Below are 72089 nucleotides of genomic sequence, written 5' to 3' on the forward strand. Positions count from 1 at the left end.
ACGGGTGCTGTGACCCGTGGTGTAACACAGTGACGGGTGCTGTGACCCGTGGTGTATCACAGTGTCGGGTGCTGTGAACCGTGGTGTATCACAGTGACGGGTGCTGTGACCGGTGGTGTATCACAGTGACGGGTGCTGTGATCCGGTGTATCACAGTGACGGGTGCTGTGACCCATGGTGTATCACAGTGATGGGTGCTGGAAACCGTGGTATATCACAGTGACGGGTGCTGTGACCCGTGGTGTATCACAGTGACGGGTGCTGTGATCCGGTGTATCACAGTGACGGGTGCTGTGACCCATGGTGTATCACAGTGATGGGTGCTGGAAACCGTGGTATATCACAGTGACGGGTGCTGTGACCCGTGGTGTATCACAGTGACGGGTGCTGTGATCCGGTGTATCACAGTGTCGGGTGCTGTGACCCGTGGTGTATCACAGTGAAGGGTGCTGTGATCTGGTGTGTCACAGTGACGGGTGCTGTGACCCGTGGTGTATCACCGTGACGGGTGCTGTGACCCGTGGTGTATCAACGTGACGGGTGCTGTGACCCGTGGTGTAAAAAAGTGACGGGTGTTGTGAACCGTGGTGTATCACAGTGATGGGTGCTGTGACCTGTGGTGTATCACAGTGACGGGTGCTGTGACCCGTGGTGTATCACAGTGACGGGTGCTGTGACCCGTGGTGTATCACAGTGATGCGTGCTGTGATCTGGGATATCACAGTAATGGGTGCTGTGACCTCTAGTGTATCACAGTGACGGGTGCTGTGATCCGTGGGGTATCACAGTGATGGGTGTATCACAGTGTCGGGTGCTGTGATCCGTGGTGTATCACAGTGATGGGTGCTGTGACCCGTGGTGTATCACAGTGACGGGTGCTGTGATCCAGTGTATCACAGTGACGGGTGCTGTGATCCAGAGTATCACAGTGACGGGTGCTGTGACCCGTGTTGTATCACAGTGACGGGTGCTGTGACCCGTGGTGTATCACAGTGACGGGTGCTGTGATCCGGTGTATCACAGTGACGGGTGCTGTGACCCGTGTTGTATCACAGTGACGGGTGCTGTGATCCAGTGTATCAGTGATGGGTGCTGTGATCCGGTGTATCACAGTGACGGGTGCTGTGACCCGTGTTGTATCACAGTGACGGGTGCTGTGATCCGGTGTATCACAGTGATGGGTGCTGTGATCCGGTGTATCACAGTGACGGGTGCTGTGACCCGTGTTGTATCACAGTGACGGGTGCTGTGATCCGGCGTATCACAGTGACGGGTGCTGTGATCCGTGGGGTATCACAGTGATGGGTGTATCACAGTGACGGGTGCTGTGATCCAGTGTATCAGTGATGGGTGCTGTGATCCGGTGTATCACAGTGACGGGTGCTGTGACCCGTGTTGTATCACAGTGACGGGTGCTGTGATCCGGTGTATCACAGTGATGGGTGCTGTGATCCGGTGTATCACAGTGACGGGTGCTGTGACCCGTGTTGTATCACAGTGACGGGTGCTGTGATCCGGTGTATCACAGTGACGGGTGCGGTGATCCGGTGTATCACAGTGACGGGTGCTGTGATCCGGCGTATCACAGTGATGGGTGCTGTGATCCGGTGTATCACAGTGATGGGTGCTGTGATCCAGTGTATCACAGTGAAGGGTGCTGTGATCCGGTGTGTCACAGTGACGGGTGCTGTGATCTGGTGTATCACAGTGATGGGTGCTGTGATCCGGTGTATCACAGTGACGGGTGCTGTGATCCAGTGTATCACAGTGAAGGGTGCTGTGATCCGGTGTGTCACAGTGACGGGTGCTGTGATCCGGTGTATCACAGTGAAGGGTGCTGTGATCCGGTGTGTCACAGTGACGAGTGCTGTGACCCGTGGTGTATCACAGTGAAGGGTGCTGTGACCCGTGGTGTGTCACAGTGACGGGTGCTGTGATCTGGTGTATCACAGTGATGGGTGCTGTGATCCAGCGTATCACAGTGACGGTTGCTGTGATCCGGCGTATCACAGTGACGGTTGCTGTGATCCGGCGTATCACAGTGACGGGTTCTGTGATCCGGCGTATCACAGTGACGGTTGCTGTGATCCGGCGTATCACAGTGATGGGTGCTGTGATCCGGCGTATCACAGTGACGGGTGCTGTGATCCGGCGTATCACAGTGACGTGTGCTGTGATCCGGTGTATCACAGTGACGGGTGATGTGATCCGGTGTATCACAGTGACGTGTGCTGTGATCCGGTGTATCACAGTGACGGGTGCTGTGATCCAGCGTATCACAGTGACGGTTGCTGTGATCCGGTGTATCACAGTGACGGGTGCTGTGATCCGGCGTATCACAGTGACGGTTGCTGTGATCCGGCGTATCACAGTGACGGTTGCTGTGATCCGGCGTATCACAGTGACGGGTGCTGTGATCCGGCGTATCACAGTGACGGTTGCTGTGATCCGGCGTATCACAGTGACGGGTGCTGTGATCCGGCGTATCACAGTGACGGGTGCTGTGATCCGGCGTATCACAGTGACGGGTGCTGTGATCCGGCGTATCACAGTGACGGGTGCTGTGATCCGGCGTATCACAGTGACGGGTGCTGTGATCCGGTTTGTCACAGTGACGGGTGCTGTGATTCGGTGTATCAGAGTGATCAGTGCTGTGACCCGTGGTGTATCACAGTGATGGGTGCTGTGATCTGGTGTATCACAGTGATGGGTGCTGTGATCCGGTGCATCACAGTGATGGGTGCTGTGATCCGGTGTTTCACAGTGATGGGTGCTGTGATCTGGTTTGTGACAGTGAAGGGTGCTGTGATCCGGTGTATCACAGTGATAGGTGCTGTGATCCGGTGTATCACAGTGCCGGGTGCTGTGACCCATGGTGTATCACAGTGACGGGTGCTGTGATCCGGTGAATCACAGTGATGGGTGCTGTGATCCGGTGTATCACAGTGATGGGTGCTGTGACCCGTGGTGTATCACAGTGACGGGTGCTGTGACCCGTGGTGTATCACAGTGATGGGTGCTGTGACCCGTGGTGTATCACAGTGACGGGTGCTGTGACCCGTGTTGTATCACAGTGACGGGTGCTGTGATCCGGTGTATCACAGTGGCGTGTGCTGTGATCCGGTGTATCACAGTGACGTGTGCTGTGATCCGGTGTATCACAGTGACGGGTGCTGTGACCCGTGGTGTATCACAGTGACGTGTGCTGTGATCAGGTGTATCACAGTGATGGGTGCTGTGACCCGTGGTGTATCACAGTGACGGGTGCTGTGACCCGTGGTGTATCACAGTGATGGGTGCTGTGACCCGTGGTGTATCACAGTGATGGGTGCTGTGATCCGGTGTATCACAGTGACGGGTGCTGTGATCCGGTGTATCACAGTGATGGGTGCTGTGATCCGGCGTATCACAGTGACGGTTGCTGTGATCCGGTGTATCACAGTGACGGGTGCTGTGATCCGGCGTATCACAGTGACGGGTGCTGTGATCCGGCGTATCACAGTGACGGGTGCTGTGATCCGGTTTGTCACAGTGACGGGTGCTGTGATTCGGTGTATCAGAGTGATGGGTGCTGTGACACGTGGTGTATCACAGTGATGGGTGCTGTGATCCGATGTATCACAGTGACGGGTGCTGTGATCCAGTGTATCACAGTGACGGGTGCTGTAATCTGGTTTGTCACAGTGACGGGTGCTGTGATTCGGTGTATCAGAGTGATGGGTGCTGTGACACGTGGTGTATCACAGTGACGGGTGCTGTGATCCGGCGTATCACAGTAACGGGTGCTGTGACCCGTGGTGTATCACAGTAACGGGTGCTGTGACCCATGGTGATTCACAGTGACGGGTGCTGTGATCCGGCGTATCACAGTAACGGGTGCTGTGATCTGGTTTGTCACAGTGATGGGTGCTGTGATCTGGTTTGTCACAGTGATGGGTGCTGTGACCCGTGGTGTATCACAGTGACAGGTTCTGTGATCTGGTGTATCACAGTAACGGGTGCTGTGATCCGGTGTATCACAGTGACGTGTGCTGTGATCCGGTGTATCACAGTGACGTGTGCTGTGATCCGGTGTATCACAGTGACGGGTGATGTGATCCGGTGTATCACAGTGACGTGTGCTGTGATCAGGTGTATCACAGTGATGGGTGCTGTGATCCGGTGCATCACAGTGATGGGTGCTGTGATCCGGTGTTTCACAGTGATGGGTGCTGTGATCTGGTGTATCACAGTGACGGGTGCTGTGATCCGTGGGGTATCACAGTGATGGGTGCTGTGATCCGGTGTTTCACAGTGATGGGTGCTGTGATCTGGTTTGTGACAGTGAAGGGTGCTGTGATCCGGTGTATCACAGTGATAGGTGCTGTGATCCGGTGTATCACAGTGCCGGGTGCTGTGACCCATGGTGTATCACAGTGACGGGTGCTGTGATCCGGTGAATCACAGTGATGGGTGCTGTGATCCGGTGTATCACAGTGATGGGTGCTGTGACCCGTGGTGTATCACAGTGACGGGTGCTGTGACCCGTGGTGTATCACAGTGATGGGTGCTGTGACCCGTGGTGTATCACAGTGACGGGTGCTGTGACCCGTGTTGTATCACAGTGACGGGTGCTGTGATCCGGTGTATCACAGTGACGTGTGCTGTGATCCGGTGTATCACAGTGATGGGTGCTGTGATCCGGCGTATCACAGTGACGGTTGCTGTGATCCGGTGTATCACAGTGACGGGTGCTGTGATCCGGCGTATCACAGTGACGGGTGCTGTGATCCGGCGTATCACAGTGACGGGTGCTGTGATCCGGTTTGTCACAGTGACGGGTGCTGTGATTCGGTGTATCAGAGTGATGGGTGCTGTGACACGTGGTGTATCACAGTGATGGGTGCTGTGATCCGATGTATCACAGTGACGGGTGCTGTGATCCAGTGTATCACAGTGACGGGTGCTGTAATCTGGTTTGTCACAGTGACGGGTGCTGTGATTCGGTGTATCAGAGTGATGGGTGCTGTGACACGTGGTGTATCACAGTGACGGGTGCTGTGATCCGGCGTATCACAGTAACGGGTGCTGTGACCCGTGGTGTATCACAGTAACGGGTGCTGTGACCCATGGTGATTCACAGTGACGGGTGCTGTGATCCGGCGTATCACAGTAACGGGTGCTGTGATCTGGTTTGTCACAGTGATGGGTGCTGTGATCTGGTTTGTCACAGTGATGGGTGCTGTGACCCGTGGTGTATCACAGTGACAGGTTCTGTGATCTGGTGTATCACAGTGACGGGTGCTGTGATCCGGTGTATCACAGTGACGTGTGCTGTGATCCGGTGTATCACAGTGACGTGTGCTGTGATCCGGTGTATCACAGTGACGGGTGATGTGATCCGGTGTATCACAGTGACGTGTGCTGTGATCAGGTGTATCACAGTGATGGGTGCTGTGATCCGGTGCATCACAGTGATGGGTGCTGTGATCCGGTGTTTCACAGTGATGGGTGCTGTGATCTGGTGTATCACAGTGACGGGTGCTGTGATCCGTGGGGTATCACAGTGATGGGTGCTGTGATCCGGTGTTTCACAGTGATGGGTGCTGTGATCTGGTTTGTGACAGTGAAGGGTGCTGTGATCCGGTGTATCACAGTGATAGGTGCTGTGATCCGGTGTATCACAGTGACGGGTGCTGTGACCCGTGGTGTATCACAGTGACGTGTGCTGTGATTCGGTGTATCACAGTGACGGGTGATGTGATCCGGTGTATCACAGTGACGGGTGCTGTGACCCGTGGTGTATCACAGTGACGGGTGCTGTGATCCAGTGTATCACAGTGACGGGTGCTGTGACCCGTGGTGTATCACAGTGATGGGTGCTGTGACCCGTGGTGTATCACAGTGACGGGTGCTGTGATCCAGTGTATCACAGTGACGGGTGATGTGATCCGGTGTATCACAGTGTCGGGTGCTGTGATCCGGTGTATCACAGTGACGGGTGCTGTGATCCGGCGTATCACAGTGACGGGTGCTGTGATCCAGTGTATCACAGTGACGGGTGCTGTGATCCGGTGTATCACAGTGACGGGTGCTGTGACCCGTGGTGTATCACAGTGATGGGTGCTGTGACCCGTGGTGTATCACAGTGACGTGTGCTGTGATCCAGTGTATCACATTGACGGGTGCTGTGATCCAGTGTATCACAGTGACGGGTGATGTGATCCGGTGTATCACAGTGACGGGTGCTGTGACCCGTGGTGTATCACAGTGACGGGTGCTGTGATCCAGTGTATCACAGTGACGGGTGCTGTGATCCGGTGAATCACAGTGATGGGTGCTGTGACCCGTGGTGTATCACAGTGACGGGTGCTGTGATCCAGTGTATCACAGTGTCGGGTGCTGTGATCCGGTGTATCACAGTGACGGGTGCTGTGATCCGGCGTATCACAGTGACGGGTGCTGTGATCCGGCGTATCACAGTGACGGGTGCTGTGATCCAGTGTATCACAGTGACGCGTGCTGTGATCCGGCGTATCACAGTGACGGGTGATGTGATCCGGTGTATCACAGTGATGGGTGCTGTGACCCGTGGTGTATCACAGTGACGTGTGCTGTGATCCGGCGTATCACAGTGACGGGTGCTGTGATCCGGTGTATCACAGTGTCGGGTGCTGTGATCCGGTGCATCACAGTGTCGGGTGCTGTGATCCGGTGCATCACAGTGAAGGGTGCTGTGACCCGTGGTGTATCACAGTGATGGGTGCTGTGACCCGTGTTGTATCACAGTGACGGGTGCTGTGATCCGGTGTATCACAGTGATGGGTGCTGTGACCCGTGTTGTATCACAGTGACGTGTGCTGTGATCCGGTGTATCACAGTGACGGTTGCTGTGATCCGGCGTAACACAGTGACGGGTGCTGTGATCCGGCGTATCACAGTGACGGGTGCTATGATCCGGCGTATCACAGTGACGGGTGCTGTGATCCGGTTTGTCACAGTGACGGGTGCTGTGATTCGGTGTATCAGAGTGATGGGTGCTGTGACACGTGGTGTATCACAGTGATGGGTGCTGTGATCCGGTGTATCAGAGTGATGGGTGCTGTGACACGTTGTGTATCACAGTGATGGGTGCTGTGATCCGATGTATCACAGTGACGGGTGCTGTGATCCAGTGTATCACAGTGACGGGTGCTGTGATCTGGTTTGTCACAGTGACGGGTGCTGTGATTCGGTGTATCAGAGTGATGGGTGCTGTGACACGTGGTGTATCACAGTGACGGGTGCTGTGATCCGGCGTATCACAGTAACGGGTGCTGTGACCCGTGGTGTATCACAGTAACGGGTGCTGTGACCCATGGTGATTCACAGTGACGGGTGCTGTGATCCGGCGTATCACAGTAACGGGTGCTGTGATCTGGTTTGTCACAGTGATGGGTGCTGTGATCTGGTTTGTCACAGTGATGGGTGCTGTGACCCGTGGTGTATCACAGTGACAGGTTCTGTGATCTGGTGTATCACAGTGACGGGTGCTGTGACCCGTGGTGTATCACAGTGACGGGTGCTGTGACCCGTGGTGTATCACAGTGATAGGTGCTGTGATCCGGTGTATCACAGTGACGGGTGCTGTGATCCGGTGAATCACAGTGATGGGTGCTGTGACCCGTGGTATATCACAGTGACGGGTGCTGTGACCCGTGGTGTATCACAGTGACGGGTGCTGTGATCCAGTGTATCACAGTGACGGGTGATGTGATCCGGTGTATCACAGTGATGGGTGCTGTGACCCGTGGTGTATCACAGTGACGGGTGCTGTGATCCAGTGTATCACAGTGACGGGTGATGTGATCCGGTGTATCACAGTGTCGGGTGCTGTGATCCGGTGTATCACAGTGACGGGTGCTGTGATCCGGCGTATCACAGTGACGGGTGCTGTGATCCAGTGTATCACAGTGACGGGTGATGTGATCCGGTGTATCACAGTGACGGGTGCTGTGACCCGTGGTGTATCACAGTGACGTGTGCTGTGATCCGGTGTATCACAGTGACGGGTGATGTGATCCGGTGTATCACAGTGACGGGTGCTGTGACCCGTGGTGTATCACAGTGACGGGTGCTGTGACCTGTGGTGTATCACAGTGACGGGTGCTGTAAACCGTGGTGTATCACAGTGTCGGGTGCTGTGACCCGTGGTGTAACACAGTGACGGGTGCTGTGACCCGTGGTGTATCACAGTGACGTGTGCTGTGATCCGGTGTATCACAGTGACGGGTGCTGTGATCCGGTGTATCACAGTGTCGGGTGCTGTGACCCGTGGTGTATCACAGTGTCGGGTGCTGTGACCCGTGGTGTAACACAGTGACGGGTGCTGTGACCCGTGGTGTATCACAGTGACGGGTGCTGTGACCGGTGGTGTATCACAGTGACGGGTGCTGTGATCCGGTGTATCACAGTGACGGGTGCTGTGATCCGGTGTATCACAGTGACGTGTGATGTGATCCGGTGTATCACAGTGTCGGGTGCTGTGACCCATGGTGTATCACAGTGATGGGTGCTGGAAACCGTGGTATATCACAGTGACGGGTGCTGTGACCCGTGGTGTATCACAGTGACGGGTGCTGTGATCCGGTGAATCACAGTGATGGGTGCTGTGACACGTGGTGTATCACAGTGATGGGTGCTGTGACCCGTGGTGTATCACAGTGACGGGTGCTGTGACCCGTGGTGTATCACAGTGATGGGTGCTGTGACCCGTGGTGTATCACAGTGACGTGTGCTGTGATCCGGTGTATCACAGTGACGGGTGATGTGATCCGGTGTATCACAGTGTCGGGTGCTGTGACCCGTGGTGTATCACAGTGACGGGTGCTGTGACCCGTGGTGTAACACAGTGACGGGTGCTGTGACCCGTGGTGTATCACAGTGTCGGGTGCTGTGACCCGTGGTGTATCACAGTGACGGGTGCTGTGATCCGGTGTATCACAGTGACGGGTGCTGTGACCCATGGTGTATCACAGTGATGGGTGCTGGAAACCGTGGTATATCACAGTGACGGGTGCTGTGACCCGTGGTGTATCACAGTGACGGGTGCTGTGATCCGGTGTATCACAGTGTCGGGTGCTGTGACCCGTGGTGTATCACAGTGAAGGGTGCTGTGATCTGGTGTGTCACAGTGACGGGTGCTGTGACCCGTGGTGTATCACCGTGACGGGTGCTGTGACCCGTGGTGTATCACCGTGACGGGTGCTGTGACCCGTGGAGTAAAAAAGTGACGGGTGTTGTGAACCGTGGTGTATCACAGTGATGGGTGCTGTGACCTGTGGTGTATCACAGTGACGGGTGCTGTGACCCGTGGTGTATCACAGTGACGGGTGCTGTGACCCGTGGTGTATCACAGTGATGCGTGCTGTGATCTGGGATATCACAGTAATGGGTGCTGTGACCTCTAGTGTATCACAGTGACGGGTGCTGTGATCCGTGGGGTATCACAGTGATGGGTGCTGTGACCCGTGGTGTATCACAGTGACGGGTGCTGTAATCCAGTGTATCACAGTGACCGGTGCTGTGATCCGGAGTATCACAGTGACGGGTGCTGTGACCCGTGTTGTATCACAGTGACGGGTGCTGTGACCCGGTGTATCACAGTGACGGGTGCTGTGATCCGGTGTATCACAGTGACGGGTGCTGTGACCCGTGTTGTATCACAGTGACGGGTGCTGTGATCCAGTGTATCAGTGATGGGTGCTGTGATCCGGTGTATCACAGTGACGGGTGCTGTGACCCGTGTTGTATCACAGTGACGGGTGCTGTGATCCAGTGTATCAGTGATGGGTGCTGTGATCCGGTGTATCAGTGATGGGTGCTGTGATCCGGTGTATCAGTGATGGGTGCTGTGATCCGGTGTATCACAGTGACGGGTGCTGTGACCCGTGTTGTATCACAGTGACGGGTGCTGTGATCCGGCGTATCACAGTGACGGGTGCTGTGATCCGTGGGGTATCACAGTGATGGGTGTATCACAGTGACGGGTGCTGTGATCCAGTGTATCAGTGATGGGTGCTGTGATCCGTGTTGTATCACAGTGACGGGTGCTGTGATCCGGTGTATCACAGTGACGGGTGCTGTGATCCGGTGTATCACAGTGACGGGTGCTGTGATCCGGCGTATCACCGTGATGGGTGCTGTGATCCGGTGTATCACAGTGATGGGTGGTGTGATCCAGTGTATCAGTGATGGGTGCTGTGATCCAGTGTATCAGTGATGGGTGCTGTGATCCGGTGTATCACAGTGACGGGTGCTGTGACCCGTGTTGTATCACAGTGACGGGTGCTGTGATCCGGTGTATCACAGTGATGGGTGCTGTGATCCGGTGTATCACAGTGACGGGTGCTGTGACCCGTGTTGTATCACAGTGACGGGTGCTGTGATCCGGCGTATCACAGTGACGGGTGCTGTGATCCGTGGGGTATCACAGTGATGGGTGTATCACAGTGACGGGTGCTGTGATCCAGTGTATCAGTGATGGGTGCTGTGATTCGGTGAATCACAGTGACGGGTGCTGTGACCCGTGTTGTATCACAGTGACGGGTGCTGTGATCCGGTGTATCACAGTGATGGGTGCTGTGATCCGGTGTATCACAGTGACGGGTGCTGTGACCCGTGTTGTATCACAGTGACGGGTGCTGTGATCCGGTGTATCACAGTGACGGGTGCTGTGATCCGGTGTATCACAGTGACGGGTGCTGTGATCCGGCGTATCACAGTGATGGGTGCTGTGATCCGGTGTATCACAGTGATGGGTGCTGTGATCCAGTGTATCACAGTGAAGGGTGCTGTGATCCGGTGTGTCACAGTGACGGGTGCTGTGATCCGGTGTATCACAGTGACGGGTGCTGTGATCCAGTGTATCACAGTGAAGGGTGCTCTGATCCGGTGTGTCACAGTGACGGGTGCTGTGATCCGGTGTGTCACAGTGAAGGGTGCTGTGATCCGGTGTGTCACAGTGACGGGTGCTGTGACCCGTGGTGTATCACAGTGAAGGGTGCTGTGACCCGTGGTGTATCACAGTGACGGGTGCTGTGATCTGGTTTGTCACAGTGATGGGTGCTGTGACCCGTATTGTATCACAGTGTCGGGTGCTGTGACCCGTGGTGTATCACAGTGATGGGTGCTGTGACCCTGGTGTATCACAGTGATGGGTGCTGTGACCCGTGGTGTATCACAGTGACGGGTGCTGTGATCCGGTGTATCACAGTGATGGGTGCTGTGACCCGTGGTGTATCCCAGTGACGGGTGCTGTGAACCGGTGTATCACAGTGACGGGTGCTGTGACCCGTGGTTTATCACAGTGATGGGTGCTGTGATCCGGTGTATCACAGTGATGGGTGCTGTGATCCGGTGTATCAGAGTGATGGGTGCTGTGACCCGTGGTGTATCACAGTGATGGGTGCTGTGATCCGGTGCATCACAGTGATGGGTGCTGTGATCCGGTGTATCACAGTGATGGGTGCTGTGATCCGGTGTATCACAGTGAAGGGTGCTGTGACCCGTGGTGTATCACAGTGTCGGGTGCTGTGATCCGGTGTATCACAGTGACAGCTGCTGTGATCCGGTGTGTCACAGTGATGGGTGCTGTTGTGTATCACAGTGACGGGTGCTGTGACCCGTGGTGTATCACAGTGATGGGTGCTGTGACCCGTGGTGTATCACAGTGACGTGTGCTGTGATCCGGTGTATCACAGTGACGTGTGCTGTGATCCGGTGTATCACAGTGACGGGTGATGTGATCCGGTGTATCACAGTGACGTGTGCTGTGATCCGGTGTATCACAGTGATGGGTGCTGTGATCCAGCGTATCACAGTGACGGGTGCTGTGATCCGGCGTATCACAGTGACGGGTGCTGTGATCCGGCGTATCACAGTGACGGGTGCTGTGATCCGGCGTATCACAGTGACGGTTGCTGTGATCCGGCGTATCACAGTGACGGGTGCTGTGATCCGGCGTATCACAGTGACGGGTGCTGTGATCCGGCGTATCACAGTGACGTGTGCTGTGATCCGGCGTATCACAGTGACGGGTGATGTGATCCGGCGTATCACAGTGACGTGTGCTGTGATCCGGCGTATCACAGTGATGGGTGCTGTGATCCAGCGTATCACAGTGACGGTTGCTGTGATCCGGCGTATCACAGTGACGGTTGCTGTGATCCGGCGTATCACAGTGACGGGTGCTGTGATCCGGCGTATCACAGTGACGGTTGCTGTGATCCGGCGTATCACAGTGACGGGTGCTGTGTTCCGGCGTATCACAGTGACGGGTGCTGTGATCCGGCGTATCACAGTGTCGGGTGCTGTGATCCGGCGTATCACAGTGACGGGTGCTGTGATCCGGCGTATCACAGTAACGGGTGCTGTGACCCGTGGTGTATCACAGTAACGGGTGCTGTGACCCATGGTGATTCACAGTGACGGGTGCTGTGATCCGGCGTATCACAGTAACGGGTGCTGTGATCTGGTTTGTCACAGTGATGGGTGCTGTGATCTGGTTTGTCACAGTGATGGGTGCTGTGACCCGTGGTGTATCACAGTGACAGGTTCTGTGATCTGGTGTATCACAGTGACGGGTGCTGTGATCCGGTGTATCACAGTGACGTGTGCTGTGATCCGGTGTATCACAGTGACGTGTGCTGTGATCCGGTGTATCACAGTGACGGGTGATGTGATCCGGTGTATCACAGTGACGTGTGCTGTGATCAGGTGTATCACAGTGATGGGTGCTGTGATCCGGTGCATCACAGTGATGGGTGCTGTGATCCGGTGTTTCACAGTGATGGGTGCTGTGATCTGGTGTATCACAGTGACGGGTGCTGTGATCCGTGGGGTATCACAGTGATGGGTGCTGTGATCCGGTGTTTCACAGTGATGGGTGCTGTGATCTGGTTTGTGACAGTGAAGGGTGCTGTGATCCGGTGTATCACAGTGATAGGTGCTGTGATCCGGTGTATCACAGTGACGGGTGCTGTGACCCGTGGTGTATCACAGTGACGTGTGCTGTGATTCGGTGTATCACAGTGACGGGTGATGTGATCCGGTGTATCACAGTGACGGGTGCTGTGACCCGTGGTGTATCACAGTGACGGGTGCTGTGATCCAGTGTATCACAGTGACGGGTGCTGTGACCCGTGGTGTATCACAGTGATGGGTGCTGTGACCCGTGGTGTATCACAGTGACGGGTGCTGTGATCCGGTGTATCACAGTGTCGGGTGCTGTGATCCGGTGTATCACAGTGACGGGTGCTGTGATCCGGCGTATCACAGTGACGGGTGCTGTGATCCGGCGTATCACAGTGACGGGTGCTGTGATCCAGTGTATCACAGTGACGGGTGCTGTGATCCGGTGTATCACAGTGACGGGTGCTGTGACCCGTGGTGTATCACAGTGATGGGTGCTGTGACCCGTGGTGTATCACAGTGACGTGTGCTGTGATCCAGTGTATCACATTGACGGGTGCTGTGATCCAGTGTATCACAGTGACGGGTGATGTGATCCGGTGTATCACAGTGACGGGTGCTGTGACCCGTGGTGTATCACAGTGACGGGTGCTGTGATCCAGTGTATCACAGTGACGGGTGCTGTGATCCGGTGAATCACAGTGATGGGTGCTGTGACCCGTGGTGTATCACAGTGACGGGTGCTGTGATCCAGTGTATCACAGTGTCGGGTGCTGTGATCCGGTGTATCACAGTGACGGGTGCTGTGATCCGGCGTATCACAGTGACGGGTGCTGTGATCCGGCGTATCACAGTGACGGGTGCTGTGATCCAGTGTATCACAGTGACGCGTGCTGTGATCCGGCGTATCACAGTGACGGGTGATGTGATCCGGTGTATCACAGTGATGGGTGCTGTGACCCGTGGTGTATCACAGTGACGTGTGCTGTGATCCGGCGTATCACAGTGACGGGTGCTGTGATCCGGTGTATCACAGTGTCGGGTGCTGTGATCCGGTGCATCACAGTGTCGGGTGCTGTGATCCGGTGCATCACAGTGAAGGGTGCTGTGACCCGTGGTGTATCACAGTGATGGGTGCTGTGACCCGTGTTGTATCACAGTGACGGGTGCTGTGATCCGGTGTATCACAGTGATGGGTGCTGTGACCCGTGTTGTATCACAGTGACGTGTGCTGTGATCCGGTGTATCACAGTGACGGTTGCTGTGATCCGGCGTAACACAGTGACGGGTGCTGTGATCCGGCGTATCACAGTGACGGGTGCTATGATCCGGCGTATCACAGTGACGGGTGCTGTGATCCGGTTTGTCACAGTGACGGGTGCTGTGATTCGGTGTATCAGAGTGATGGGTGCTGTGACACGTGGTGTATCACAGTGATGGGTGCTGTGATCCGGTGTATCAGAGTGATGGGTGCTGTGACACGTTGTGTATCACAGTGATGGGTGCTGTGATCCGATGTATCACAGTGACGGGTGCTGTGATCCAGTGTATCACAGTGACGGGTGCTGTGATCTGGTTTGTCACAGTGACGGGTGCTGTGATTCGGTGTATCAGAGTGATGGGTGCTGTGACACGTGGTGTATCACAGTGACGGGTGCTGTGATCCGGCGTATCACAGTAACGGGTGCTGTGACCCGTGGTGTATCACAGTAACGGGTGCTGTGACCCATGGTGATTCACAGTGACGGGTGCTGTGATCCGGCGTATCACAGTAACGGGTGCTGTGATCTGGTTTGTCACAGTGATGGGTGCTGTGATCTGGTTTGTCACAGTGATGGGTGCTGTGACCCGTGGTGTATCACAGTGACAGGTTCTGTGATCTGGTGTATCACAGTGACGGGTGCTGTGACCCGTGGTGTATCACAGTGACGGGTGCTGTGACCCGTGGTGTATCACAGTGATAGGTGCTGTGATCCGGTGTATCACAGTGACGGGTGCTGTGATCCGGTGAATCACAGTGATGGGTGCTGTGACCCGTGGTATATCACAGTGACGGGTGCTGTGACCCGTGGTGTATCACAGTGACGGGTGCTGTGATCCAGTGTATCACAGTGACGGGTGATGTGATCCGGTGTATCACAGTGATGGGTGCTGTGACCCGTGGTGTATCACAGTGACGGGTGCTGTGATCCGGTGTATCACAGTGACGGGTGATGTGATCCGGTGTATCACAGTGTCGGGTGCTGTGATCCGGTGTATCACAGTGACGGGTGCTGTGATCCGGCGTATCACAGTGACGGGTGCTGTGATCCAGTGTATCACAGTGACGGGTGATGTGATCCGGTGTATCACAGTGACGGGTGCTGTGACCCGTGGTGTATCACAGTGACGTGTGCTGTGATCCGGTGTATCACAGTGACGGGTGATGTGATCCGGTGTATCACAGTGACGGGTGCTGTGACCCGTGGTGTATCACAGTGACGGGTGCTGTGACCTGTGGTGTATCACAGTGACGGGTGCTGTAAACCGTGGTGTATCACAGTGTCGGGTGCTGTGACCCGTGGTGTAACACAGTGACGGGTGCTGTGACCCGTGGTGTATCACAGTGACGTGTGCTGTGATCCGGTGTATCACAGTGACGGGTGCTGTGATCCGGTGTATCACAGTGTCGGGTGCTGTGACCCGTGGTGTATCACAGTGTCGGGTGCTGTGACCCGTGGTGTAACACAGTGACGGGTGCTGTGACCCGTGGTGTATCACAGTGACGGGTGCTGTGACCGGTGGTGTATCACAGTGACGGGTGCTGTGATCCGGTGTATCACAGTGACGGGTGCTGTGATCCGGTGTATCACAGTGACGTGTGATGTGATCCGGTGTATCACAGTGTCGGGTGCTGTGACCCATGGTGTATCACAGTGATGGGTGCTGGAAACCGTGGTATATCACAGTGACGGGTGCTGTGACCCGTGGTGTATCACAGTGACGGGTGCTGTGATCCGGTGAATCACAGTGATGGGTGCTGTGACACGTGGTGTATCACAGTGATGGGTGCTGTGACCCGTGGTGTATCACAGTGACGGGTGCTGTGACCCGTGGTGTATCACAGTGATGGGTGCTGTGACCCGTGGTGTATCACAGTGACGTGTGCTGTGATCCGGTGTATCACAGTGACGGGTGATGTGATCCGGTGTATCACAGTGTCGGGTGCTGTGACCCGTGGTGTATCACAGTGACGGGTGCTGTGACCCGTGGTGTAACACAGTGACGGGTGCTGTGACCCGTGGTGTATCACAGTGTCGGGTGCTGTGACCCGTGGTGTATCACAGTGACGGGTGCTGTGATCCGGTGTATCACAGTGACGGGTGCTGTGACCCATGGTGTATCACAGTGATGGGTGCTGGAAACCGTGGTATATCACAGTGACGGGTGCTGTGACCCGTGGTGTATCACAGTGACGGGTGCTGTGATCCGGTGTATCACAGTGTCGGGTGCTGTGACCCGTGGTGTATCACAGTGAAGGGTGCTGTGATCTGGTGTGTCACAGTGACGGGTGCTGTGACCCGTGGTGTATCACCGTGACGGGTGCTGTGACCCGTGGTGTATCACCGTGACGGGTGCTGTGACCCGTGGAGTAAAAAAGTGACGGGTGTTGTGAACCGTGGTGTATCACAGTGATGGGTGCTGTGACCTGTGGTGTATCACAGTGACGGGTGCTGTGACCCGTGGTGTATCACAGTGACGGGTGCTGTGACCCGTGGTGTATCACAGTGATGCGTGCTGTGATCTGGGATATCACAGTAATGGGTGCTGTGACCTCTAGTGTATCACAGTGACGGGTGCTGTGATCCGTGGGGTATCACAGTGATGGGTGCTGTGACCCGTGGTGTATCACAGTGACGGGTGCTGTAATCCAGTGTATCACAGTGACCGGTGCTGTGATCCGGAGTATCACAGTGACGGGTGCTGTGACCCGTGTTGTATCACAGTGACGGGTGCTGTGACCCGGTGTATCACAGTGACGGGTGCTGTGATCCGGTGTATCACAGTGACGGGTGCTGTGACCCGTGTTGTATCACAGTGACGGGTGCTGTGATCCAGTGTATCAGTGATGGGTGCTGTGATCCGGTGTATCACAGTGACGGGTGCTGTGACCCGTGTTGTATCACAGTGACGGGTGCTGTGATCCAGTGTATCAGTGATGGGTGCTGTGATCCGGTGTATCAGTGATGGGTGCTGTGATCCGGTGTATCAGTGATGGGTGCTGTGATCCGGTGTATCACAGTGACGGGTGCTGTGACCCGTGTTGTATCACAGTGACGGGTGCTGTGATCCGGCGTATCACAGTGACGGGTGCTGTGATCCGTGGGGTATCACAGTGATGGGTGTATCACAGTGACGGGTGCTGTGATCCAGTGTATCAGTGATGGGTGCTGTGATCCGGTGTATCACAGTGACGGGTGCTGTGACCCGTGTTGTATCACAGTGACGGGTGCTGTGATCCGGTGTATCACAGTGATGGGTGCTGTGATCCGGTGTATCACAGTGACGGGTGCTGTGACCCGTGTTGTATCACAGTGACGGGTGCTGTGATCCGGTGTATCACAGTGACGGGTGCTGTGATCCGGTGTATCACAGTGACGGGTGCTGTGATCCGGCGTATCACCGTGATGGGTGCTGTGATCCGGTGTATCACAGTGATGGGTGGTGTGATCCAGTGTATCAGTGATGGGTGCTGTGATCCAGTGTATCAGTGATGGGTGCTGTGATCCGGTGTATCACAGTGACGGGTGCTGTGACCCGTGTTGTATCACAGTGACGGGTGCTGTGATCCGGTGTATCACAGTGATGGGTGCTGTGATCCGGTGTATCACAGTGACGGGTGCTGTGACCCGTGTTGTATCACAGTGACGGGTGCTGTGATCCGGCGTATCACAGTGACGGGTGCTGTGATCCGTGGGGTATCACAGTGATGGGTGTATCACAGTGACGGGTGCTGTGATCCAGTGTATCAGTGATGGGTGCTGTGATTCGGTGTATCACAGTGACGGGTGCTGTGACCCGTGTTGTATCACAGTGACGGGTGCTGTGATCCGGTGTATCACAGTGATGGGTGCTGTGATCCGGTGTATCACAGTGACGGGTGCTGTGACCCGTGTTGTATCACAGTGACGGGTGCTGTGATCCGGTGTATCACAGTGACGGGTGCTGTGATCCGGTGTATCACAGTGACGGGTGCTGTGATCCGGCGTATCACAGTGATGGGTGCTGTGATCCGGTGTATCACAGTGATGGGTGCTGTGATCCAGTGTATCACAGTGAAGGGTGCTGTGATCCGGTGTGTCACAGTGACGGGTGCTGTGATCCGGTGTATCACAGTGACGGGTGCTGTGATCCAGTGTATCACAGTGAAGGGTGCTCTGATCCGGTGTGTCACAGTGACGGGTGCTGTGATCCGGTGTGTCACAGTGAAGGGTGCTGTGATCCGGTGTGTCACAGTGACGGGTGCTGTGACCCGTGGTGTATCACAGTGAAGGGTGCTGTGACCCGTGGTGTATCACAGTGACGGGTGCTGTGATCTGGTTTGTCACAGTGATGGGTGCTGTGACCCGTGTTGTATCACAGTGTCGGGTGCTGTGACCCGTGGTGTATCACAGTGATGGGTGCTGTGACCCTGGTGTATCACAGTGATGGGTGCTGTGACCCGTGGTGTATCACAGTGACGGGTGCTGTGATCCGGTGTATCACAGTGATGGGTGCTGTGACCCGTGGTGTATCCCAGTGACGGGTGCTGTGAACCGGTGTATCACAGTGACGGGTGCTGTGACCCGTGGTTTATCACAGTGATGGGTGCTGTGATCCGGTGTATCACAGTGATGGGTGCTGTGATCCGGTGTATCAGAGTGATGGGTGCTGTGACCCGTGGTGTATCACAGTGATGGGTGCTGTGATCCGGTGCATCACAGTGATGGGTGCTGTGATCCGGTGTATCACAGTGATGGGTGCTGTGATCCGGTGTATCACAGTGAAGGGTGCTGTGACCCGTGGTGTATCACAGTGTCGGGTGCTGTGATCCGGTGTATCACAGTGACAGCTGCTGTGATCCGGTGTGTCACAGTGATGGGTGCTGTTGTGTATCACAGTGACGGGTGCTGTGACCCGTGGTGTATCACAGTGATGGGTGCTGTGACCCGTGGTGTATCACAGTGACGTGTGCTGTGATCCGGTGTATCACAGTGACGTGTGCTGTGATCCGGTGTATCACAGTGACGGGTGATGTGATCCGGTGTATCACAGTGACGTGTGCTGTGATCCGGTGTATCACAGTGATGGGTGCTGTGATCCAGCGTATCACAGTGACGGGTGCTGTGATCCGGCGTATCACAGTGACGGGTGCTGTGATCCGGCGTATCACAGTGACGGGTGCTGTGATCCGGCGTATCACAGTGACGGTTGCTGTGATCCGGCGTATCACAGTGACGGGTGCTGTGATCCGGCGTATCACAGTGACGGGTGCTGTGATCCGGCGTATCACAGTGACGTGTGCTGTGATCCGGCGTATCACAGTGACGGGTGATGTGATCCGGCGTATCACAGTGACGTGTGCTGTGATCCGGCGTATCACAGTGATGGGTGCTGTGATCCAGCGTATCACAGTGACGGTTGCTGTGATCCGGCGTATCACAGTGACGGTTGCTGTGATCCGGCGTATCACAGTGACGGGTGCTGTGATCCGGCGTATCACAGTGACGGTTGCTGTGATCCGGCGTATCACAGTGACGGGTGCTGTGTTCCGGCGTATCACAGTGACGGGTGCTGTGATCCGGCGTATCACAGTGTCGGGTGCTGTGATCCGGCGTATCACAGTGACGGGTGCTGTGATCCGGCGTATCACAGTGACGGGTGCTGTGATCCGGCGTATCACAGTGACGGGTGCTGTGATCCGGTTTGTCACAGTGACGGGTGCTGTGATTCGGTGTATCAGAGTGATCAGTGCTGTGACCCGTGGTGTATCACAGTGATGGGTGCTGTGATCCGGTGCATCACAGTGATGGGTGTTGTGATCCGGTGTTTCACAGTGATGGGTGCTGTGATCTGGTGTATCACAGTGACGGGTGCTGTGATCCGTGGGGTATCACAGTGATGGGTGCTGTGATCCGGTGTTTCACAGTGATGGGTGCTGTGATCTGGTATGTGACAGTGAAGGGTGCTGTGATCCGGTGTATCACAGTGATAGGTGCTGTGATCCGGTGTATCACAGTGCCGGGTGCTGTGACCCATGGTGTATCACAGTGACGGGTGCTGTGATCCGGTGAATCACAGTGATGGGTGCTGTGATCCGGTGTATCACAGTGATGGGTGCTGTGACCCGTGGTGTATCACAGTGACGGGTGCTGTGACCCGTGGTGTTTCACAGTGATGGGTGCTGTGACCCGTGGTGTATCACAGTGACGGGTGCTGTGACCCGTGTTGTATCACAGTGACGGGTGCTGTGATCCGGTGTATCACAGTGACGTGTGCTGTGATCCGGTGTATCACAGTGACGTGTGCTGTGATCCGGTGTATCACAGTGATGGGTGATGTGATCCGGTGTATCACAGTGACGTGTGCTGTGATCAGGTGTATCACAGTGATGGGTGCTGTGATCCGGCGTATCACAGTGACGGTTGCTGTGATCCGGCGTATCACAGTGACGGGTGCTGTGATCCGGCGTATCACAGTGACGGGTGCTGTGATCCGGCGTATCACAGTGACGGGTGCTGTGATCCGGTTTGTCACAGTGACGGGTGCTGTGATTCGGTGTATCAGAGTGATGGGTGCTGTGACACGTGGTGTATCACAGTGATGGGTGCTGTGATCCGATGTATCACAGTGACGGGTGCTGTGATCCAGTGTATCACAGTGACGGGTGCTGTGATCTGGTTTGTCACAGTGACGGGTGCTGTGATTCGGTGTATCAGAGTGACGGGTGCTGTGACACGTGGTGTATCACAGTGACGGGTGCTGTGATCCGGCGTATCACAGTAACGGGTGCTGTGACCCGTGGTGTATCACAGTAACGGGTGCTGTGACCCATGGTGATTCACAGTGACGGGTGCTGTGATCCGGCGTATCACAGTAACGGGTGCTGTGATCTGGTTTGTCACAGTGATGGGTGCTGTGATCTGGTTTGTCACAGTGATGGGTGCTGTGACCCGTGGTGTATCACAGTGACAGGTTCTGTGATCTGGTGTATCACAGTGACGGGTGCTGTGACCCGTGGTGTATCACAGTGATGGGTGCTGTGACCCATGGTGTATCACAGTGATAGGTGCTGTGATCCGGTGTATCACAGTGACGGGTGCTGTGATCCGGTGAATCACAATGATGGGTGCTGTGACCCGTGGTGTATCACAGTGACGGGTGCTGTGACCCGTGGTGTATCACAGTGATGGGTGCTGTGACCCGTGGTGTATCACAGTGACGTGTGCTGTGATCCGGTGTATCACAGTGACGGGTGATGTGATCCGGTGTATCACAGTGACGGGTGCTGTGACCCGTGGTGTATCACAGTGACGGGTGCTGTGATCCAGTGTATCACAGTGACGGGTGATGTGATCCGGTGTATCACAGTGATGGGTGCTGTGACCCGTGGTGTATCACAGTGACGGGTGCTGTGATCCAGTGTATCACAGTGACGGGTGCTGTGATCCGGCGTATCACAGTGACGGGTGCTGTGATCCGGCGTATCACAGTGACGGGTGCTGTGATCCGGCGTATCACAGTGACGGGTGCTGTGATCCGGTTTGTCACAGTGACGGGTGCTGTGATTCGGTGTATCAGAGTGATGGGTGCTGTGACACGTGGTGTATCACAGTGATGGGTGCTGTGATCCGATGTATCACAGTGACGGGTGCTGTGATCCAGTGTATCACAGTGACGGGTGCTGTGATCTGGTTTGTCACAGTGACGGGTGCTGTGATTCGGTGTATCAGAGTGACGGGTGCTGTGACACATGGTGTATCACAGTGACGGGTGCTGTGATCCGGCGTATCACAGTAACGGGTGCTGTGACCCGTGGTGTATCACAGTAACGGGTGCTGTGACCCATGGTGATTCACAGTGACGGGTGCTGTGATCCGGCGTATCACAGTAACGGGTGCTGTGATCTGGTTTGTCACAGTGATGGGTGCTGTGATCTGGTTTGTCACAGTGATGGGTGCTGTGACCCGTGGTGTATCACAGTGACAGGTTCTGTGATCTGGTGTATCACAGTGACGGGTGCTGTGACCCGTGGTGTATCACAGTGATGGGTGCTGTGACCCGTGGTGTATCACAGTGATAGGTGCTGTGATCCGGTGTATCACAGTGACGGGTGCTGTGATCCGGTGAATCACAATGATGGGTGCTGTGACCCGTGGTGTATCACAGTGACGGGTGCTGTGACCCGTGGTGTATCACAGTGATGGGTGCTGTGACCCGTGGTGTATCACAGTGACGTGTGCTGTGATCCGGTGTATCACAGTGACGGGTGATGTGATCCGGTGTATCACAGTGACGGGTGCTGTGACCCGTGGTGTATCACAGTGACGGGTGCTGTGATCCAGTGTATCACAGTGACGGGTGATGTGATCCGGTGTATCACAGTGATGGGTGCTGTGACCCGTGGTGTATCACAGTGACGGGTGCTGTGATCCAGTGTATCACAGTGACGGGTGCTGTGATCCGGCGTATCACAGTGACGGGTGCTGTGATCCGGCGTATCACAGTGACGGGTGCTGTGATCCGGCGTATCACAGTGACGGGTGCTGTGATCCGGTTTGTCACAGTGACGGGTGCTGTGATTCGGTGTATCAGAGTGATGGGTGCTGTGACACGTGGTGTATCACAGTGATGGGTGCTGTGATCCGATGTATCACAGTGACGGGTGCTGTGATCCAGTGTATCACAGTGACGGGTGCTGTGATCTGGTTTGTCACAGTGACGGGTGCTGTGATTCGGTGTATCAGAGTGACGGGTGCTGTGACACGTGGTGTATCACAGTGACGGGTGCTGTGATCCGGCGTATCACAGTAACGGGTGCTGTGACCCGTGGTGTATCACAGTAACGGGTGCTGTGACCCATGGTGATTCACAGTGACGGGTGCTGTGATCCGGCGTATCACAGTAACGGGTGCTGTGATCTGGTTTGTCACAGTGATGGGTGCTGTTATCTGGTTTGTCACAGTGATGGGTGCTGTGACCCGTGGTGTATCACAGTGACAGGTTCTGTGATCTGGTGTATCACAGTGACGGGTGCTGTGACCCGTGGTGTATCACAGTGATGGGTGCTGTGACCCGTGGTGTATCACAGTGATAGGTGCTGTGATCCGGTGTATCACAGTGACGGGTGCTGTGATCCGGTGAATCACAATGATGGGTGCTGTGACCCGTGGTGTATCACAGTGACGGGTGCTGTGACCCGTGGTGTATCACAGTGAAGGGTGCTGTGACCCGTGGTGTATCACAGTGACGTGTGCTGTGATCCGGTGTATCACAGTGACGGGTGATGTGATCCGGTGTATCACAGTGACGGGTGCTGTGACCCGTGGTGTATCACAGTGACGGGTGCTGTGATCCAGTGTATCACAGTGACGGGTGATGTGATCCGGTGTATCACAGTGATGGGTGCTGTGACCCGTGGTGTATCACAGTGACGGGTGCTGTGATCCAGTGTATCACAGTGACGGGTGATGTGATCCGGTGTATCACAGTGATGGGTGCTGTGACCCGTGGTGTATCACAGTGACGTGTGCTGTGATCCGGCGTATCACAGTGACGGGTGCTGTGATCCGGTGTATCACAGTGTCGGGTGCTGTGATCCGGTGCATCACAGTGACGGGTGCTGTGACCCGTGGTGTATCACAGTGACGGGTGCTGTGACCTGTGGTGTATCACAGTGATGGGTGCTGTGACCCGTGGTGTATCACAGTGACGTGTGCTGTGATTCGGTGTATCACAGTGACGGGTGATGTGATCCGGTGTATCACAGTGACGGGTGCTGTGACCCGTGGTGTATCACAGTGACGGGTGCTGTGATCCAATGTATCACAGTGACGGGTGATGTGATCCGGTGTATCACAGTGATGGGTGCTGTGACCCGTGGTGTATCACAGTGTCGGGTGCTGTGATCCGGTGTATCACAGTGACGGGTGCTGTGATCCGGCGTATCACAGTGACGGGTGCTGTGATCCAGTGTATCACAGTGACGGGTGATGTGATCCGGTGTATCACAGTGATGGGTGCTGTGACCCGTGGTGTATCACAGTGACGTGTGCTGTGATCCGGCGTATCACAGTGACGGGTGCTGTGATCCGGTGTATCACAGTGTCGGGTGCTGTGATCCGGTGTATCACAGTGTCGGGTGCTGTGATCCGGTGCATCACAGTGTCGGGTGCTGTGATCCGGTGCATCACAGTGAAGGGTGCTGTGACCCGTGGTGTATCACAGTGATGGGTGCTGTGACCCGTGGTGTATCACAGTGACAGGTTCTGTGATCTGGTGTATCACAGTGACGGGTGCTGTGACCCGTGGTGTATCACAGTGACGGGTGCTGTGACCCGTGGTGTATCACAGTGATAGGTGCTGTGATCCGGTGTATCACAGTGACGGGTGCTGTGATCCGGTGAATCACAGTGATGGGTGCTGTGACCCGTGGTGTATCACAGTGACGGGTGCTGTGACCTGTGGTGTATCACAGTGACGGGTGCTGTGACCCGTGGTGTATCACAGTGACGTGTGCTGTGATCCGGTGTATCACAGTGACGGGTGATGTGATCCGGTGTATCACAGTGACGGGTGCTGTGACCCGTGGTGTATCACAGTGACGGGTGCTGTGATCCAGTGTATCACAGTGACGGGTGATGTGATCCGGTGTATCACAGTGATGGGTGCTGTGACCCGTGGTGTATCACAGTGACGGGTGCTGTGATCCAGTGTATCACAGTGACGGGTGATGTGATCCGGTGTATCACAGTGACGGGTGCTGTGACCCGTGGTGTATCACAGTGACGGGTGCTGTGATCCAGTGTATCACAGTGACGGGTGCTGTGATCCGGTGAATCACAGTGATGGGTGCTGTGACACGTGGAGTATCACAGTGACGGCTGCTGTGATCCGGTGTATCACAGTGTCGGGTGCTGTGATCCGGTGTATCACAGTGATGGGTGCTGTGATCCGGTGTATCACAGTGTCGGGTGCTGTGATCCGGTGTATCACAGTGACGGGTGCCGTGATCCGGTGTATCACAGTGTCGGGTGCTGTGATCCGGCGTATCACAGTGACGGGTGCTGTGATCCGGCGTATCACAGTGACGGGTGCTGTGATCCGGTGTATCACAGTGTCGGGTGCTGTGATCCGGTGTATCACAGTGTCGGGTGCTGTGATCCGGTGCATCACAGTGACGGGTGCTGTGACCCGTGGTGTATCTGAGTGACGGGTGCTGTGACCCGTGGTGTATCACAGTGATGGGTGCTGTGACCCGTGGTGTATCACAGTGACGTGTGCTGTGATTCGGTGTATCACAGTGACGGGTGATGTGATCCGGTGTATCACAGTGACGGGTGCTGTGACCCGTGGTGTATCACAGTGACGGGTGCTGTGATCCAGTGTATCACAGTGACGGGTGATGTGATCCGGTGTATCACAGTGATGGGTGCTGTGACCCGTGGTGTATCACAGTGACGGGTGCTGTGATCCAGTGTATCACAGTGACGGGTGATGTGATCCGGTGTATCACAGTGTCGGGTGCTGTGATCCGTTGTATCACAGTGACGGGTGCTGTGATCCGGCGTATCACAGTGACGGGTGCTGTGATCCAGTATATCACAGTGACGGGTGATGTGATCCGGTGTATCACAGTGATGGGTGCTGTGACCCGTGGTGTATCACAGTGACGTGTGCTGTGATCCGGCGTATCACAGTGACGGGTGCTGTGATCCGGTGTATCACAGTGTCGGGTGCTGTGATCCGGTGTATCACAGTGTCGGGTGCTGTGATCCGGTGCATCACAGTGTCGGGTGCTGTGATCCGGTGCATCACAGTGACGGGTGCTGTGACCCGTGGTGTATCACAGTGATGGGTGCTGTGACCCGTGTTGTATCACAGTGACGGGTGCTGTGATCCGGTGTATCACAGTGACGTGTGCTGTGATCCGGTGTATCACAGTGACGTGTGCTGTGATCCGGTGTATCACAGTGACGGGTGATGTGATCCGGTGTATCACAGTGACGTGTGCTGTGATCCGGTGTATCACAGTGATGGGTGCTGTGATCCGGCGTATCACAGTGACGGTTGCTGTGATCCGGCGTATCACAGTGACGGATGCTGTGATCCGGCGTATCACAGTGACGGGTGCTGTGATCCGGCGTATCACAGTGACGGGTGCTGTGATCCGGTTTGTCACAGTGACGGGTGCTGTGATTCGGTGTATCAGAGTGATGGGTGCTGTGACACGTGGTGTATCACAGTGATGGGTGCTGTGATCCGGTGTATCAGAGTGATGGGTGCTGTGACACGTGGTGTATCACAGTGATGGGTGCTGTGATCCGATGTATCACAGTGACGGGTGCTGTGATCCAGTGTATCACAGTGACGGGTGCTGTGATCTGGTTTGTCACAGTGACGGGTGCTGTGATTCGGTGTATCAGAGTGATGGGTGCTGTGACACGTGGTGTATCACAGTGACGGGTGATGTGATCCGGCGTATCACAGTAACGGGTGCTGTGACCCGTGGTGTATCACAGTAACGGGTGCTGTGACCCATGGTGATTCACAGTGACGGGTGCTGTGATCCGGCGTATCACAGTAACGGGTGCTGTGATCTGGTTTGTCACAGTGATGGGTGCTGTGATCTGGTTTGTCACAGTGATGGGTGCTGTGACCCGTGGTGTATCACAGTGACAGGTTCTGTGATCTGGTGTATCACAGTGACGGGTGCTGTGACCCGTGGTGTATCACAGTGACGGGTGCTGTGACCCGTGGTGTATCACAGTGATAGGTGCTGTGATCCGGTGTATCACAGTGACGGGTGCTGTGATCCGGTGAATCACAGTGATGGGTGCTGTGATCCGGTGTATCACAGTGACGGGTGATGTGATCCGGTGTATCACAGTGACGTGTGCTGTGATCCGGTGTATCACAGTGATGGGTGCTGTGATCCGGCGTATCACAGTGACGGTTGCTGTGATCCGGCGTATCACAGTGACGGATGCTGTGATCCGGCGTATCACAGTGACGGGTGCTGTGATCCGGCGTATCACAGTGACGGTTGCTGTGATCCGGTTTGTCACAGTGACGGGTGCTGTGATTCGGTGTATCAGAGTGATGGGTGCTGTGACACGTGGTGTATCACAGTGATGGGTGCTGTGATCCGGTGTATCAGAGTGATGGGTGCTGTGACACGTGGTGTATCACAGTGATGGGTGCTGTGATCCGATGTATCACAGTGACGGGTGCTGTGATCCGGTGAATCACAGTGATGGGTGCTGTGACCCGTGGTGTATCACAGTGACGGGTGCTGTGACCCGTGGTGTATCACAGTGATGGGTGCTGTGACCCGTGGTGTATCACAGTAACGGGTGCTGTGACCCATGGTGATTCACAGTGACGGGTGCTGTGATCCGGCGTATCACAGTAACGGGTGCTGTGATCTGGTTTGTCACAGTGATGGGTGCTGTGACACGTGGTGTATCACAGTGACGGGTGCTGTGATCCGGCGTATCACAGTAACGGGTGCTGTGACCCGTGGTGTATCACAGTAACGGGTGCTGTGACCCATGGTGATTCACAGTGACGGGTGCTGTGATCCGGCGTATCACAGTAACGGGTGCTGTGATCTGGTTTGTCACAGTGATGGGTGCTGTGATCTGGTTTGTCACAGTGATGGGTGCTGTGACCCGTGGTGTATCACAGTGACAGGTTCTGTGATCTGGTGTATCACAGTGACGGGTGCTGTGACCCGTGGTGTATCACAGTGACGGGTGCTGTGACCCGTGGTGTATCACAGTGATAGGTGCTGTGATCCGGTGTATCACAGTGACGGGTGCTGTGATCCGGTGAATCACAGTGATGGGTGCTGTGACCCGTGGTGTATCACAGTGACGGGTGCTGTGACCCGTGGTGTATCACAGTGATGGGTGCTGTGACCCGTGGTGTATCACAGTGACGTGTGCTGTGATCCGGTGTATCACAGTGACGGGTGATGTGATCCGGTGTATCACAGTGAAGGGTGCTGTGACCCGTGGTGTATCACAGTGACGGGTGCTGTGATCCAGTGTATCACAGTGACGGGTGATGTGATCCGGTGTATCACAGTGATGGGTGCTGTGACCCGTGGTGTATCACAGTGACGGGTGCTGTGATCCAGTGTATCACAGTGACGGGTGATGTGATCCGGTGTATCACAGTGTCGGGTGCTGTGATCCGGTGTATCACAGTGACGGGTGCTGTGATCCGGCGTATCACAGTGACGGGTGCTGTGATCCAGTGTATCACAGTGACGGGTGCTGTGATCTGGTTTGTCACAGTGACGGGTGCTGTGATTCGGTGTATCAGAGTGATGGGTGCTGTGACACGTGGTGTATCACAGTGACGGGTGCTGTGATCCGGCGTATCACAGTAACGGGTGCTGTGACCCGTGGTGTATCACAGTAACGGGTGCTGTGACCCATGGTGATTCACAGTGACGGGTGCTGTGATCCGGCGTATCACAGTAACGGGTGCTGTGATCTGGTTTGTCACAGTGATGGGTGCTGTGATCTGGTTTGTCACAGTGATGGGTGCTGTGACCCGTGGTGTATCACAGTGACAGGTTCTGTGATCTGGTGTATCACAGTGACGGGTGCTGTGACCCGTGGTGTATCACAGTGACGGGTGCTGTGACCCGTGGTGTATCACAGTGATAGGTGCTGTGATCCGGTGTATCACAGTGACGGGTGCTGTGATCCGGTGAATCACAGTGATGGGTGCTGTGATCCGGTGTATCACAGTGACGGGTGATGTGATCCGGTGTATCACAGTGACGTGTGCTGTGATCCGGTGTATCACAGTGATGGGTGCTGTGATCCGGCGTATCACAGTGACGGTTGCTGTGATCCGGCGTATCACAGTGACGGATGCTGTGATCCGGCGTATCACAGTGACGGGTGCTGTGATCCGGCGTATCACAGTGACGGTTGCTGTGATCCGGTTTGTCACAGTGACGGGTGCTGTGATTCGGTGTATCAGAGTGATGGGTGCTGTGACACGTGGTGTATCACAGTGATGGGTGCTGTGATCCGGTGTATCAGAGTGATGGGTGCTGTGACACGTGGTGTATCACAGTGATGGGTGCTGTGATCCGATGTATCACAGTGACGGGTGCTGTGATCCGGTGAATCACAGTGATGGGTGCTGTGACCCGTGGTGTATCACAGTGACGGGTGCTGTGACCCGTGGTGTATCACAGTGATGGGTGCTGTGACCCGTGGTGTATCACAGTAACGGGTGCTGTGACCCATGGTGATTCACAGTGACGGGTGCTGTGATCCGGCGTATCACAGTAACGGGTGCTGTGATCTGGTTTGTCACAGTGATGGGTGCTGTGACACGTGGTGTATCACAGTGACGGGTGCTGTGATCCGGCGTATCACAGTAACGGGTGCTGTGACCCGTGGTGTATCACAGTAACGGGTGCTGTGACCCATGGTGATTCACAGTGACGGGTGCTGTGATCCGGCGTATCACAGTAACGGGTGCTGTGATCTGGTTTGTCACAGTGATGGGTGCTGTGATCTGGTTTGTCACAGTGATGGGTGCTGTGACCCGTGGTGTATCACAGTGACAGGTTCTGTGATCTGGTGTATCACAGTGACGGGTGCTGTGACCCGTGGTGTATCACAGTGACGGGTGCTGTGACCCGTGGTGTATCACAGTGATAGGTGCTGTGATCCGGTGTATCACAGTGACGGGTGCTGTGATCCGGTGAATCACAGTGATGGGTGCTGTGACCCGTGGTGTATCACAGTGACGGGTGCTGTGACCCGTGGTGTATCACAGTGATGGGTGCTGTGACCCGTGGTGTATCACAGTGACGTGTGCTGTGATCCGGTGTATCACAGTGACGGGTGATGTGATCCGGTGTATCACAGTGAAGGGTGCTGTGACCCGTGGTGTATCACAGTGACGGGTGCTGTGATCCAGTGTATCACAGTGACGGGTGATGTGATCCGGTGTATCACAGTGATGGGTGCTGTGACCCGTGGTGTATCACAGTGACGGGTGCTGTGATCCAGTGTATCACAGTGACGGGTGATGTGATCCGGTGTATCACAGTGTCGGGTGCTGTGATCCGGTGTATCACAGTGACGGGTGCTGTGATCCGGCGTATCACAGTGACGGGTGCTGTGATCCAGTGTATCACAGTGACGGGTGCTGTGATCTGGTTTGTCACAGTGACGGGTGCTGTGATTCGGTGTATCAGAGTGATGGGTGCTGTGACACGTGGTGTATCACAGTGACGGGTGCTGTGATCCGGCGTATCACAGTAACGGGTGCTGTGACCCGTGGTGTATCACAGTAACGGGTGCTGTGACCCATGGTGATTCACAGTGACGGGTGCTGTGATCCGGCGTATCACAGTAACGGGTGCTGTGATCTGGTTTGTCACAGTGATGGGTGCTGTGATCTGGTTTGTCACAGTGATGGGTGCTGTGACCCGTGGTGTATCACAGTGACAGGTTCTGTGATCTGGTGTATCACAGTGACGGGTGCTGTGACCCGTGGTGTATCACAGTGACGGGTGCTGTGACCCGTGGTGTATCACAGTGATAGGTGCTGTGATCCGGTGTATCACAGTGACGGGTGCTGTGATCCGGTGAATCACAGTGATGGGTGCTGTGACCCGTGGTGTATCACAGTGACGGGTGCTGTGACCCGTGGTGTATCACAGTGATGGGTGCTGTGACCCGTGGTGTATCACAGTGACGTGTGCTGTGATCCGGTGTATCACAGTGACGGGTGATGTGATCCGGTGTATCACAGTGACGTGTGCTGTGATCCGGTGTATCACAGTGACGGGTGATGTGATCCGGTGTATCACAGTGACGTGTGCTGTGATCCGGTGTATCACAGTGATGGGTGCTGTGATCCGGCGTATCACAGTGACGGTTGCTGTGATCCGGCGTATCACAGTGACGGATGCTGTGATCCGGCGTATCACAGTGACGGGTGCTGTGATCCGGCGTATCACAGTGACGGGTGCTGTGATCCGGTTTGTCACAGTGACGGGTGCTGTGATTCGGTGTATCAGAGTGATGGGTGCTGTGACACGTGGTGTATCACAGTGATGGGTGCTGTGATCCGGTGTATCAGAGTGATGGGTGCTGTGACACGTGGTGTATCACAGTGATGGGTGCTGTGATCCGATGTATCACAGTGACGGGTGCTGTGATCCAGTGTATCACAGTGACGGGTGCTGTGATCTGGTTTGTCACAGTGACGGGTGCTGTGATTCGGTGTATCAGAGTGATGGGTGCTGTGACACGTGGTGTATCACAGTGACGGGTGCTGTGATCCGGCGTTTCACAGTAACGGGTGCTGTGACCCGTGGTGTATCACAGTAACGGGTGCTGTGACCCATGGTGATTCACAGTGACGGGTGCTGTGATCCGGCGTATCACAGTAACGGGTGCTGTGATCTGGTTTGTCACAGTGATGGGTGCTGTGATCTGGTTTGTCACAGTGATGGGTGCTGTGACCCGTGGTGTATCACAGTGACAGGTTCTGTGATCTGGTGTATCACAGTGACGGGTGCTGTGACCCGTGGTGTATCACAGTGACGGGTGCTGTGTCCCGTGGTGTATCACAGTGATAGGTGCTGTGATCCGGTGTATCACAGTGACGGGTGCTGTGATCCGGTGAATCACAGTGATGGGTGCTGTGATCCGGTGTATCACAGTGACGGGTGATGTGATCCGGTGTATCACAGTGACGTGTGCTGTGATCCGGTGTATCACAGTGATGGGTGCTGTGATCCGGCGTATCACAGTGACGGTTGCTGTGATCCGGCGTATCACAGTGACGGATGCTGTGATCCGGCGTATCACAGTGACGGGTGCTGTGATCCGGCGTATCACAGTGACGGGTGCTGTGATACGGTTTGTCACAGTGACGGGTGCTGTGATTCGGTGTATCAGAGTGATGGGTGCTGTGACACGTGGTGTATCACAGTGATGGGTGCTGTGATCCGGTGTATCAGAGTGATGGGTGCTGTGACACGTGGTGTATCACAGTGATGGGTGCTGTGATCCGATGTATCACAGTGACGGGTGCTGTGATCCGGTGAATCACAGTGATGGGTGCTGTGACCCGTGGTGTATCACAGTGACGGGTGCTGTGACCCGTGGTGTATCACAGTGATGGGTGCTGTGACCCGTGGTGTATCACAGTAACGGGTGCTGTGACCCATGGTGATTCACAGTGACGGGTGCTGTGATCCGGCGTATCACAGTAACGGGTGCTGTGATCTGGTTTGTCACAGTGATGGGTGCTGTGACACGTGGTGTATCACAGTGACGGGTGCTGTGATCCGGCGTATCACAGTAACGGGTGCTGTGACCCGTGGTGTATCACAGTAACGGGTGCTGTGACCCATGGTGATTCACAGTGACGGGTGCTGTGATCCGGCGTATCACAGTAACGGGTGCTGTGATCTGGTTTGTCACAGTGATGGGTGCTGTGATCTGGTTTGTCACAGTGATGGGTGCTGTGACCCGTGGTGTATCACAGTGACAGGTTCTGTGATCTGGTGTATCACAGTGACGGGTGCTGTGACCCGTGGTGTATCACAGTGACGGGTGCTGTGACCCGTGGTGTATCACAGTGATAGGTGCTGTGATCCGGTGTATCACAGTGACGGGTGCTGTGATCCGGTGAATCACAGTGATGGGTGCTGTGACCCGTGGTGTATCACAGTGACGGGTGCTGTGACCCGTGGTGTATCACAGTGATGGGTGCTGTGACCCGTGGTGTATCACAGTGACGTGTGCTGTGATCCGGTGTATCACAGTGACGGGTGATGTGATCCGGTGTATCACAGTGAAGGGTGCTGTGACCCGTGGTGTATCACAGTGACGGGTGCTGTGATCCAGTGTATCACAGTGACGGGTGATGTGATCCGGTGTATCACAGTGATGGGTGCTGTGACCCGTGGTGTATCACAGTGACGGGTGCTGTGATCCAGTGTATCACAGTGACGGGTGATGTGATCCGGTGTATCACAGTGTCGGGTGCTGTGATCCGGTGTATCACAGTGACGGGTGCTGTGATCCGGCGTATCACAGTGACGGGTGCTGTGATCCAGTGTATCACAGTGACGGGTGCTGTGATCTGGTTTGTCACAGTGACGGGTGCTGTGATTCGGTGTATCAGAGTGATGGGTGCTGTGACACGTGGTGTATCACAGTGACGGGTGCTGTGATCCGGCGTATCACAGTAACGGGTGCTGTGACCCGTGGTGTATCACAGTAACGGGTGCTGTGACCCATGGTGATTCACAGTGACGGGTGCTGTGATCCGGCGTATCACAGTAACGGGTGCTGTGATCTGGTTTGTCACAGTGATGGGTGCTGTGATCTGGTTTGTCACAGTGATGGGTGCTGTGACCCGTGGTGTATCACAGTGACAGGTTCTGTGATCTGGTGTATCACAGTGACGGGTGCTGTGACCCGTGGTGTATCACAGTGACGGGTGCTGTGACCCGTGGTGTATCACAGTGATAGGTGCTGTGATCCGGTGTATCACAGTGACGGGTGCTGTGATCCGGTGAATCACAGTGATGGGTGCTGTGACCCGTGGTGTATCACAGTGACGGGTGCTGTGACCCGTGGTGTATCACAGTGATGGGTGCTGTGACCCGTGGTGTATCACAGTGACGTGTGCTGTGATCCGGTGTATCACAGTGACGGGTGATGTGATCCGGTGTATCACAGTGAAGGGTGCTGTGACCCGTGGTGTATCACAGTGACGGGTGCTGTGATCCAGTGTATCACAGTGACGGGTGATGTGATGCGGTGTATCACAGTGATGGGTGCTGTGACCCGTGGTGTATCACAGTGACGGGTGCTGTGATCCAGTGTATCACAGTGACGGGTGATGTGATCCGGTGTATCACAGTGTCGGGTGCTGTGATCCGGTGTATCACAGTGACGGGTGCTGTGATCCGGCGTATCACAGTGACGGGTGCTGTGATCCAGTGTATCACAGTGACGGGTGATGTGATCCGGTGTATCACAGTGATGGGTGCTGTGACCCGTGGTGTATCACAGTGACGTGTGCTGTGATCCGGCGTATCACAGTGACGGGTGCTGTGATCCGGTGTATCACAGTGTCAGGTGCTGTGATCCAGTGTATCACAGTGTCGGGTGCTGTGATCCGGTGCATCACAGTGACGGGTGCTGTGACCCGTGGTGTATCACAGTGACGGGTGCTGTGACCCGTGGTGTATCACAGTGATGGGTGCTGTGACCCGTGGTGTATCACAGTGACGGGTGCTGTGATCCGGTGTATCACAGTGTCGGGTGCTGTGATCCGGTGCATCACAGTGTCGGGTGCTGTGATCCGGTGCATCACAGTGAAGGGTGCTGTGACCCGTGGTGTATCACAGTGACGGGTGCTGTGAGCTGGTTTGTGACAGTGATGGGTGCTGTGATCCGGTGTATCACAGTGACGGGTGCTGTGATCCGGTGTATCACAGTGATGGGTGCTGTGACACGTGGTGTATCACAGTGACGGGTGCTGTGATCCGGCGTATCACAGTGACGGGTGCTGTGATCAGGTTTGTGACAGTGTCGGGTGCTGTGATCCGGCGAATCACAGTGACGGTTGCTGTGATCCGGCGTATCACAGTGACGGGTGCTGTGATCTGGTTTGTCACAGTGACGGGTGCTGTGGTGTGTCACAGTGATGGGTGCTGTGATCTGGTGTTTCACAGTGACGGGTGCTGTGATCTGATTTGTCACAGTGACGGGTGCTGTGGTGTATCACAGTGACGGGTGCTGTGATCTGGTGTTTCACAGTGATGGGTGCTGTGATCTGGTTTGTGACAGTGAAGGGTGCTGTGATCCGGTGTATCACAGTGACAGGTGCTGTGATCTGGTTTGTCACAGTGATGGGTGCTGTGACCTGTGGTGTGTCACAGTGATGGGTGCTGTGACCCTGGTGTATCACAGTGATGGGTGCTGTGACCCGTGGTGTATCACAGTGACGGGTGCTGTGATCCGGTGTATCACAGTGATGGGTGCTGTGACCCGTGGTGTATCCCAGTGACGGGTGCTGTGACCCGTGGTTTATCACAGTGATCAGTGCTGTGACCCGTGGTGTATCACAGTGATGGGTGCTGTGATCCGGTGTATCACAGTGATGGGTGCTGTGATCTGGTGTATCAGAGTGATGGGTGCTGTGACCCATGGTGTATCACAGTGACGGGTGCTGAGACCCGTGGTGTATCACAGTGATGGGTGCTGTGATCCGGTGCATCACAGTGAAGGTTGCTGTGACCCGTGGTGTATCACAGTGTCGGGTGCTGTGACCCGTGGTGTATCACAGTGTTGGGTGCTGTGATCCGGTGTATCACAGTGATGGGTGCTGTGACACGTGGTGTATCACAGTGATGGGTGCTGTGATCTGGTATATCACAGTGATGGGTGCTGTGACCCGTGGTGTATCACAGTGAAGGGTGCTGTGACCCGTGGTGTATCACAGTGTCGGGTGCTGTGATCCGGTGTGTCACATTGAAGGGTGCTGTTGTGTATCACAGTGACGGCTGCTGTTGTGTATCACAGTGACGGGTGCTGTGATCCGGTGTATCACAGTGATGGCTGCTGTGACCCGTGGTATATCACAGTGACGGGTGCTGTGATCCGGTGTATCACAGTGATGGGTGCTGTGATCTGGTATATCACAGTGATGGGTGCTGTGACCCGTGGTGTATCACAGTGAAGGGTGCTGTGACCCGTGGTGTATCACAGTGTCGGGTGCTGTGATCCGGTGTGTCACAGTGAAGGGTGCTGTTGTGTATCACAGTGACGGCTGCTGTGATCCGGTGTATCACACTGACGGGTGCTGTGACCCGTGGTGTATCACAGTGACGGGTGCTGTAAACCGTGGTGTGTCACAGTGATGGGTGCTGTGGTGTATCCCAGTGATGGTTGCTGTGATCCGGTGTATCACAGTGATGGGTGCTGTGGTGTATCCCAGTGATGGGTGCTCTGATCCAGTGTATCACAGTGATGCGTGCTGTGATCTGGTATATCACAGTGATGGGTGCTGTGACCCGTGGTGTATCACAGTGACGGGTGCTGTGACCCGTGGTGTATCACAGTGATGGGTGCTGTGACCCGTGGTGTATCACAGTGACGTGTGCTGTGATCCGGTGTATCACAGTGACGGGTGATGTGATCCGGTGTATCACAGTGACGGGTGCTGTGACCCGTGGTGTATCACAGTGACGGGTGCTGTGATCCAGTGTATCACAGTGACGGGTGATGTGATCCGGTGTATCACAGTGATGGGTGCTGTGACCCGTGGTGTATCACAGTGACGGGTGCTGTGATCCAGTGTATCACAGTGACGGGTGCTGTGACCCGTGGTGTTTCACAGTGATGGGTGCTGTGACCCGTGGTGTATCACAGTGACGGGTGCTGTGACCCGTGTTGTATCACAGTGACGGGTGCTGTGATCCGGTGTATCACAGTGACGTGTGCTGTGATCCGGTGTATCACAGTGACGTGTGCTGTGATCCGGTGTATCACAGTGACGGGTGATGTGATCCGGTGTATCACAGTGACGTGTGCTGTGATCAGGTGTATCACAGTGATGGGTGCTGTGATCCGGCGTATCACAGTGACGGTTGCTGTGATCCGGCGTATCACAGTGACGGGTGCTGTGATCCGGCGTATCACAGTGACGGGTGCTGTGATCCGGCGTATCACAGTGACGGGTGCTGTGATCCGGTTTGTCACAGTGACGGGTGCTGTGATTCGGTGTATCAGAGTGATGGGTGCTGTGACACGTGGTGTATCACAGTGATGGGTGCTGTGATCCGATGTATCACAGTGACGGGTGCTGTGATCCAGTGTATCACAGTGACGGGTGCTGTGATCTGGTTTGTCACAGTGACGGGTGCTGTGATTCGGTGTATCAGAGTGACGGGTGCTGTGACACGTGGTGTATCACAGTGACGGGTGCTGTGATCCGGCGTATCACAGTAACGGGTGCTGTGACCCGTGGTGTATCACAGTAACGGGTGCTGTGACCCATGGTGATTCACAGTGACGGGTGCTGTGATCCGGCGTATCACAGTAACGGGTGCTGTGATCTGGTTTGTCACAGTGATGGGTGCTGTGATCTGGTTTGTCACAGTGATGGGTGCTGTGACCCGTGGTGTATCACAGTGACAGGTTCTGTGATCTGGTGTATCACAGTGACGGGTGCTGTGACCCGTGGTGTATCACAGTGATGGGTGCTGTGACCCATGGTGTATCACAGTGATAGGTGCTGTGATCCGGTGTATCACAGTGACGGGTGCTGTGATCCGGTGAATCACAATGATGGGTGCTGTGACCCGTGGTGTATCACAGTGACGGGTGCTGTGACCCGTGGTGTATCACAGTAATGGGTGCTGTGACCCGTGGTGTATCACAGTGACGTGTGCTGTGATCCGGTGTATCACAGTGACGGGTGATGTGATCCGGTGTATCACAGTGACGGGTGCTGTGACCCGTGGTGTATCACAGTGACGGGTGCTGTGATCCAGTGTATCACAGTGACGGGTGATGTGATCCGGTGTATCACAGTGATGGGTGCTGTGACCCGTGGTGTATCACAGTGACGGGTGCTGTGATCCAGTGTATCACAGTGACGGGTGCTGTGATCCGGCGTATCACAGTGACGGGTGCTGTGATCCGGCGTATCACAGTGACGGGTGCTGTGATCTGTCGTATCACAGTGACGGGTGCTGTGATCCGGTTTGTCACAGTGACGGGTGCTGTGATTCGGTGTATCAGAGTGATGGGTGCTGTGACACGTGGTGTATCACAGTGATGGGTGCTGTGATCCGATGTATCACAGTGACGGGTGCTGTGATCCAGTGTATCACAGTGACGGGTGCTGTGATCTGGTTTGTCACAGTGACGGGTGCTGTGATTCGGTGTATCAGAGTGACGGGTGCTGTGACACGTGGTGTATCACAGTGACGGGTGCTGTGATCCGGCGTATCACAGTAACGGGTGCTGTGACCCGTGGTGTATCACAGTAACGGGTGCTGTGACCCATGGTGATTCACAGTGACGGGTGCTGTGATCCGGCGTATCACAGTAACGGGTACTGTGATCTGGTTTGTCACAGTGATGGGTGCTGTGATCTGGTTTGTCACAGTGATGGGTGCTGTGACCCGTGGTGTATCACAGTGACAGGTTCTGTGATCTGGTGTATCACAGTGACGGGTGCTGTGACCCGTGGTGTATCACAGTGATGGGTGCTGTGACCCGTGGTGTATCACAGTGATAGGTGCTGTGATCCGGTGTATCACAGTGACGGGTGCTGTGATCCGGTGAATCACAATGATGGGTGCTGTGACCCGTGGTGTATCACAGTGACGGGTGCTGTGACCCGTGGTGTATCACAGTGATGGGTGCTGTGACCCGTGGTGTATCACAGTGACGTGTGCTGTGATCCGGTGTATCACAGTGACGGGTGATGTGATCCGGTGTATCACAGTGACGGGTGCTGTGACCCGTGGTGTATCACAGTGACGGGTGCTGTGATCCAGTGTATCACAGTGACGGGTGATGTGATCCGGTGTATCACAGTGATGGGTGCTGTGACCCGTGGTGTATCACAGTGACGGGTGCTGTGATCCAGTGTATCACAGTGACGGGTGCTGTGATCCGGCGTATCACAGTGACGGGTGCTGTGATCCGGCGTATCACAGTGACGGGTGCTGTGATCCGGCGTATCACAGTGACGGGTGCTGTGATCCGGTTTGTCACAGTGACGGGTGCTGTGATTCGGTGTATCAGAGTGATGGGTGCTGTGACACGTGGTGTATCACAGTGATGGGTGCTGTGATCCGATGTATCACAGTGACGGGTGCTGTGATCCAGTGTATCACAGTGACGGGTGCTGTGATCTGGTTTGTCACAGTGACGGGTGCTGTGATTCGGTGTATCAGAGTGACGGGTGCTGTGACACGTGGTGTATCACAGTGACGGGTGCTGTGATCCGGCGTATCACAGTAACGGGTGCTGTGACCCGTGGTGTATCACAGTAACGGGTGCTGTGACCCATGGTGATTCACAGTGACGGGTGCTGTGATCCGGCGTATCACAGTAACGGGTGCTGTGATCTGGTTTGTCACAGTGATGGGTGCTGTGATCTGGTTTGTCACAGTGATGGGTGCTGTGACCCGTGGTGTATCACAGTGACAGGTTCTGTGATCTGGTGTATCACAGTGACGGGTGCTGTGACCCGTGGTGTATCACAGTGATGGGTGCTGTGACCCGTGGTGTATCACAGTGATAGGTGCTGTGATCCGGTGTATCACAGTGACGGGTGCTGTGATCCGGTGAATCACAATGATGGGTGCTGTGACCCGCGGTGTATCACAGTGACGGGTGCTGTGACCCGTGGTGTATCACAGTGAAGGGTGCTGTGACCCGTGGTGTATCACAGTGACGTGTGCTGTGATCCGGTGTATCACAGTGACGGGTGATGTGATCCGGTGTATCACAGTGACGGGTGCTGTGACCCGTGGTGTATCACAGTGACGGGTGCTGTGAGCTGGTTTGTGACAGTGATGGGTGCTGTGATCCGGTGTATCACAGTGACGGGTGCTGTGATCCGGTGTATCACAGTGATGGGTGCTGTGACACGTGGTGTATCACAGTGACGGGTGCTGTGATCCGGCGTATCACAGTGACGGGTGCTGTGATCAGGTTTGTGACAGTGTCGGGTGCTGTGATCCGGCGAATCACAGTGACGGTTGCTGTGATCCGGCGTATCACAGTGACGGGTGCTGTGATCTGGTTTGTCACAGTGACGGGTGCTGTGGTGTGTCACAGTGATGGGTGCTGTGATCTGGTGTTTCACAGTGACGGGTGCTGTGATCTGATTTGTCACAGTGACGGGTGCTGTGGTGTATCACAGTGACGGGTGCTGTGATCTGGTGTTTCACAGTGATGGGTGCTGTGATCTGGTTTGTGACAGTGAAGGGTGCTGTGATCCGGTGTATCACAGTGACAGGTGCTGTGATCTGGTTTGTCACAGTGATGGGTGCTGTGACCTGTGGTGTGTCACAGTGATGGGTGCTGTGACCCTGGTGTATCACAGTGATGGGTGCTGTGACCCGTGGTGTATCACAGTGACGGGTGCTGTGATCCGGTGTATCACAGTGATGGGTGCTGTGACCCGTGGTGTATCCCAGTGACGGGTGCTGTGACCCGTGGTTTATCACAGTGATCAGTGCTGTGACCCGTGGTGTATCACAGTGATGGGTGCTGTGATCCGGTGTATCACAGTGATGGGTGCTGTGATCTGGTGTATCAGAGTGATGGGTGCTGTGACCCATGGTGTATCACAGTGACGGGTGCTGAGACCCGTGGTGTATCACAGTGATGGGTGCTGTGATCCGGTGCATCACAGTGAAGGTTGCTGTGACCCGTGGTGTATCACAGTGTCGGGTGCTGTGACCCGTGGTGTATCACAGTGTTGGGTGCTGTGATCCGGTGTATCACAGTGATGGGTGCTGTGACACGTGGTGTATCACAGTGATGGGTGCTGTGATCTGGTATATCACAGTGATGGGTGCTGTGACCCGTGGTGTATCACAGTGAAGGGTGCTGTGACCCGTGGTGTATCACAGTGTCGGGTGCTGTGATCCGGTGTGTCACATTGAAGGGTGCTGTTGTGTATCACAGTGACGGCTGCTGTTGTGTATCACAGTGACGGGTGCTGTGATCCGGTGTATCACAGTGATGGCTGCTGTGACCCGTGGTATATCACAGTGACGGGTGCTGTGATCCGGTGTATCACAGTGATGGGTGCTGTGATCTGGTATATCACAGTGATGGGTGCTGTGACCCGTGGTGTATCACAGTGAAGGGTGCTGTGACCCGTGGTGTATCACAGTGTCGGGTGCTGTGATCCGGTGTGTCACAGTGAAGGGTGCTGTTGTGTATCACAGTGACGGCTGCTGTGATCCGGTGTATCACACTGACGGGTGCTGTGACCCGTGGTGTATCACAGTGACGGGTGCTGTAAACCGTGGTGTGTCACAGTGATGGGTGCTGTGGTGTATCCCAGTGATGGTTGCTGTGATCCGGTGTATCACAGTGATGGGTGCTGTGGTGTATCCCAGTGATGGGTGCTCTGATCCAGTGTATCACAGTGATGCGTGCTGTGATCTGGTATATCACAGTGATGGGTGCTGTGACCCGTGGTGTATCACAGTGACGGGTGCTGTGACCCGTGGTGTATCACAGTGATGGGTGCTGTGACCCGTGGTGTATCACAGTGACGTGTGCTGTGATCCGGTGTATCACAGTGACGGGTGATGTGATCCGGTGTATCACAGTGACGGGTGCTGTGACCCGTGGTGTATCACAGTGACGGGTGCTGTGATCCAGTGTATCACAGTGACGGGTGATGTGATCCGGTGTATCACAGTGATGGGTGCTGTGACCCGTGGTGTATCACAGTGACGGGTGCTGTGATCCAGTGTATCACAGTGACGGGTGCTGTGACCCGTGGTGTTTCACAGTGATGGGTGCTGTGACCCGTGGTGTATCACAGTGACGGGTGCTGTGACCCGTGTTGTATCACAGTGACGGGTGCTGTGATCCGGTGTATCACAGTGACGTGTGCTGTGATCCGGTGTATCACAGTGACGTGTGCTGTGATCCGGTGTATCACAGTGACGGGTGATGTGATCCGGTGTATCACAGTGACGTGTGCTGTGATCAGGTGTATCACAGTGATGGGTGCTGTGATCCGGCGTATCACAGTGACGGTTGCTGTGATCCGGCGTATCACAGTGACGGGTGCTGTGATCCGGCGTATCACAGTGACGGGTGCTGTGATCCGGCGTATCACAGTGACGGGTGCTGTGATCCGGTTTGTCACAGTGACGGGTGCTGTGATTCGGTGTATCAGAGTGATGGGTGCTGTGACACGTGGTGTATCACAGTGATGGGTGCTGTGATCCGATGTATCACAGTGACGGGTGCTGTGATCCAGTGTATCACAGTGACGGGTGCTGTGATCTGGTTTGTCACAGTGACGGGTGCTGTGATTCGGTGTATCAGAGTGACGGGTGCTGTGACACGTGGTGTATCACAGTGACGGGTGCTGTGATCCGGCGTATCACAGTAACGGGTGCTGTGACCCGTGGTGTATCACAGTAACGGGTGCTGTGACCCATGGTGATTCACAGTGACGGGTGCTGTGATCCGGCGTATCACAGTAACGGGTGCTGTGATCTGGTTTGTCACAGTGATGGGTGCTGTGATCTGGTTTGTCACAGTGATGGGTGCTGTGACCCGTGGTGTATCACAGTGACAGGTTCTGTGATCTGGTGTATCACAGTGACGGGTGCTGTGACCCGTGGTGTATCACAGTGATGGGTGCTGTGACCCATGGTGTATCACAGTGATAGGTGCTGTGATCCGGTGTATCACAGTGACGGGTGCTGTGATCCGGTGAATCACAATGATGGGTGCTGTGACCCGTGGTGTATCACAGTGACGGGTGCTGTGACCCGTGGTGTATCACAGTGATGGGTGCTGTGACCCGTGGTGTATCACAGTGACGTGTGCTGTGATCCGGTGTATCACAGTGACGGGTGATGTGATCCGGTGTATCACAGTGACGGGTGCTGTGACCCGTGGTGTATCACAGTGACGGGTGCTGTGATCCAGTGTATCACAGTGACGGGTGATGTGATCCGGTGTATCACAGTGATGGGTGCTGTGACCCGTGGTGTATCACAGTGACGGGTGCTGTGATCCAGTGTATCACAGTGACGGGTGCTGTGATCCGGCGTATCACAGTGACGGGTGCTGTGATCCGGCGTATCACAGTGACGGGTGCTGTGATCTGTCGTATCACAGTGACGGGTGCTGTGATCCGGTTTGTCACAGTGACGGGTGCTGTGATTCGGTGTATCAGAGTGATGGGTGCTGTGACACGTGGTGTATCACAGTGATGGGTGCTGTGATCCGATGTATCACAGTGACGGGTGCTGTGATCCAGTGTATCACAGTGACGGGTGCTGTGATCTGGTTTGTCACAGTGACGGGTGCTGTGATTCGGTGTATCAGAGTGACGGGTGCTGTGACACGTGGTGTATCACAGTGACGGGTGCTGTGATCCGGCGTATCACAGTAACGGGTGCTGTGACCCGTGGTGTATCACAGTAACGGGTGCTGTGACCCATGGTGATTCACAGTGACGGGTGCTGTGATCCGGCGTATCACAGTAACGGGTGCTGTGATCTGGTTTGTCACAGTGATGGGTGCTGTGATCTGGTTTGTCACAGTGATGGGTGCTGTGACCCGTGGTGTATCACAGTGACAGGTTCTGTGATCTGGTGTATCACAGTGACGGGTGCTGTGACCCGTGGTGTATCACAGTGATGGGTGCTGTGACCCGTGGTGTATCACAGTGATAGGTGCTGTGATCCGGTGTATCACAGTGACGGGTGCTGTGATCCGGTGAATCACAATGATGGGTGCTGTGACCCGTGGTGTATCACAGTGACGGGTGCTGTGACCCGTGGTGTATCACAGTGATGGGTGCTGTGACCCGTGGTGTATCACAGTGACGTGTGCTGTGATCCGGTGTATCACAGTGACGGGTGATGTGATCCGGTGTATCACAGTGACGGGTGCTGTGACCCGTGGTGTATCACAGTGACGGGTGCTGTGATCCAGTGTATCACAGTGACGGGTGATGTGATCCGGTGTATCACAGTGATGGGTGCTGTGACCCGTGGTGTATCACAGTGACGGGTGCTGTGATCCAGCGTATCACAGTGACGGGTGCTGTGATCCGGCGTATCACAGTGACGGGTGCTGTGATCCGGCGTATCACAGTGACGGGTGCTGTGATCCGGCGTATCACAGTGACGGGTGCTGTGATCCGGTTTGTCACAGTGACGGGTGCTGTGATTCGGTGTATCAGAGTGATGGGTGCTGTGACACGTGGTGTATCACAGTGATGGGTGCTGTGATCCGATGTATCACAGTGACGGGTGCTGTGATCCAGTGTATCACAGTGACGGGTGCTGTGATCTGGTTTGTCACAGTGACGGGTGCTGTGATTCGGTGTATCAGAGTGACGGGTGCTGTGACACGTGGTGTATCACAGTGACGGGTGCTGTGATCCGGCGTATCACAGTAACGGGTGCTGTGACCCGTGGTGTATCACAGTAACGGGTGCTGTGACCCATGGTGATTCACAGTGACGGGTGCTGTGATCCGGCGTATCACAGTAACGGGTGCTGTGATCTGGTTTGTCACAGTGATGGGTGCTGTGATCTGGTTTGTCACAGTGATGGGTGCTGTGACCCGTGGTGTATCACAGTGACAGGTTCTGTGATCTGGTGTATCACAGTGACGGGTGCTGTGACCCGTGGTGTATCACAGTGATGGGTGCTGTGACCCGTGGTGTATCACAGTGATAGGTGCTGTGATCCGGTGTATCACAGTGACGGGTGCTGTGATCCGGTGAATCACAATGATGGGTGCTGTGACCCGTGGTGTATCACAGTGACGGGTGCTGTGACCCGTGGTGTATCACAGTGAAGGGTGCTGTGACCCGTGGTGTATCACAGTGACGTGTGCTGTGATCCGGTGTATCACAGTGACGGGTGATGTGATCCGGTGTATCACAGTGACGGGTGCTGTGACCCGTGGTGTATCACAGTGACGGGTGCTGTGATCCAGTGTATCACAGTGACGGGTGATGTGATCCGGTGTATCACAGTGATGGGTGCTGTGACCCGTGGTGTATCACAGTGACGGGTGCTGTGATCCAGTGTATCACAGTGACGGGTGATGTGATCCGGTGTATCACAGTGATGGGTGCTGTGACCCGTGGTGTATCACAGTGACGTGTGCTGTGATCCGGCGTATCACAGTGACGGGTGCTGTGATCCGGTGTATCACAGTGTCGGGTGCTGTGATCCGGTGCATCACAGTGACGGGTGCTGTGACCCGTGGTGTATCACAGTGACGGGTGCTGTGACCTGTGGTGTATCACAGTGATGGGTGCTGTGACCCGTGGTGTATCACAGTGACGTGTGCTGTGATTCGGTGTATCACAGTGACGGGTGATGTGATCCGGTGTATCACAGTGACGGGTGCTGTGACCCGTGGTGTATCACAGTGACGGGTGCTGTGATCCAGTGTATCACAGTGACGGGTGATGTGATCCGGTGTATCACAGTGATGGGTGCTGTGACCCGTGGTGTATCACAGTGTCGGGTGCTGTGATCCGGTGTATCACAGTGACGGGTGCTGTGATCCGGCGTATCACAGTGACGGGTGCTGTGATCCAGTGTATCACAGTGACGGGTGATGTGATCCGGTGTATCACAGTGATGGGTGCTGTGACCCGTGGTGTATCACAGTGACGTGTGCTGTGATCCGGCGTATCACAGTGACGGGTGCTGTGATCCGGTGTATCACAGTGTCGGGTGCTGTGATCCGGTGTATCACAGTGTCGGGTGCTGTGATCCGGTGCATCACAGTGTCGGGTGCTGTGATCCGGTGCATCACAGTGAAGGGTGCTGTGACCCGTGGTGTATCACAGTGATGGGTGCTGTGACCCGTGGTGTATCACAGTGACAGGTTCTGTGATCTGGTGTATCACAGTGACGGGTGCTGTGACCCGTGGTGTATCACAGTGACGGGTGCTGTGACCCGTGGTGTATCACAGTGATAGGTGCTGTGATCCGGTGTATCACAGTGACGGGTGCTGTGATCCGGTGAATCACAGTGATGGGTGCTGTGACCCGTGGTGTATCACAGTGACGGGTGCTGTGACCTGTGGTGTATCACAGTGATGGGTGCTGTGACCCGTGGTGTATCACAGTGACGTGTGCTGTGATCCGGTGTATCACAGTGACGGGTGATGTGATCCGGTGTATCACAGTGACGGGTGCTGTGACCCGTGGTGTATCACAGTGACGGGTGCTGTGATCCAGTGTATCACAGTGACGGGTGATGTGATCCGGTGTATCACAGTGATGGGTGCTGTGACCCGTGGTGTATCACAGTGACGGGTGCTGTGATCCAGTGTATCACAGTGACGGGTGATGTGATCCGGTGTATCACAGTGACGGGTGCTGTGACCCGTGGTGTATCACAGTGACGGGTGCTGTGATCCAGTGTATCACAGTGACGGGTGCTGTGATCCGGTGAATCACAGTGATGGGTGCTGTGACACGTGGAGTATCACAGTGACGGGTGCTGTGATCCGGTGTATCACAGTGTCGGGTGCTGTGATCCGGTGTATCACAGTGATGGGTGCTGTGATCCGGTGTATCACAGTGTCGGGTGCTGTGATCCGGTGTATCACAGTGACGGGTGCCGTGATCCGGTGTATCACAGTGTCGGGTGCTGTGATCCGGCGTATCACAGTGACGGGTGCTGTGATCCGGCGTATCACAGTGACGGGTGCTGTGATCCGGTGTATCACAGTGTCGGGTGCTGTGATCCGGTGTATCACAGTGTCGGGTGCTGTGATCCGGTGCATCACAGTGACGGGTGCTGTGACCCGTGGTGTATCTGAGTGACGGGTGCTGTGACCCGTGGTGTATCACAGTGATGGGTGCTGTGACCCGTGGTGTATCACAGTGACGTGTGCTGTGATTCGGTGTATCACAGTGACGGGTGATGTGATCCGGTGTATCACAGTGACGGGTGCTGTGACCCGTGGTGTATCACAGTGACGGGTGCTGTGATCCAGTGTATCACAGTGACGGGTGATGTGATCCGGTGTATCACAGTGATGGGTGCTGTGACCCGTGGTGTATCACAGTGACGGGTGCTGTGATCCAGTGTATCACAGTGACGGGTGATGTGATCCGGTGTATCACAGTGTCGGGTGCTGTGATCCGTTGTATCACAGTGACGGGTGCTGTGATCCGGCGTATCACAGTGACGGGTGCTGTGATCCAGTATATCACAGTGACGGGTGATGTGATCCGGTGTATCACAGTGATGGGTGCTGTGACCCGTGGTGTATCACAGTGACGTGTGCTGTGATCCGGCGTATCACAGTGACGGGTGCTGTGATCCGGTGTATCACAGTGTCGGGTGCTGTGATCCGGTGTATCACAGTGTCGGGTGCTGTGATCCGGTGCATCACAGTGTCGGGTGCTGTGATCCGGTGCATCACAGTGACGGGTGCTGTGACCCGTGGTGTATCACAGTGATGGGTGCTGTGACCCGTGTTGTATCACAGTGACGGGTGCTGTGATCCGGTGTATCACAGTGACGTGTGCTGTGATCCGGTGTATCACAGTGACGTGTGCTGTGATCCGGTGTATCACAGTGACGGGTGATGTGATCCGGTGTATCACAGTGACGTGTGCTGTGATCCGGTGTATCACAGTGATGGGTGCTGTGATCCGGCGTATCACAGTGACGGTTGCTGTGATCCGGCGTATCACAGTGACGGATGCTGTGATCCGGCGTATCACAGTGACGGGTGCTGTGATCCGGCGTATCACAGTGACGGGTGCTGTGATCCGGTTTGTCACAGTGACGGGTGCTGTGATTCGGTGTATCAGAGTGATGGGTGCTGTGACACGTGGTGTATCACAGTGATGGGTGCTGTGATCCGGTGTATCAGAGTGATGGGTGCTGTGACACGTGGTGTATCACAGTGATGGGTGCTGTGATCCGATGTATCACAGTGACGGGTGCTGTGATCCAGTGTATCACAGTGACGGGTGCTGTGATCTGGTTTGTCACAGTGACGGGTGCTGTGATTCGGTGTATCAGAGTGATGGGTGCTGTGACACGTGGTGTATCACAGTGACGGGTGATGTGATCCGGCGTATCACAGTAACGGGTGCTGTGACCCGTGGTGTATCACAGTAACGGGTGCTGTGACCCATGGTGATTCACAGTGACGGGTGCTGTGATCCGGCGTATCACAGTAACGGGTGCTGTGATCTGGTTTGTCACAGTGATGGGTGCTGTGATCTGGTTTGTCACAGTGATGGGTGCTGTGACCCGTGGTGTATCACAGTGACGGGTGCTGTGACCCGTGGTGTATCACAGTGATAGGTGCTGTGATCCGGTGTATCACAGTGACGGGTGCTGTGATCCGGTGAATCACAGTGATGGGTGCTGTGATCCGGTGTATCACAGTGACGGGTGATGTGATCCGGTGTATCACAGTGACGTGTGCTGTGATCCGGTGTATCACAGTGATGGGTGCTGTGATCCGGCGTATCACAGTGACGGTTGCTGTGATCCGGCGTATCACAGTGACGGATGCTGTGATCCGGCGTATCACAGTGACGGGTGCTGTGATCCGGCGTATCACAGTGACGGTTGCTGTGATCCGGTTTGTCACAGAGACGGGTGCTGTGATTCGGTGTATCAGAGTGATGGGTGCTGTGACACGTGGTGTATCACAGTGATGGGTGCTGTGATCCGGTGTATCAGAGTGATGGGTGCTGTGACACGTGGTGTATCACAGTGATGGGTGCTGTGATCCGATGTATCACAGTGACGGGTGCTGTGATCCGGTGAATCACAGTGATGGGTGCTGTGACCCGTGGTGTATCACAGTGACGGGTGCTGTGACCCGTGGTGTATCACAGTGATGGGTGCTGTGACCCGTGGTGTATCACAGTAACGGGTGCTGTGACCCATGGTGATTCACAGTGACGGGTGCTGTGATCCGGCGTATCACAGTAACGGGTGCTGTGATCTGGTTTGTCACAGTGATGGGTGCTGTGACACGTGGTGTATCACAGTGACGGGTGCTGTGATCCGGCGTATCACAGTAACGGGTGCTGTGACCCGTGGTGTATCACAGTAACGGGTGCTGTGACCCATGGTGATTCACAGTGACGGGTGCTGTGATCCGGCGTATCACAGTAACGGGTGCTGTGATCTGGTTTGTCACAGTGATGGGTGCTGTGATCTGGTTTGTCACAGTGATGGGTGCTGTGACCCGTGGTGTATCACAGTGACAGGTTCTGTGATCTGGTGTATCACAGTGACGGGTGCTGTGACCCGTGGTGTATCACAGTGACGGGTGCTGTGACCCGTGGTGTATCACAGTGATAGGTGCTGTGATCCGGTGTATCACAGTGACGGGTGCTGTGATCCGGTGAATCACAGTGATGGGTGCTGTGACCCGTGGTGTATCACAGTGACGGGTGCTGTGACCCGTGGTGTATCACAGTGATGGGTGCTGTGACCCGTGGTGTATCACAGTGACGTGTGCTGTGATCCGGTGTATCACAGTGACGGGTGATGTGATCCGGTGTATCACAGTGAAGGGTGCTGTGACCCGTGGTGTATCACAGTGACGGGTGCTGTGATCCAGTGTATCACAGTGACGGGTGATGTGATCCGGTGTATCACAGTGATGGGTGCTGTGACCCGTGGTGTATCACAGTGACGGGTGCTGTGATCCAGTGTATCACAGTGACGGGTGATGTGATCCGGTGTATCACAGTGTCGGGTGCTGTGATCCGGTGTATCACAGTGACGGGTGCTGTGATCCGGCGTATCACAGTGACGGGTGCTGTGATCCAGTGTATCACAGTGACGGGTGCTGTGATCTGGTTTGTCACAGTGACGGTGTGCTGTGATTCGGTGTATCAGAGTGATGGGTGCTGTGACACGTGGTGTATCACAGTGACGGGTGCTGTGATCCGGCGTATCACAGTAACGGGTGCTGTGACCCGTGGTGTATCACAGTAACGGGTGCTGTGACCCATGGTGATTCACAGTGACGGGTGCTGTGATCCGGCGTATCACAGTAACGGGTGCTGTGATCTGGTTTGTCACAGTGATGGGTGCTGTGATCTGGTTTGTCACAGTGATGGGTGCTGTGACCCGTGGTGTATCACAGTGACAGGTTCTGTGATCTGGTGTATCACAGTGACGGGTGCTGTGACCCGTGGTGTATCACAGTGACGGGTGCTGTGACCCGTGGTGTATCACAGTGATAGGTGCTGTGATCCGGTGTATCACAGTGACGGGTGCTGTGATCCGGTGAATCACAGTGATGGGTGCTGTGACCCGTGGTGTATCACAGTGACGGGTGCTGTGACCCGTGGTGTATCACAGTGATGGGTGCTGTGACCCGTGGTGTATCACAGTGACGTGTGCTGTGATCCGGTGTATCACAGTGACGGGTGATGTGATCCGGTGTATCACAGTGACGTGTGCTGTGATCCGGTGTATCACAGTGACGGGTGATGTGATCCGGTGTATCACAGTGACGTGTGCTGTGATCCGGTGTATCACAGTGATGGGTGCTGTGATCCGGCGTATCACAGTGACGGTTGCTGTGATCCGGCGTATCACAGTGACGGATGCTGTGATCCGGCGTATCACAGTGACGGGTGCTGTGATCCGGCGTATCACAGTGACGGGTGCTGTGATCCGGCGTATCACAGTGACGGGTGCTGTGATCCGGTTTGTCACAGTGACGGGTGCTGTGATTCGGTGTATCAGAGTGATGGGTGCTGTGACACGTGGTGTATCACAGTGATGGGTGCTGTGATCCGGTGTATCAGAGTGATGGGTGCTGTGACACGTGGTGTATCACAGTGATGGGTGCTGTGATCCGATGTATCACAGTGACGGGTGCTGTGATCCAGTGTATCACAGTGACGGGTGCTGTGATCTGGTTTGTCACAGTGACGGGTGCTGTGATTCGGTGTATCAGAGTGATGGGTGCTGTGACACGTGGTGTATCACAGTGACGGGTGCTGTGATCCGGCGTATCACAGTAACGGGTGCTGTGACCCGTGGTGTATCACAGTAACGGGTGCTGTGACCCATGGTGATTCACAGTGACGGGTGCTGTGATCCGGCGTATCACAGTAACGGGTGCTGTGATCTGGTTTGTCACAGTGATGGGTGCTGTGATCTGGTTTGTCACAGTGATGGGTGCTGTGACCCGTGGTGTATCACAGTGACAGGTTCTGTGATCTGGTGTATCACAGTGACGGGTGCTGTGACCCGTGGTGTATCACAGTGACGGGTGCTGTGTCCCGTGGTGTATCACAGTGATAGGTGCTGTGATCCGGTGTATCACAGTGACGGGTGCTGTGATCCGGTGAATCACAGTGATGGGTGCTGTGATCCGGTGTATCACAGTGACGGGTGATGTGATCCGGTGTATCACAGTGACGTGTGCTGTGATCCGGTGTATCACAGTGATGGGTGCTGTGATCCGGCGTATCACAGTGACGGTTGCTGTGATCCGGCGTATCACAGTGACGGATGCTGTGATCCGGCGTATCACAGTGACGGGTGCTGTGATCCGGCGCATCACAGTGACGGGTGCTGTGATACGGTTTGTCACAGTGACGGGTGCTGTGATTCGGTGTATCAGAGTGATGGGTGCTGTGACACGTGGTGTATCACAGTGATGGGTGCTGTGATCCGGTGTATCAGAGTGATGGGTGCTGTGACACGTGGTGTATCACAGTGATGGGTGCTGTGATCCGATGTATCACAGTGACGGGTGCTGTGATCCGGTGAATCACAGTGATGGGTGCTGTGACCCGTGGTGTATCACAGTGACGGGTGCTGTGACCCGTGGTGTATCACAGTGATGGGTGCTGTGACCCGTGGTGTATCACAGTAACGGGTGCTGTGACCCATGGTGATTCACAGTGACGGGTGCTGTGATCCGGCGTATCACAGTAACGGGTGCTGTGATCTGGTTTGTCACAGTGATGGGTGCTGTGACACGTGGTGTATCACAGTGACGGGTGCTGTGATCCGGCGTATCACAGTAACGGGTGCTGTGACCCGTGGTGTATCACAGTAACGGGTGCTGTGACCCATGGTGATTCACAGTGACGGGTGCTGTGATCCGGCGTATCACAGTAACGGGTGCTGTGATCTGGTTTGTCACAGTGATGGGTGCTGTGATCTGGTTTGTCACAGTGATGGGTGCTGTGACCCGTGGTGTATCACAGTGACAGGTTCTGTGATCTGGTGTATCACAGTGACGGGTGCTGTGACCCGTGGTGTATCACAGTGACGGGTGCTGTGACCCGTGGTGTATCACAGTGATAGGTGCTGTGATCCGGTGTATCACAGTGACGGGTGCTGTGATCCGGTGAATCACAGTGATGGGTGCTGTGACCCGTGGTGTATCACAGTGACGGGTGCTGTGACCCGTGGTGTATCACAGTGATGGGTGCTGTGACCCGTGGTGTATCACAGTGACGTGTGCTGTGATCCGGTGTATCACAGTGACGGGTGATGTGATCCGGTGTATCACAGTGAAGGGTGCTGTGACCCGTGGTGTATCACAGTGACGGGTGCTGTGATCCAGTGTATCACAGTGACGGGTGATGTGATCCGGTGTATCACAGTGATGGGTGCTGTGACCCGTGGTGTATCACAGTGACGGGTGCTGTGATCCAGTGTATCACAGTGACGGGTGATGTGATCCGGTGTATCACAGTGTCGGGTGCTGTGATCCGGTGTATCACAGTGACGGGTGCTGTGATCCGGCGTATCACAGTGACGGGTGCTGTGATCCAGTGTATCACAGTGACGGGTGCTGTGATCTGGTTTGTCACAGTGACGGGTGCTGTGATTCGGTGTATCAGAGTGATGGGTGCTGTGACACGTGGTGTATCACAGTGACGGGTGCTGTGATCCGGCGTATCACAGTAACGGGTGCTGTGACCCGTGGTGTATCACAGTAACGGGTGCTGTGACCCATGGTGATTCACAGTGACGGGTGCTGTGATCCGGCGTATCACAGTAACGGGTGCTGTGATCTGGTTTGTCACAGTGATGGGTGCTGTGATCTGGTTTGTCACAGTGATGGGTGCTGTGACCCGTGGTGTATCACAGTGACAGGTTCTGTGATCTGGTGTATCACAGTGACGGGTGCTGTGACCCGTGGTGTATCACAGTGACGGGTGCTGTGACCCGTGGTGTATCACAGTGATAGGTGCTGTGATCCGGTGTATCACAGTGACGGGTGCTGTGATCCGGTGAATCACAGTGATGGGTGCTGTGACCCGTGGTGTATCACAGTGACGGGTGCTGTGACCCGTGGTGTATCACAGTGATGGGTGCTGTGACCCGTGGTGTATCACAGTGACGTGTGCTGTGATCCGGTGTATCACAGTGACGGGTGATGTGATCCGGTGTATCACAGTGAAGGGTGCTGTGACCCGTGGTGTATCACAGTGACGGGTGCTGTGATCCAGTGTATCACAGTGACGGGTGATGTGATGCGGTGTATCACAGTGATGGGTGCTGTGACCCGTGGTGTATCACAGTGACGGGTGCTGTGATCCAGTGTATCACAGTGACGGGTGATGTGATCCGGTGTATCACAGTGTCGGGTGCTGTGATCCGGTGTATCACAGTGACGGGTGCTGTGATCCGGCGTATCACAGTGACGGGTGCTGTGATCCAGTGTATCACAGTGACGGGTGATGTGATCCGGTGTATCACAGTGATGGGTGCTGTGACCCGTGGTGTATCACAGTGACGTGTGCTGTGATCCGGCGTATCACAGTGACGGGTGCTGTGATCCGGTGTATCACAGTGTCAGGTGCTGTGATCCAGTGTATCACAGTGTCGGGTGCTGTGATCCGGTGCATCACAGTGACGGGTGCTGTGACCCGTGGTGTATCACAGTGACGGGTGCTGTGACCCGTGGTGTATCACAGTGATGGGTGCTGTGACCCGTGGTGTATCACAGTGACGGGTGCTGTGATCCGGTGTATCACAGTGTCGGGTGCTGTGATCCGGTGCATCACAGTGTCGGGTGCTGTGATCCGGTGCATCACAGTGAAGGGTGCTGTGACCCGTGGTGTATCACAGTGACGGGTGCTGTGAGCTGGTTTGTGACAGTGATGGGTGCTGTGATCCGGTGTATCACAGTGACGGGTGCTGTGATCCGGTGTATCACAGTGATGGGTGCTGTGACACGTGGTGTATCACAGTGACGGGTGCTGTGATCCGGCGTATCACAGTGACGGGTGCTGTGATCAGGTTTGTGACAGTGTCGGGTGCTGTGATCCGGCGAATCACAGTGACGGTTGCTGTGATCCGGCGTATCACAGTGACGGGTGCTGTGATCTGGTTTGTCACAGTGACGGGTGCTGTGGTGTGTCACAGTGATGGGTGCTGTGATCTGGTGTTTCACAGTGACGGGTGCTGTGATCTGATTTGTCACAGTGACGGGTGCTGTGGTGTATCACAGTGACGGGTGCTGTGATCTGGTGTTTCACAGTGATGGGTGCTGTGATCTGGTTTGTGACAGTGAAGGGTGCTGTGATCCGGTGTATCACAGTGACAGGTGCTGTGATCTGGTTTGTCACAGTGATGGGTGCTGTGACCTGTGGTGTGTCACAGTGATGGGTGCTGTGACCCTGGTGTATCACAGTGATGGGTGCTGTGACCCGTGGTGTATCACAGTGACGGGTGCTGTGATCCGGTGTATCACAGTGATGGGTGCTGTGACCCGTGGTGTATCCCAGTGACGGGTGCTGTGACCCGTGGTTTATCACAGTGATCAGTGCTGTGACCCGTGGTGTATCACAGTGATGGGTGCTGTGATCCGGTGTATCACAGTGATGGGTGCTGTGATCTGGTGTATCAGAGTGATGGGTGCTGTGACCCATGGTGTATCACAGTGACGGGTGCTGAGACCCGTGGTGTATCACAGTGATGGGTGCTGTGATCCGGTGCATCACAGTGAAGGTTGCTGTGACCCGTGGTGTATCACAGTGTCGGGTGCTGTGACCCGTGGTGTATCACAGTGTTGGGTGCTGTGATCCGGTGTATCACAGTGATGGGTGCTGTGACACGTGGTGTATCACAGTGATGGGTGCTGTGATCTGGTATATCACAGTGATGGGTGCTGTGACCCGTGGTGTATCACAGTGAAGGGTGCTGTGACCCGTGGTGTATCACAGTGTCGGGTGCTGTGATCCGGTGTGTCACATTGAAGGGTGCTGTTGTGTATCACAGTGACGGCTGCTGTTGTGTATCACAGTGACGGGTGCTGTGATCCGGTGTATCACAGTGATGGCTGCTGTGACCCGTGGTATATCACAGTGACGGGTGCTGTGATCCGGTGTATCACAGTGATGGGTGCTGTGATCTGGTATATCACAGTGATGGGTGCTGTGACCCGTGGTGTATCACAGTGAAGGGTGCTGTGACCCGTGGTGTATCACAGTGTCGGGTGCTGTGATCCGGTGTGTCACAGTGAAGGGTGCTGTTGTGTATCACAGTGACGGCTGCTGTGATCCGGTGTATCACACTGACGGGTGCTGTGACCCGTGGTGTATCACAGTGACGGGTGCTGTAAACCGTGGTGTGTCACAGTGATGGGTGCTGTGGTGTATCCCAGTGATGGTTGCTGTGATCCGGTGTATCACAGTGATGGGTGCTGTGGTGTATCCCAGTGATGGGTGCTCTGATCCAGTGTATCACAGTGATGCGTGCTGTGATCTGGTATATCACAGTGATGGGTGCTGTGACCCGTGGTGTATCACAGTGACGGGTGCTGTGACCCGTGGTGTATCACAGTGATGCGTGCTGTGATCTGGGATATCACAGTAACGGGTGCTGTGACCTCTAGTGTATCACAGTGACGGGTGCTGTGATCCGTGGGGTATCACAGTGATGGGTGCTGTGATCCGGTGAATCACAGTGATGGGTGCTGTGACCCGTGGTGTATCACAGTGACGGGTGCTGTGACCCGTGGTGTATCACAGTGATGTGTGCTGTGACCCTTGGTGTATCTCAGCGATAGGTGCTGTGATCCAGTGTATCACAGTGATGGGTGCTGTGACTCTGACGAATCTGATCTGGACACTAATGCAGGAAGTCTGTTAAGTAGAGAGATTGTTTGACATTGCAGTTACCGTTGGTCGTGAGGGTATTGTTTTTGCAGAATGTTGTTGATTCATTTTTAAAATAGACCCTAAGAGCTTTAGACATTGCAGCCAAATTTGGCCATTCGGCCATTAGTCTGTTCTGCTATTCCAATATGACTGGTTTATTAGCTCTCTCAACCCCATTCTTCTGCCTTCTCCCCATAACCTTTGGTGCCTTGACTAATCAAGAGCCCAACAACCTCAACTTATGTGTATCTAAAGTCCTGGCCTCCAGATGTCTGTGCAAATGAATTCCACAGATTCATCACTCTCTGACTGAAGAAATTCCTCCTCACCTCTGTTCTAAATGGACATCCTTCTATCCTGAGGCTGTGTCCTCTGGCCCTAGACTCACCCACTATTAGAAACATCCACTCTATCTCTGCCTTTTAATACTCGATATGTTTCAATGCAATCCCCCTTTATTCATCTAAACTCCATCAAATACAGGCCCAGAGCGATCAAACGCTCCTCATACTTTAACCCTTTCATTCCCAGAATTGTTCTCGTGACTCCCCCCCACCCCCCAGAACATCTGGATTCACCATAGGATTCCCAGTGTGTAAGCTGCTCTGTAGCCACAGTGAATATGAGGCACCGCCACTCCAGTTTCTAGTCATTGTCCGTGGGGAATTCGGTGATGACCATCAGGGAGTGTGTGCTGTATTGTTGTTCTCAGCTGCAAGAGGCAGTTATCTGGTTTGCAGTTCTCCCTGTTCAGCAATGGTAATCCAACAAAGTCCCATATTAAAACAGACTTTACTGTTCATCAATCCACACACACAAAGGGAAACCTATCAGGTGGAAAATACAGACCAAAACAGGGAACTCAGGAAAAGAAAATGTCAATTTTCCAACCCATGACACCATCTGTAGATGAACAATTGGACAATTTGGGTTTGGAGAAGATGTATTAAGCACACCTGTTGTCATTAACAAATCACTGCTCCTCTCACATAACAATATCTAATCTGTTTAACTCCAACTATGCACCACTCACAGTATCTGCTCTACTCACTACCCCTGCACCACCAACCCCAGCAACTAATGGCCTCTCAAACATTTCAGGAAGAGAAGATGGCGGCGCGACACAGCGCACAGTGGCCACTCCAGGAAAAATATCTGTAATCTGTCAAGTAGGGGCCGTGTACAATCCTGATTTGATGGGGACGAACGTGAGAAGCACAGAGGAACATCTGGTGAAACTTCTGACATGCCTGTTTCACTGCCGCTGCTACTGTGCGATCGAAAAATCTCCGGAGAGGAAGGCCCTGAATCCTCGGCTTTGCCTGTTGCTTGGCAGCCGGTGCCGGGGTCGAAGCGCTCGGCAGAGATGGTGCTCGGTGCTCGGTGACGGAGGGCTGGTCGGAAGCTCGAAGTTTTTGGATGAACTCAGAGTTGGCTGTGGTCGGATGCTTCCAGAGGCTGTATCAGTAAGTTTGTGGCACTGGAGGCTCATGGTAGGAAGAGTTTTTCTTCCTTCTGCCGACTGCGTGAGATGATGGGCTATCGGGGCTTTGAGACTTTTTTTTTACCGTGCCCATGGTCTGCTCTTTATCAAATTACAGCATTGCTTTGCACTGTTGTAACTATATGTTATCATTATGTGGTTTTTGTAAGTTAGTCTTGGTCTGTCTTGTGTTTTTGTGATATCATACTGGAGGAACATTGTATCATTTCTTAATGCATGCATTACTAAATGACAATAAACGAGGACTGAGTGTCCTCACAATCTTATCTAATGACCAAATTCACAATATCGTTCAACATTGTGAATTATGACAAGCTTAGATACAGAATCTAGAACACTACAGGCCCTTTGTCCCACAATATTATGCTGCACTTTTAACCTACCCTAATATCAGTTAACCTTTCCTCGCACATAACACAACCTTTCTATCATCCATGTACCTACTAAGAGTCTCCTAAAATGTCTCTGCCTCTGCCACCATCCCTGTCAGGGTGGTCCTTGCACCCAGGACTGTATGTCATAGAGGCATAAACTACGGCTCAGAAACAGGCCCTTTGGCCCATCTTGTCCATTCCAAACTACTTGTCTGCCTAGTCCCATCCATCTGCACCTGACTATAGCCTACCATACCCCTCCCATCCATGTACTTATCCAAATTTCTCTTAATTACAGAAATCGACCCCTCATCCACTACTTGTGTTGGCAGCTGCTTCCACACTCTCACCACCCTCTGAGTGAAGAAGTTTCCCTTAAACAATTAACCTTTCACCCTAACCCATGACCTCTACTTCTAATCTCAACCCTCAGAGGAAAAAGCCTGCTTAGAACACACAACTCTGTGTAAAAAATCTTACGTCTGATATTCCACTATAATTTCTTCCCATCACCTAAAGGTAAAGAAGTTTTTTCTTTTCCCTATTAAAGGTCACCTATTTAGTATCGGCTGTAAGAAGTTTAGAAGCATAGAAGGAGATTTTTTTCACTCAGAGTGGTTGGAATCTGGAAGTTTCTGCCTGGGAGCTGGTGCAGACTATACTTCAACACTACTGTTGCCATCAGGAAGAAGGTACAAGAGCCTCAGGTCCCACACCACCAGGTTCAGAAACAGTTATTACCCTTCAGCTATCAGGCTCTTGAACCAAAGGGGATAACTTCACTCATCTTTACTCACCCTAACACTGAGCTGTTTCCACAATCTTTGGATTCACTCTCAAGAACTCTTCATTTCATGTTTGCAATACAGGTGTCCCCTCCCCTTTACAAAGGTAGAACATTCCTATGAAACCTTTCTTAAACTGAAATGGCGTAAAACGAAGAACCATTAATTTATATGGGAAAAATTTTCGTAAAAGCGAAAATCCTCTTTGTAATGCGAGAACAGGTTACTAATGTAGGTCTTTTGTAAAAGCAAAGTGGCGTAAAGCAAACACTTTGTAAAGCGGGGGACACCTGTATTTATTCTTTATTTATTGATTATTATGAAAAATATTTCTTTCTTTGTATTGGCAGCTTGTTGCCTATTACACATTGGTTGTTTATCTATCCTTTTCATTACAGTCTTTTTAAGAGCAAACACGAGAAAATCTGCAGATGCTGGAAATTCAAACAACAACACACACAAAATGCTGGTGGAACACAGCAGGCCAGGCATCATCTATAGGGAGAAGCATTGTCAGATGGAGAACAGGCAAACAACTAAATATGTCAGGGATCTCCCTCTGGTGCTCCCCACCCCTTTCTTTCTCCTGAGGCCTCCCATCCCATGATCCTTTCCCTTCTCCAGCTCTGTATCTCTTTCGCCAATCACCTTTCCAGCTCTTAGCTTCATCCCACCCCCTCCGGTCTTCTCCTATCATTTTGCATTTCCCCCTCCCCCCACTATTTTCAAATCTCTTACTATCTTTCCTTTCAGTTAGTCCTGACGAAGGGTCTCGGCCCAAAACATTGACAGCGCTTCTCCCTATAGATGCTGCCTGGCCTGCTGTGTTCCACCAGCATTTTGTGTGTGTTGTTCATTACAGTCTTTCATTGATTATATTGGTACAGGATAGTAATTTCTGGATTGCTACCTGTGCCATGCACCAGTGAGGGTAGATACAGATGATATGGCAAATTAATGCATGGCTGTGATGGTTTGAGATGTGTCTGTTAATGCAACGAGGATCATAAGCAAGGCGGATGAACTTAGAGTGTGGATCAATATGTGAAACTATGACATTGTGGCCATTACAGAGACTTGGATGTCTCAGGGGCAGGAATGGCTGCTGAGTGTGCTGGGCTTTCAATTTTTCAAAAAGGACAGGGAGGGAGGCAAAAGAGGTGGGGGAGTGGCATTGCTAATCAGGGATAGTATCACGGCTGTAGAAAAGGAGGAAGTCATGGAGGGATTGTCTACGGAGTCTCTGTGGGTGGAAGTCAGAAACAGGAAGGGGGCAATAACTCTACTGGGTGTTTTTTATAGACATTGCAATAGTAACAGACATCGAGGAGCAGATAGGGAGGCAGATTCTGGAATGGTGCGATAATAATAGGGTTGTTCTGATGGGTGATTTTAATTTCCCTAATATTGACTGACATCTCCCTAGAGCAAGGGGTTTAGATGAGGTGGAGTTTGTTATGTGTGTTCAGGAAGGTTTCCTGACGCAATAATGTCGATAAGCCAATGATCTAGTACTTGATCTGGTATTGGGAAATAAACCTGGTTAGGTGTCAGATCTCTCGGTGGGAGAACATTTTGGAGGTAGTGATCACAACTCTATCTCTTTTACCATAGCACTCGAGAGGGATAGGAGCAGACAATTTAGGAAAAGATTTAATTGGGGTAGGGGGAGATATGATGCTATTAGGCAGAAACTTGAGAGCATTAATTGGGAGCAGATGTTCTCAGGGAAATGCATGGCAGAAATGTGGCAAATGTTCAGGGAACATTTGCATGTTGTTCTGCACAGGTATGTTTCATTGAGGCAGGGAAGGGATGGTAGGGTAAAAGTACCATGGTGTACAAAGTATGTGGAAAATATAGTTAGGAAGAAAAGAAAGGTTCAAGAATCTAGGAAATGATAGATATCTAGAAAATTATAAGGCTAGCAGGAAAGAGTTCAAGATGAAATTAAGAGAGCTAGAAGGGGCCATGAGAAGGCCTTGGTGGGCAGGATTAAAGAAAGCCCCAAGGCATTCTACAAGTATGTGAAGAGCAAGAGGATGAGCTGTGTGAGAAAAGGACCAATCAGGAGAGTGGAAACGTGTGCATGGAGCTAGAGGAGGTAGCGGAGGTACTTAATGAATACTTGTTTGTATAGACATTAAGAAAGAGGATTTGCTGGAGCTTTTGAAAGATATTAAGTCAGATGAGTCGCTGGGACTGGACAAGATGTACCCCAGGCAACTGTGGGAAGCAAAGGAGGAGATTGCTGAGCCTCTGGCAATGATCTTTGAAACATCACTGGGGACAGGAGAGGTTCTAGAGGATTGGAACATTGCAAACGTTCCGCTGTTCAAGAGAGGGAGTAGAGATAACCTGGGAAATTATAGACCAGTGAGTCTTATTTCAGTTGTTGGTAAGATGATGGAGAAGATCCTGAGAAGAAGGATTTATGAGTATTTGAGGAAACGTAATCTGATTAGGAGTAGTCAGTATTGCTTTGTCAAAGGCAGGTCATGCCTTACGAGCCTGATTGAATTATTTGAGGATGTAACAAAACACATTGATGAAGGTAGAGTAGTGGATGTAGCGTATACGGATTTCAGTAAGGCACTTGATAAGGTTCCCTATGCAAGGCTCATTCAGAAAGTATTCAGGCATGGGATCCGATCCAAGGAGACCTTGCTTTGTGGATCCAGAATTGGTTTGCCCACAGAAGGCAAAGGGTAAACACAAAGTACACAGCAGATGCTGTGGTCAAAGCAACACGTACAACATGCTGGAGGAACTCAGCAGGTCGGGCAGCATCTGTGTTGTCAGTGTTTCAGTCAATGTTTCAGGCTGAGACCCTTTATCAGGACAAGGCAAAGGGTATTTGCAGATAGTTAATATTCTGCACGGAGGCCGGTGACCAGTGATTTTCTGCAGGGATCTGTTCTGGGACCCCTCCTCTTTGTGATTTTTATAAATGACCTGGATGAGGAAGTAGAAGTGTGGGTCAGTAAATTTGCTGATGGTGTTGTGGATAGTATGGAGGGCTGTCAGAGGTTACAGCGAGACATTGATAGGATGCAAAACTGGACTGAGAAGTGGCAGATGGAGTTCAACCCAGATAAGTGTAAAGTGGTTCATTTTTGTAGGTCAAATTTAAAGACAGAATATAATATTAATGGTAAAACTCTTGGCAGTGCTGAGGATCAGCAAGATCTTGGGGTCCATGTCAATAGGACACTCAAAACCACTGTGCAAGGTGACAGTGTTGTTAAGAAAGCATATGGTGTGTTGCCATTCATCAACAATGGGATTGAGTTCAAGAGCCGAGAGGTAATGTTTACAGCTTTATAGGACCATGGTCAGACCCCACTTGGAGTACTGTGCTCAGTTCTGGTCACCTCACTACAGGAAGGATGTGGATACCATAGAAAGAGTGCAGAGAAGATTTACAAGGATGTTGCCTGGATTGGGGAGCATGCCTTATGAGAATAGGTTGAGGGAACTTGGCCTTTTCTCCTTGGAGCGGTGGATGATGAAAGGTGACCTGATAGAGGTGTATTGTTGCAAGGACGTGGCTGGGGATGAACCTAAGTGCAGGACACAGATGCGGAGACAGAGTCAGGAGGCGTTAGTACCGTAGCGAGCGTGGAACCGGTATCCAGGAGAGTCTTTATGCAGAGACAAGGTTCACATAGAGGATCTATGAGATGATGCAGAGCTTAGAACTGACAGTCCTGGGGACTTCCGGTAAGATGGCGATTGTTTAGCTGCTCCGAACTTTTGTTCCGTTACTGTCGCTACCTTTACACTAAATGTCTCCATTTTTTAAACCTTAGTTAGGAATTATTTTGGTATCTCTTACTTGCCTGTGAATATATCTAACTTACAATGTCTAGCAAGGGTTCTAAATCCGGGAGAAAAGAAGCTATGACCCCTTCGGACGAGACGCTGGTTGTGCTCGGAAAGCTCCGAGACGAAATCTTAAAGGAATTTAAAACCGCTTTCAAACAGTTAGAAGACAAACTGGATCGGATCAACGATAAAGTGGAGAAACATGCTGAACACTTATCTCGCATCGATTCGACTTCTGAAGATTTAGAAAGTCGTGTTCGATACTTGGAGACTCTCTGTTCCAGCTTAGAGGAAAAATCTAACAAACTTCTTTCCAAAATGGTGGATCTCAAAAATCGCAGCAGACGCTGTAATATTAGAATTCTTGGATTGCCAGAGGCGACCGAGAAGGGATCAACCGTGAAGTTTTTCGCCGAGTTTCTCTGTGAGTTATTCGGGAAAGATTTGCTTCCGAAGCCGCCCGAGCTCGAACGGGCACACAGAGTTTACGTTCCCCCCGGAATTCTGGGCTCCCGCCCGCGACCAGTAATCTTGTGTTTCCATCAATACCAGGTAAAACACAGTCTGATTGTAGAGGCGCGTCGCAGGGGGTCGCTTCCTTTCCAGGATACAACCATTCACTTTGTGGAAGATTTTGCACCCCAGACCTTAAAGATGCGCGCTGAGTTTAAAGGCGCAATGAAAGCGCTTTTTGATCGTGGTTTCAAACCTTCTCTTCGTAACCTTGCCGATCTATGAATCAAGCTTAATACCGGGAAATACAAGTGGTTCAAATCAGCGAAGGAAGCTGAAGCGTTTGTGGCAAGTCTTCCGGCTATCCAGTCATCTTCGGAATCTGATCGGACCTCCTAAAATGGTGGATAAGTACTCGTTGTAGTAAAATTACTTTTTCTGGACTCGGAATTCACTTGAATCACTCAGACATTATTCATTGAAACTTTAAGGGCTGTTGACAATCTCTCCCAGGATTTGGTGTGTGTGTAATCTATTTTTATTCTTGTATAACTTTACCTACAGAGTTCTACAACTAACTCTAACTTGTTTTGGAGGTTCGAAGTCTTTAGTGAAGGCCTCCCTGTTTGTCGGTTCACAGTTCAATTGCTGATTTATTTTTCCTTTGTTTTAAATATTTATTTATTTTATCTTTTTTTTCTTTTCTTCACCCCTTTTTTCTAATCTCTGAATTTTTTTCTCCCTTCTCTGTAAATGGTTGATAAATACTCGTCTTGAATTCATAATTTTCCCCTTCCTCTTCTTTTTTCTTTTTCTTTCTTACCTTTCTTGTCCCTTTCTCTTACTTTATTCTTCTATAATTTTTCGCGGGTAGGTTAGTTTTGGTTTTCTTCCGATTTTCTCTGTATTAAGTTTTATATTTCTGCAGAAGGTGTTCTAATCTGTATATATGTTTTCTAGTGCATAAACTAGTTACTATTTGCTATAGTATTTATACGGAACTCTTGTTAATGACACAGATCTGGAAGTTGTATTTGGGTTAATTTTTTTGGTAGAGCTAGCTACTTGTTTTGGTAGCCGTCTAGTTTTGGGTTGTGCGGGTGGGGTGGATTTTCCAGTTCCAACATCTCTTTATTGCTCAGGACATGTTTATATTTTGACCTTACGAATCTATGTTTACATCTCTGCTCCCAGACTGCTATTGTACTGCTTGACTTTTTATATGCCTGCTGCCTTTTATGCATTAGTAATTGATAATGGCTAGTGCACTTAAATTCGTGAGCTGGAATGTAAAGGGATTGAACCACCCTGTTAAAAGGAGGAAGGTATTCTCACATATTAAACAACTCAAAGCTGACATTGCTTTCCTCCAAGAAACTCATATTCGTTGTTTTGATAACTCCCGGCTTCTGTCAAAGTGGGCGGGTCAGCATTTTCATTCATCCTTTGCTGCTAAAGCTAGGGGAGTTTCCATTCTTATTAACTCAAATATTCCTTTTGAACTCCATAATAAAATATTTGATACAAATGGCCGTTTTATTATTGTTTCTGGTAAACTATATAACACTAAAGTTGCACTAGCAAACCTGTATGCCCCCAACTTTGATGATGTTAACTTTTTTGAACGTTTTTTTTCCTCACTACCAGACTTAAACTCATACTCTCTTATACTGGGTGGTGACTTCAACTGTTGGTTGGATCCTAAACTGGACCGATCGTCCTCTGTTACCAGATCACCTACTAAATCTGCCTTAGCTATTCAATCATTTCTCTCTAATTTTGGTATCTCTGATATATGGCATTTCCTCCATCCTACGGAGAGAGATTATTCTTTTTTCTCACATGTTCACCATACCTTCACTAGAATTGACTATTTCTTACTCGATAACCAACTTATCCCATTTGCCCACTCTTGTGACTATCAGAGTATACTGATTTCTGACCATGCCCCAATTACCCTCTCTCTGAACTTTCCTGGTCTCCCTCAGAGGAATAAACACTGGTGGTTCGAATCAACTTTATTATCGGATGATGATTTCATAAAATTTATTAAGGATCAGATAACCTTCTATTTTAACACTAATACATCACCTGAAGTGCCATCCCAGATTGTCTGGGATGCCATGAAAGCATATCTGAGGGGTCAAATAATCTCTTACACAGCAAATCTCAATAGAAGATCCCGTGCATATCGATTAGACCTCATTAACCAGATTAAAGATTTGGATCAAATATATGCCCAAACTAAGAACCCTGAATTATACAAGAAGCGCGTTGAACTCCAAACTAAATTTAAGCTTCTGTCCACTCAACCTGTCGAACGCCAACTTCTCGAAAGCAAGAGTCGCTTTTACATTCATGGGGATAAGTCTGGTAAATTCCTAGCCAATCAGCTGAGGCGTTCCAAAGCCAAACAACATATTACAAAGATCCAGAAGGAGAACGGAGACTTGACATCGGATCATTTAGAAATTAATGACGCATTTAAAAATTTTTATTCTTGGCTTTATTCCTCTGAATCTCTGAATGACAATATCTCTGTGGATCAATTTTTACAGAATTTGAATATCCCCTCACTTTCATCTGATTTCAAAGCCAAACTCAATGCGCCTATATCACCAGAAGAAATATCTTTTGCAATTTCTGCACTGTCCTCAGGGAAATCTCCTGGACCTGATGGGTTCCCTGTGGAATTTTATAAATCATTCTCTTCACTTCTTTCTCCTCAGTTACTTTCAGTATTATCTGACTCATTTAATTACGGCAAATTGCCACCCTCTTTCAATGAGGCATCTATTATTCTTCTTTTAAAAAAGGGCAAAGACCCAACAGAGTGTTCCTCATACAGGCCGATCTCTCTGCTCAATGTTGATGTAAAGATCTTAGCTAAAGTGTTGGCTCATAGATTAGAAACTGTTATTCCCTCCATTATCTCTGATGACCAAACAGGCTTTATTAAAAACCGTCTCCCTTTTTTTAACATTTGGCGTCTATTTAATATTTTATACTCAGTCCCAACTGGGACTCCAGAATGTGTTATCTCCCTTGATGCGGAGAAAGCATTTGATTGTATAAAGTGGAACTACCTTTTTCTATTATTATTTTCTTCCTTCTATATTATGTATTGCATTGAACTGCTGCTGCTAAGTTAACAAATTTCACGTCACATGCCAGTGATAATAAACCTGATTCTGATTCTAATTCTATGAGATGGCTTTTTAGAGCAGTTTGTCGTTGAGCTTACCGGGGGTCAGCTGTACTGGATTGAGTGTTATGTAACGTTGGCATTCATTTCTAAAGGAGTAGAGTATAGGAGCAGGGATGTGATGTTGAGGCTCTATAAGGCACTGGTAAGACCTCACTTGGAATACTGTGTGCAGTTTTGGGCTCCCTATTTAAGAAAGGATATGCTGATGTTGGAGAGGGTTCAGAGAAGATTCACTAGAATGATTCCGGGAATGAGAGGATTAATGTATGAGGAATGTTTGACTGCTCTTGGACTGTACTCCTTGGAGTTTAGAAGAATGAGGGCGGACCTTATAGAAACATTTCAAATGTTGAAAGGCATGGACAGAGTGGGTGTGGCAAAGTTGTTTCCCATGGTGGGGGAGTCTAGTACGAGAGGACATGACTTGAGGATGGCAGGGCGCCCATTCAGAACGGAGATGCAAAAAATTTTTTTAGCCAGAGGGTGGTGAATCTATGGAATTTGTTGCCATGGGCGGCAGTGGAGACCAAGTCATTGGGTGTAATTTAAGGCAGAGATTGATAGGTATCTGAGTAGTCAGGGCTTCAAAGGTTATGGTGAGAAGGTGGGGGAATGGGACTAAAGGGGAGATTGGATCAGCTCATGATGAAATGGCGGAGCGGACTCGATGGGCCGAATGGCCGACTCCTGCTCCTTTGTCTTATGGTCTAATGAGCCAGAGGTGATTAGGGAGATTAAGGTTAAAGAACCATTAGGAACCAGTGATCACAATATGATTGATTTCAACTTGAAATTTGATAAGGGAGGAAGTAAAGTGTGACATAGCAGTATTTCAGTGGAGTAAAGGAAATCACAGAGGTATGAAAGAGGAGTTGGCTAAAGTAAATTGGAAGGAGCTGCTGGCAGGGATGTCAGCAGCGCAGAACAGCAATGGTGTGAGCTTCTGGAAAAAATGAGTAAAGTGCGGGACACGTGTATTCCAAAAATAAAGAAATCCTCAAATGGCAAAATAGTACAACCGTGGCTGACAAGGGAAGTCAAAGCTAATGTAAAAGTAAAACAGAGGCATACAACAAAGCAGAAATTAGAAGCTTTTAAAAACCTATAGAGAGCAACTAATTGAATCATTAGGAGAGAAAAATTGAAATATGAAAGCAAGCTAGGAAACAATATCAAAGTGGATAGCAAAAGCTTTTTCCAAGTATGTAAAATAGAAAAGAGAGATGAGAGTGGACATAGGACCGGTAGAAAATGAGGCCGGAGAAATAATAACTGCAATTATTGCAAATATCACTCCACTCTTTAAGAAAGGAGGAAGGCAGCAGAAAGAAAATTAGACACCAGTTAACCTGACCTCAGTGTTTGGGAAGATGTTGGAATCAATTGTTAAGGATGAGGTGATGGAGTACTTGGAGACACAAAACAAGATAGGACAAAGTCAACAGGGTTCTCCTTAAAGGAAAATCTTGCCTGACAAACCTGTTGGAAGTCTTTGAGGAAAATACAAGTAGGGTAGACAAAGAGGATGTTGTATATTTGGACTTTCAGAAGGCCTTTGGCAAGGTGCTACATATGAGGCTGCTTACCAAAGTTAAGAGCCCATGGTATTACAGAAAAGTTACTGGCATGGTTAGAGCATTGGCTGATCGCTGGTTGGCTGCCAATGACTAGTGGTGTTCCACAGGGATCGGTGTTGGGACCACTTCTTTTTATGTTGTAAATCAATGACTAGATGATGTAATAGATGGCCTTGTTGCCAAGTTTGCAGATGAAATGAAGGTTGGTGGTGGGTCAGGTAGTTTTGAGAAAACAAATAGGCTGTAGAAGGACTTAGACAGATTAGGAGAATGGGTAAGCGAGGGGCAAATGAAATGCAATGTTGGAAATGCATGGTCATGCACTTTAGTATAAGAAATGAATGTGCAGACTATTTTCTAACCAGGGAGAAAATCCAAGTGGAGTTTCCACTTCTGGCTTCCTCTTTTATATTATTGGCTAGCTTACCTTCATACTTCATCTTTTCTCTCTTTATGGCTTTTTTAGTTGCCTTCTGTTGGTTTTTAAAAGCTTCCCAGTCCTCTACCTTCCACTAACTTTGCCCTATTATGTGCCCTCTCCTTTGCATTTCAAAGGTTCAATTTAAAGTCAGAGAAATGTATACAATATTCATCCTGAAATGCTTTTTCTTCACAAAACATCCACGAAAACAGAGAAGAGCCCCAAAGAATGAACGACAGTTAAACGTGAGAACCCCAAAGTCCCCCCCCAACTTCCCCTCCCACGCATAAGCGGCAGTGAGCAACAATCCCCCTCCCCACCACCGGCAAAATAAAGTGCACCCACTACCAAGCTCAAGTGTGAGCTAAGCAAAGACACCGACCTTGCAGTTACCCCAGAGACTATCGCATTTCACCCGGCATTCGACATAACACAGGTTCTCTCTCTCCCTTGTCCCCCATTTTCACAGCGAGTAGAGACATAACAACCCGCTGGTTTACGATGTTAAATAGTCCATCCGACCCTCAATCTGCCCGTCTTCAGAGCCCCAAGATCTTGGGCTTCCGAACACTTGGCCGCCTCACCGCCTAAAACAGCGGCCGGTCCTGAAGCCCCGAGAGCGGGTCCCATTCCCGCAAAGAACCGAGGTCAGCGTGTAACTCCAGGTCAGGGTCTTCCAAAGAACCCTGAAAGAGAAAATAAAGATATTAAAGATGGAAATGTTTCCGAAGATGCAAGCAAAGGGTCGCCGTTTTATACTATTTTATACGTTTTGTACTTTCCTTAAAGTTTTAATGAAATTTTGCCAAACAATTGAGGAAAGAAAGAATAGGCAGAGGAAGGGTTAAAGAACTTTATTGTTTTTTGTCCAATTAACATAAACAGGATGAATTCTTTGAGACTGCTGTGATACAAAATATAAATTTTATGAGATCATAAGTTTTCTAAATGGTTCATTAAATTATTGCCGAAAAACCCTCTAAATGCTTGGCAGCAGGCAGCAAGCTAATTAAACAACATTGGAAGATTATTGCAGCAACCTTAGGGTCCTAAGCAACACAGAAGAAATTAAAAAAGTTGTTTTGCAAAACACAGTGGAACTGAAGAGCAGTAAGGCTCTTTGAGAAGAGATTCAGCAGTACCTGCAGTCAACCCAGGGATCACATATGAAATGCAGACACTCAGGGTGACCCTACCCCTTCCTGCAGCCAGCTCTGCACACACTCTGAAGTTTTCATCGCTCCCTGCACCTCGAACTCGGGCAGCTGTCTATTGTCATGAAATGTGTTGTTTTGCAGCAAAAGTGCATTGCAATGCATAATAAAAACTTTAAAGTACAATAAGAAATATATATATATAACTAAACTATATAAGTCGTGTAAAAAGAGAGGGGAGAAAAATAGTGAGGTAGTTCATTGTACGTGGGTTCAATGTCCATTCCGAATCTGATGGCCGAGGGGAAGAAGCTGTTTCTGAATTGTTGAGTGTCTGTCGTCCTTGATGGTAGCAATGAGAAGAGGGCACATCCTGGGTGATGGGGCCCTTGATGATGGATGCCACCTATTTGGGGCTTTCTCTTTTGAAGATGTCATCAATGCTGAGCAAACTTGTGCCCATGATGGAGCTGGCTGAACTTGCAACCTGATCATGACCGATCTGCCCAAGGACTCTTGTGTACCAGTTTCCCACCACCTCAGTTCCCTGATCTATCTGTTTAATTAACTCAAGTGACCTAGCTTCCTCACTCTGGCCTTTTACCTCTTTTCCTCACCTGCCTATCACCTCTCCCCTGCTGCCCCTTCTCCCCCCCTTTCTTCCATGGTCCACTCTCCTCTCCAATCAGATTCCTTCCTCACCAGCCCTTTGCATTTTCCACCTATCACCTCTTACTTCATCATCTTTCCCCCATCCACCTGTCTTCGCCTATCACATCCTAGCTTGTCCTCCTACCCCTCACCCTACCTTCTCAGTCTGGCATATTCCTCTTTCCTTTCCAGCCCTGATGAAGGGTTGGCATGCAACTTCAAATGACGGAGTAACATTTGCAACTTTCCAATCCTCAGGAACCATTCCAGAATCTAGTATTTCTTGAAAGATCATTACTAATGTCATCATAATCTCTTCAGCCACCTCTCTCAGAATCCTGGGATGTACACCATCTGGTCCAGGTGACATGTCGAACTTCAGACCTTTCAGTTTCCCAAGTCCCTTCTCCCTTATAACAGCAATGACACTCACTTCTGCTGCCTGACACTCTCACACTTACGCATTTGTTCAGTGTTTTCCTCAATGATGACTGGCGCAGAATACTAATTAAGTTCATCCACCATTACTACCTCTCCAACGTAATTATACAGCAGGCTCTCTTTTACTCCTTACAAAAATCTTTTGGCTAGTGCCCAAGATGGAGCTGACTAGATTTACAACCCTCTGCAGCTTCTTTCAGTCCTGTGCAGTAGCCCCTCCATACCAGACAGTGATGCAGCCTGTCAGAATGCTCTCCATGGTACAAGTATAGAAGTTTATGAGTGTATTTGTTGATGTGCCAAATCTCTTCAAACTCCTAATGAAGTATAGCCACTGTCTTGCCTTCTTTATTACTACATCAATATGTTGGGACCAGATTAGATCCTCAGAGATCTTGACACCCCTAACTTGAAGCTGCTCACTCTCTCCACTTCTGATCCTTCTATGAGGAACACTGTATTCCATCTGCCACTTTTTTGCCCATTCTTCCAATTTGCCAAAATCCTGCTGCAATCACATTGCTTCCTCAGCACTACCTACCCCTCCACCTATCTTCATATCATCCACAAACTTTGCCCCAAAGCTATCCATTCCATTATCTAAATCATTGACAAACAATGTGAAAAGCCGCAGTCCCAATACTGACCCCTGAGGAACACCACTAGTCACCGACAGCCAAGCAGAAAAGTCCCCTTTATTCCCACTCCCTGCCTCCTGCCTGTCAGCCATTCCACTATCCATGCCAGTATCTTTCCTGTAACATCACAGGAATTTATCTTGTTAAGCAGCCTCGTGTAACACCTTATCAAATACCTTCTGAAAATCCAAGTAAATGACATCTACTGCCTCTCCTTTGTCCACCCTGCTTGTTACTTCCTTGAAGAACTCTAACAGATTTGTCAGGCAATATTTCCCTTCACAGAAACCATGCTGACTTTGACTTATTTTATCATTAATCTCCAAATATCCCAAAACCTCATCCTTAAAAATGGACTCCAACACTTTCCCAACCACTGAGGTTAGGCTAACTGGCCTATAATTACTTCTCTTATGTCTTCCTCCCTTCTTAAAGAGTGGACTGACATTTGCAATTTTCCATTCCTGTGGGACCATGCCGGAATCAAGTGATTCTTGAAAGATCATGACCAATGCATCCGTTATCTCTTCACAACCTGTCTCAGGACTCTGGGATGTTGTCCCTCTGGTCCAGGTGACTTATCCACATTAACACCTTTCAGTTTGCTAGCACTTTTTCCTTTGTAATAGCAATGGCACTCACACCTGCTCCCGGAAACTCACAGACCTCTGGCGTACAGCTAGTGTCTTCCACAGTGAAGACTAGAGCAAAGTACCTATTAAATTCATCTGCCTTTTCTTTGTCCACCATTGCTACATCACCAGCATCATTTTCCACTGGTCCAATACCAACTCTCATCTCCCTTTTATTCTTTATATAACTTTTAAAAAACTTTTAGTATTCTGCTTTACTAATTTGCCCTCAAATTTCATCTTTTCCCTTCTTATAGCTTTTAGTTGCCTTTTGTTGGATTTTAAAAGCTCCCCAATGGGGTGCATGAGAGGGGTAGCACCTCCAGATGGGGGGCCTGTCGCA

This window comes from Hemitrygon akajei, chromosome 3 (assembly GCF_048418815.1).
Source record: "Hemitrygon akajei chromosome 3, sHemAka1.3, whole genome shotgun sequence".
Classification (NCBI taxonomy): Eukaryota; Metazoa; Chordata; class Chondrichthyes; order Myliobatiformes; family Dasyatidae; genus Hemitrygon; species Hemitrygon akajei.